At 42.3% G+C, this 72,089-nt stretch overlaps 1 protein-coding gene across 1 annotated transcript; it reads right to left on the bottom strand.

Annotated features, from left to right (window-relative positions):
- Positions 1–22,927: 22,927 nt before the first annotated feature.
- On the bottom strand, positions 22,928–69,052 carry Cenpf (centromere protein F). The gene is given in 19 exon segments (XM_028876763.2): positions 22,928–23,953; positions 28,770–28,948; positions 30,530–31,003; positions 32,072–32,231; positions 32,591–32,743; positions 33,721–36,555; positions 38,065–41,486; positions 43,230–43,365; positions 49,741–49,863; positions 50,925–51,053; positions 52,777–52,902; positions 59,629–59,831; positions 61,075–61,186; positions 61,189–61,365; positions 63,756–63,847; positions 64,250–64,371; positions 65,302–65,498; positions 66,594–66,787; positions 68,944–69,052. Coding segments are annotated over 18 exon segments (9,006 nt in total). The 5' UTR covers positions 66,756–66,787; positions 68,944–69,052; the 3' UTR covers positions 22,928–23,749.
- Positions 69,053–72,089: the final 3,037 nt, after the last annotated feature.

The following is a 72,089-nucleotide window of genomic DNA, read 5'->3' as shown; positions in this document are numbered from 1 at the left end:
ATGATTCTTTCACAAGCTCTGACAAGCGTCTTCGCTCCTTCACTTGAGCTGGGGGAGCAAAGGAAGCCAAGGCCTTGCAGGGGGAGCAATGAACACCATGGAACCCAGACGTGCGGGGTGGGTTGGTTGGTTGGTTGGTTGGTCGGTTTCTTTTTGGACTTTGGGAAGAACATCTGACTTTTGGCAAAGCCAACTTCAATATTATATCAAAGCCAACTTACTTCCATCTCCAAAACGATCCGGTAACCTGCTGACAAATCCTAAGAATGATGAAAATATTACATAAGGAGTACCATTAGTGTCTTTTATTGTTTTTTTTTTTTTTTTTTTTTTTTTTTTTTTTTTTTTTTTTTTGGTTTTTCGAGACAGGGTTTCTCTGTGTAGCTTTGCGCCTTTTCCTGGAACTCACTTGGTAGCCCAGGCTGGCCTCGAACTCACAGAGATCCGCCTGCCTCTGCCTCCCGAGTGCTGGGATTAAAGGCGTGCGCCACCACCGCCTGGCCTCATTAGTGTCTTTTATAAAATGCAAAGTTTTTTATGGAATGAGTAAAAAAAATGAAGTCTGTGTATCGATGAAGAAATGTGAATCAATTCTCACAGAACAGGTTGTTGAGCGCGCGCGCACACACACACACACACACACACACACACAAACATGCACATACACACACGCAATCACACACATGCGCACACACATACACACATGCACATACACACACACACACACACACACACACACACACACACACACACACGAGTCACTATGGCTTCCTGCTAGCCACGTGGTTTTACTTTCTCTCTGCCATCTTGCCGCTGTGAGACAATCTGACATGCCGTCCTCACAGGGCTGAGCCAATGCTGGTGTTTATACTTCCCAAACCATTAGCCACACTAACCTCTTTATAAAGTTTGCCTTCCTCAAGGATTTTGTTATAGATAGCCACAAAAGTGAACTTCTACAATGACATTTTAGAAAATGTGAAACCGTTAGACATGGCTAACAGACGTGGCGGTTGGAAGTTCAGAGCTAGGGAGAAGGATAAACAGATAAAGCATCAAGGATTTTAGGAAAGTGCAACCATTCTCTTGTAGCTGGAAGTTTTCCCATCCCACCCAGCCCCGCAGCCACTCAGTCCCAAATAATCTCTCAGAGGCTTCATATTAATTACAAACTGTGTGGCCTATGGCTCAGGCTCATTATTAACTAGCTCTTACAACTTAACTCAACCCATTCCTATTAATCTATGTTTTGCCACGTTGGCTTCGTGGCCTTACCTGTTCCCTCACATCTTTCTTCTCCTGGCGGTGGCTCACAGCATCTCCCCGACTCCACTCTTCCTTCTGTCTTCAGTGTGAATGTACCACCTAACCTTATTCTGCCTCTCCATTGGCCAAACAGCTTTATTTATCAACCATATTCACAGTGTACAGAAAGACATACAAGGGATGGATTTGGATGTGTCAGCTTTTTGTTTTGTTTTTGTTGTTGTTTTGTTTTATGTTACTTATCACTCATCAGTCAGGATCTTCAAGGAATAAATGTAGATTTGGTAAGAAACTATCTTCCATATGCACCAAACAGCCTCATTGCAGAGAGGGGAAAGGGCTGGACTTGAACATGAGCCGCTGTACAAAGAGTCATGAGACCAAAAGGCGGGTAAGAAACATACATTGCTGGACACAGTTGTTCATGCAGAGATCTGAGCTAGTTCTGATGCTGTTAATAGTACATGGACACTGAATGGTCAGGTAAACAGGTGACAGATGTGGAGAGAGAATCAAGATCACAGAAAGCAAGGGAAGGGATCAAGGACAGCCCACCGGTGATGGATGGAGTTGGAGACAGTAGTGTGAATGCACATCTAAGTTCACATAGGTGCAGATGGGTTACACATAAGAACAAGGGTGCATGTGTGCATGTATGTGTGGGTGGGAGGATACATGAACATGCAGCATGTGCATTTCATTTCTACAATTTTTCTTTTAAAAATGGCATTTGCCTATCAGCCCACATGAAGGCCCCAAATATCAGGGTCTAACACTGTGACCCAGGAGAAGAAACCCAAGCTCCTTGGAGAAGTAGCTGATTCTAGGTCAGGGACAAAAATTATATAAGACCATCCTGCAGCAACTTGTGGCCAGACAGTAAAGAACAACTCAAGAAAGCATCATACAACACACACACACACCACATATACTCATCACACACACACACACACACACACACACACACACACACACACATACACGTTACATGCACACTAATAAGGATTGTTGAATGAATACACTAGACAATTCCAAGATCTCCAATTGTCCAGAACAGAAATGATTTAAAAATAAAATGATACTGGATTAGAATCCAAAGGATAAAACAAACACCCATGAATCCACACAAATGCTCACAAAGGACTGGAGAAATGGGTATCTTGTGCAAAAGAAACCCAAGTAGTTTCAGATGTTCAGCCTTCAAAGAGCAAGAAGGAAACCCCCAACTGCTCTGGTGCAGGCTGCAGAGTGCCTTCCACACAGCCAGCTGTGGAGAGGGGAAGCAAGGATGGAGATGTCCATCAAGCAGTTTGGCCATCAGCATTGACAGTCAAAACCATGACAGCCACACACGCCCTTGCCAAAATGTGACAAAAATGTCTTTGCCTCTGTAATCTTCTTCACCCAAACTGGTGACTCCAGTTTATCCATGAGAAATAACACCCAACAAATTTCAACAGAAGACCATCCCACAAAATACTTCCCAGTATGCATCAAAATGACACAAAGTCTCAGAAACTGTCACAGCTGAGAGCAACCCAAAGGGCTGCAACAACAGATGTAACACAGTCATCTGAAGCGGGGGTGATAGGTCAAATCAGAGAAAATCCTGGCATCAGCTGTGGATTTCAGTTAACAAGAAGGTATCAGGCTGGGCGCGTGACTTACACCTGGAACCCTAGTGCTTAGAAGGCAGAAGTAGGAGACTGCTGAAGTTCAAGGCGCAACTGATCCAGACAGTGAGTTCTAAGTCTGCCATGACTACAAGACCTGTCTCAATGTGGGGTGGGGACGCACCAACAGCAGCTCAAGTTCAGCCAGTGCGCCCTGCAGGTGATGAACAAAGACACTGGGGAGTCATCACTCAGGAGGCTGGAGCAGGAGGAGAGCCACGAGTTCAAAGCCAGCCTGGACTAGGTAGCAACCAGATCTCAAAAAGCACCTAGTCTGCGATGCTTACTGAGCTCTTGTGGGGTTGGATATGGATGTCCCAACTCTGGCTGAGTACTCACAATCACTTAGTGTCAGCACTTTGAACTTCATTAACCACTAACCACACACACACACACACAGAGAGAAGAGAGAGAGAGAGAGAGAGAGAGAGAGAGAGAGAGAGAGAGAGAGAGAGAGTCTCTGACCAAAGCTGAGAACAATACAAATCTATGGATAAAGCTTATTTAGAAGACAGTTTGACAAAAATGACCATTTAGCAGAACAACATCCCTTGGGCCTCTGAGATCCCGGACATGGTTTTTGACTGTGTTTATGAATTCCCTCCTGTGCAGCAGTGCTCAAATCCAAATCAAGAGAATGGTCAGTTGCCCCCATACACAGCCTTGCTGGCATTGCCCCGGTGAGAACATTTTGCTTGGCAGGTCGGGATTATAGCGTTCAGGGGCCAGTGCTAGGTAAGACTTTTGCTGTCTCTCCTCCCCAGTGTCAGCATAGCACATCCTGGCATTCTGAACGCTAGCCAGCAGGAAGAGCGTTCCTTGATCAGCTCTAGGTTGATTTCATCGTCTAGGTGGAGGGGGCACCTGTCCTTGTTCACTTCTCTGTTGCCGTGATGAGAACACTGACCAGCCACAGATGAGAAGGAAGGGCTGTAGCAGGAATCTTAGAGAGTCTTATTAATAAGATCAAACCCGGGGCCAGTTATTGGGGTGAAATGCTGGAAGATCAGAGAGACAGAACAAGCCACAGCTAACGTCTCAGCTGGTCTTGTTTCCTCAGACTGGAAGCCTCTGTGTCCTCATATCCGAAAGGCTCTCAGCTGAACTGTGCTGCTCAAAACCTAAATGCTTAACCAGCCAAATGCTTCTAGTTTCTGATCCTCACACCTTATATATCTTTCTGTCTTCTACCATCACTCCCTGGGATTAAAGGCTCACTTCTTTGAATTAAAGGCGTGAGTCACCATGCCTGGCTGTTTCCAATGTGGCCTTGAACTCCAGAGATCCAGAGGGATTTCTACTTCTGGAGTGCAAGGATTAAAGGCGTGAGTGCCACCATTTTCTAGCCTTTGTATCTAGTGGCTGTTCTGATTTCATTAATTTCATTAATAAGAACTTTTAAGATTCCTGCTACAAAGGGCTGCTTTCTGCTAACTTACAGATTCTAGTGCATCGTCGAGGGAAGCCAAGGCTGGAACTGAAGGTGGGAGCTTGACGCAGAAACCGAAGGAGAAACTCTGAGCCGCTGTTCCTGGCTTGCTCAGCTACCTTTCTTGTACAACCCACCACAGTGGGCTCCTACATCAATTAGTCATCAACAAGATGACCCACAGGCACGGCCGCAGGCCAAGCTGACGGAGGCAGTTCTTCCAGAGGTTCCTCCTGCCAGGTTTGTCGTGTTGACAAGCAAGGGCAGCCACACAGTAATCAAGAGCCACAACAAAAGCTGTGTTGTCCTAGAGGCCTTGGGGGCCTCCCTGACCAACAATAGCTCATAAGAGAGGTGGGTTATGGCTAGCACTAATAACCCACGTCTTTAAGGACAGCTTTGTTCCCCCATGCAGGGCACTTCTGGTCAAGCTCCTTTTGTCTGAAGTTGTTGTTGTTTAGTTAACTTACAAACTAGTGTGGTTTTGTAAAGCTTCTTCATACATCCTTAGTCTTGACTAACCCGTCCTCTAGCTCTCCTGTCTCCCACCCCTCCCCTTCACATTCCCACTTGTCCATTAGAAATTCACATAAGTCATTAGGCTTTGATCTCCAAGACAAAATCTATTTCTTTCTTCATTATCATAAGGAATTTTCCAGCTAAAAGAACCTCCATCCCTCCCTACATCTAATCTTCCTTGTTAATAGGCAGACTTTGGGTTTAAAATTCAACACACCTAGATAGAAAGTCTGTATCTCTCACCGATGTGGTGAGTGATTCTGAGGATGTTGGCAAAGACTTCCAATTCTCCATCTACAGAACAGACTAAAAAGCCATTTCCCAGAACCATCATTCAGAAAGATACAATGTTCTTGTGTCACATGAAGAACATTGTATCTTCTTCCCCTAACTCAGCCACACCCTTGTATCCTATTACACTTATGGATGAGTTCATGATTCCCATCCTTAATGAAAACAATTCGAGAAGTTGCTATAAATGGGTATGTGCAACTAGAGAAGGGTCCTTGACTTCAGAACAGGCAACCTTCAGCCAAGGCATTTGTCCCCCAAATGCACCCACCCTCCTGCTGAGCAACAGTTGGAATGAATATTTAAATCAGTTTCTGGTTCTCCCACTAAGGCCCCTCCTCCCCAAACAGGGGTCAGGGAGTCTGAGGCTCTGCAGCTTCCTAGGGTTGAGGATGCTTCTGTTCTGTGTGGCTCCCTCCTGTGGTTTGGAAGCAGCAGAAGAGAAGGGCTTATTTGCATCTTCTGTCCTGAACCAGCCTCTCCTTTCACATTTGGCAGATATATATATATATAAATTCAAATATCATTTATTCATTCATCCATTCATTTGTTTGACTCTCTGAGTCAAAGTCTTTCTATGTAGCCCAGGATGGTCTCAAAGTTCCAATCCTCCTGTCTCAGTCTCTAGTTGCTAGGATTCTCAGTATACACCACTGTGTCCACCTTAGAACTCTTGTTTCATCACCAATGTCACCAATGTCAGCCTACATGATGCTCATCAGTCAAGGCCCAGTCGAGACCAGAGGTGCTGCTCTGCCGCTTGTCCGATGTCAGCAACAGAAGTCACTGGAGATGATCAACAACTCAGAAAACCAGGAATTGAGATATCAGGGTCCAGATTCCAAAGAATGGGATCTGAGTGGTATCTCTGACCCTGGATGGAGACACAGCACTCAGATGGTAAGAGTCCTGTCACAGCAAGTTCCAGTAAAGAACAAAGACACACAGCATCATTTCTCCCTTAGGAGTTCATCCGAACGGGCCTGTCAATCACTTGGATGAGAAAACACACTCCAAGAAAGCTGTTTGTACCAGAAACTTTAAAGATACATACATCCCACATAACATGCAGTTCGGCACAGCCGTCTTTCTGACTGTTGTCCACTCTCCTTTTGCTTGTGAGTGTGTTCCACTTAGCTTCTATGCTATGCTCTGTGGATCTGCATTTTTTTCAACAAAGATCACAAGGACCAGGGAGCAGAGATGGGCCATGGTGAGATTCCTCCAGGCAGTGCCAGTTAATTAGACAGTGGATTTGATATAAGGAATTGTTAAATAAGCCCTGAAGGACCAAGGGGTGAGAAGACAGAATTCACAGAGGCTGCAGCTATGACAAGAGGCACTGCTTTTGAGGCCAGATGAACAAAGAGAGCCCCGAGGAGGGGCCTCTTGTGCCTGGTCCCCTAGCACACAAGAGCAATGAGCACAAAGGTCAGCTAGGGAACAAGTCATCTGACCTCAGACGCTGTTACCACCAGAGTCAGAGTCCAGGACAGGAGGACCACTAGGACCTGATCCTTTCTATCATCCCAGTGTCCCCCAAACACCCAACTACTGAAACAGCCAGGGCCAAACAGGAAGCAGAAATGGGACTTCTTTCACAAAGCATGTGACTGCAAGCAGGGAATCAAAGGCTCTATAGCAAGTGTTTTATAGCAAAGAAATGCTAAAAAAAAAAAAGTCAGTTTTATCATTGAATAGGTTATGCTGGGAATGGTGGCTCACACCTGTAATGCCAGCTCTCTGGAAGGTGCTGAGGCAGGAGTTCTTGTCGGAAGTTCAAGGCCAGTCTGAGCTCTTGGTTAATATTGCCATCTTGATTAGATAGTGAGTGACTTTTGCCTCTGAGTGTGTCAGTGTGTTTCCAGAAATGTTTGAGGAGGAAAGACGTGACCTGCAGGTGGACAGTGCCGTTGATGGGCTACAAAGAGAGAGACAGCGAGCTGAGCACTCGCTCTCTGGCTGTAGATGCCATGTGATCAGCTGCCTCAGGCTGCTGTCTCCATCCCCTCCCCATGATGGACAGCACCCTATGACTACGAAACAAAAAACTACACCCCAGATGTAGAAGTAACTGTCTTATTCAATAAGAAACACAGAACCAGTGCAAAGAAGAAAGCCAAGAGGTCAGAGCTAAGAGCTAAAAACCTTACCCTTCCTCTCGCAGTGGTCCTACCTCTCCAAAAGAGACCTACTTCCTGTGTTAAAGTCTTTATAAAGACTTTCTGTTCTGCCTTCTCATTAGTTGTAAACCCAACCACATGGCCGCCTCGTCACTGCCTGTCTGTACAGACCTCCAGGTTTTCTATGGTTAGTATTGAGATTAAAGGCATGTGTCTCCATGCTGGCTGTATCCTTGAACACACAGAGATCTACCTAGCTCTGCCTACCAAGTGCTGAGATTAAAGGCGTGCACCACCACTGCCCAGCTTCTGCGATGGCTTGCTATTAGCTCTGACCCCCAGGCAACTTCATTTATTAACATACAAATAAAATCACATTTCAGTACAAATAAAATATCACCATACCCAGAAGTTAGTTCTTGCCAGGCATCATGTCCCAGCAGTAAACTAAGTAACTAACAGATCAGCGCAGTGAGTCCCAGGCCGGCCTGAGCTTCCGGACAAGATCCTGTCTCCAGAAGGAGGTAACTAGGTTAACCAGTCTGTCAGGGATTGCATTTACCTTTTTAAAGTCACTTGGAAGACCTGATCCACACAGACAATGTGAACTCGGGTGGTACCCTGTCTGGGGTGTAGGACACTTTCACACACTATACACATGGGAATCCCTCTTCCTGCACCTGCAGGGCCATATAAAGTCTTATTAAAAAAGGAAACATGGGCTGGGTGGTGGTGGCATAGGCCTTTAATCCCGGCACTCAGGAGGCAGAGCCAGGAGGATCTCTGTGAGTTTGAGGTCAGCCTGGTCTGCAGAACGAGATCCAGAACAAGCACCAAAATTACACAGAGAAACCCTGTCTTGAAAAAAAACAAAAAGGAAAGATGGGGCTCCTGGGAGCTCCTGGCTACAGGAATCTGTGACTCAATCTTTGACCTTGTTGGTCTGACTTATGCAGAAGACTGAGAATTAGTTATACTGAATGTCACTCAATAGTGTTAATCTAGATAAGAAGAAGAGCCTGTGGGTTCTGGAACACTGAGCAGCCACATGGCTCTTCCCTGTGAGCCAGTCACCCACCTGTCCGATGAGGCAGCAGCTGTGTGCAGGCTCAGTTTTTTTCTGGAAGGTAGCTCCTCCCACCACCAATGGCTACAGCCCATGTTAGTTCATCTGTGTCAAACTCTCACCCTTCTCAGGTCCTGATACCATCAAAGGCCACTGGAAGCCAAGTAAGAGTCAGGAATGAGTGTTTGCAGGCTGAGTCCCGTACCTGAACCAGGACTGTGGAGGGCATAGGACTGTCGCTAGTCAGAGAAGTCCTTACTCAGAGCTTTGGCTCCTTTCTATTCCAATAAATGAAGAAATAGAAGTTAGTAAAGGAAGATGGGTTTATTTAGTTCAGACAAACAAAGTGGAGGGATCTAAATTCCACACCACCACCCCCAGTTGTGCCTATGGCTGCTTACAGTTTGTAGAACCAAGAGATGTGGGTCAGAAGCAATTCAGATCCGCTGGGAAGCAGTTCAGACAGTGGCTGAGGGAAGGGGACTGGGGCCCAGGCTGCTTCCTGGCCTCTGCCTCTGTTATGGGGACAGTGTTTTCATCAAATGGGACTTGAGGGAAATGGAGTAGAAGCCACTCCATCTTCAAGATCCCAGGTTCCAACAGAGAAGATCTTGGAGGTGTTCTGTGATGGTGGATGTGAGGTCCCCACTCACTCCGGACCCAGCAGAGTCCCTGTCCTCTAGAGCTATTCCTTTCATAGATGTAGAGCAACGCCACCCTTTGTATCTTCCCTTTGGAAGTCCAAGTCCTGCATGCCTGCTAAACACTCATTTTCTAAGTATTAAAAAGTGACCATGGCTGTCTGATGGCTAAAAGGGAAGGTGACACAGCCAGAAGAAGTGTCCTGGAACCACAGTGGCATGTCTATGTTACACTCCCTTCCAAAGGCTCAGGGACCATCTCAGAAGAGGAGGGGAAAAGATTGTAAGAGCCAAAGTCAAGGAACACCAAGATGAAATAGTGTTTTGTAGGGTTTTGTTTTGTTGTTGTTTTTACTCTTTGGGGACCCACCACCCAGCTCTCAAGTAAATACATGGAGACTTATTCTTACTTATGAATGCCTGGCTTTATTTCTAGCCAGCTTTTCTTGACTTACATTATCCCTTCTACCTTTTGCCTCTGGGCTTTTACCTTTCTTTATTCTTTATACCCCCTTTTTTTTTACTTCTTACTCCATAGCTGGTTGTGTGGCTGGGTGGCTGGCCCCTGGTGTCCTCTCCTTCTTTTCTCCCTCCTCCCTCTCTCTCTTCTGTTCCTATTTATTCTCTCTTCCTACCAGCACCACCTGTTTCTCTCTCCTGCCTACCTATTAGATGCTCAGCTCTTCATTAGACCAATCAGGTGTTTTAGACATGCAAAGGAACAGCTTTACAGAGTTAAACAAATGCAACATAAAAGAATACAACACATCTTTACATCATTAAACAAATATTCCACAGCATAAAAGAATGTAGCACATTTTTAACTAATAACTATTCCACAACAGTGTCTTCTGAACATGACAAATGCTACACTCTTGAGCTCACAGCACTGTGGTTGCCTGTGCCAGACCTGCACAAAATCGAGCCAGTCAGCATTCCAGTGTGAGGGGAGAGGGCTCACAGACCCGACCCCTAACTGGGGAGCTATGGACAGCAGATGGATGTTGGGGAGGGAGTGTCAGTTTTTTTTAGAGGTGGAACTCCTGGTAGACTGACCACATTCCAGTAAAGAGCTCCATGGCTAGAAGCATGGGAGCCACACAAATTAGAATCGGTGGATTATTTAAAAAAGAGAGAGATGGAGGTGTGCAAGGAGGTAGGGGTGGTTCTATGAGAAGTCATAGAGAGTAGTTGGGGTAAATATCCTAAAAAATACATTGTATGAAATTCTCAAAGAATTAATAAAAAAATAATAAAGAGTCTCTCTTTAGAATTTATAATACCACCTCTCTCTCTAGGTCTTCAGTGTGGAATATGATGTCTTCAAATGTCTTCACTTCCACATGAGGAGGTAGGAGATGCACATAAATAAATACCTGTTGCTTTGTCGTCAAAGTAACCACCCCAGGGATCACCACTGCGTCATCATAAGAGGAGGTGGTCATTGGACTGCAGAGAAGGCGGGGCTTACACCAGACCTGGGAGAACAAGGCAAGGAAGGAATCCAAGAGGAATGAGAATCCTTTGGAAAGGTGAGGAGGGGTGGGTAGGTTTGGAAGTAAAAACCATGTAATTAGGTTGGAGTGAAGGCTCTAAGGTTTACTGAAATAAAATGTGTTGAAACACATTTGACCCTGTAGTCTTCTCCAAAAAATCCAAAAGACAATTACATTGTTGTTTCCCACTTGGGAAAAAAAAAATCTTTATACAGACAAAGAGCAATTGCATAGTTCAGTGTTGATAATCACACAGCTATAGATTGATCAATACTTACTGAAGGTATTTGCATGCTAGGCACTCTTTTCTAGGAAATACCAAGTCTAAAAAGAACTTTGGGGTATGCTTCATAATGGTATGGGTAATAAAACAAACAATAAAATAATGAACACAACACATGATGAACAGAAGAAAAATAAGTAACATGGATAATGATGACTGCTGTCCTAATCTGTTCTGGTCAGATTACCTGGAGTCCAGGGAGCATGTCAGCAACTTAAAATCTTAAGCCAGGTATGGTAGCACACACCTGTAATCCCAGTACTTAGAAACGTGAAGCAGGAAGATTGCCATGAACTTGAGAGTAGTTGTAGGCTACATAGTGGGTTCCAAACCAGTCTGGGCTAGAGAATGAAACAGTCTCTTAAAATCTTTAAAAACAAAACCTACCACTATGCATTCTATTAAGTATCAGTACTGTACCAGAAAGTCGGAGAGAAAGGAGGAAGAGGAAGAATGGTTGAGTTTGATTAAAGGAAGAGCAGCATCCAAGATGGCGAGAGCCAATGGATGCAGGAAGACCCATTACGATGGAAATAGAAGGCCATAGGGAAAGCACATGAAGACAGATAGATGGAGTTAAGTGTAGAGGACAAATGTATCAGTCCTTGGTGATTGATGATGGGCAAGGTATGACACAGGCGGAGACAAGGACACCTCCCTGGCTCCGGACTTTCTTGAGGCAGAGGGGATGGAAGAACCAATAGCAAACCGGAAGAAGAGGGTGAGAGTGAGAGGAGGGGACATCAGCTCCTGGTGACCAGTAGTAGAACTGTTTCCTGTGTTTCCCAAGTTTTCCTTGACGAACACTCATTACTTGTATGATTTTTAAAAATGGACAATGGTATGTGAAAAACCAATATATATGATGAAAGTTTAGGCTGGTATTTGAGACACAACTATGTTGGAATCATAGGTGAACCGTTTTCTAATTTGCCTAAAAATGAAGTGAGTATGGATGATTTTGTACTTCGGAGAAGCTTGGTGTCTTGTTAGTTTGCTTTTCTTGGTAGAGAGTCAAAGCCATATCAGGATCAACAACAAATAAGTCAGCCTGGTCAGAAAGAGATGAGTCATGGGTGCAGCCCAGGGGAGAGGAAAACAGAAGAGAGCCAGACGGAGACCAACAGAGAAGCAGGGTCCAAATGTCACATTCAGTCATCCTTGACAGCTGAGACCCCTCCCTGCTGACACAGGAGCCACCTCCAGAGAGTTCCTACCCATCCCACCAAGGACTACACTGAACGGGGGTCTCAGTGTTGGTTTTAAATGCAGTGCTTTTACCGTGTGAGGAAAGGTCAGAGGCACAACAAAACCCAGTATCAGAGCTTAATTAGGAGGAAGGGGGGGACAGAGAGTGGCCAGGCCTGGGGCAGAGACACATGCAGGAGAGAGAGGGTGAGGGTGGGGAGGAAAAAGCATAAGAGGAGGGAGGAGTCTGTGTCTGGCTTTTTAAGGATTCCCCTGCACATGCGCCGGTGGGCTTAGGAGCTGCGCTGTGCATGCGCTGATTGCGTGACTGCGCTGATTGCGTGACCGTGCTGTGAGCATTTGCACAATCACACAGCACACTGATGATGTAAGACCCCTTACTTAGCTACTGAACTGCACATGTGCGGTCATATACCTGCAGTGGCAGAATCCTAGCACTCAGGGAAAGGAAAATGAGGCTCACAGAAAATGACCAAAGTCCAACTTCCCATGCAATTTCTCCCCCTCTGCCTGGCTTTACTTCAGGAAAGTGTTTGACCTCCCTGAAATTAGGAGGGAGTGTTGTCAACACATGTGCATTTAAATTCCACAAAGGAACTGTAAATCTTTCAACCAGTAAGGATTATTTATTGTTTGTTTGTCTTGTTTTTCTCACTGACCATCACTTGAGTCTTTCTGACCCATGACCAATCTTAGTCAAGCTCATTGTTGTTGAATATTAGAATAAGGTGTGTTACATTAGTTTATGCTGTGGAATATTTGTTTAGTAATGCAAAGATGTGTTGTATTCTTTTATGTTGCATTTGTTTAACTATGTAAAGCTGTCTTACTTTCCTGTCTAAAACACCTGATTGGTCTAATAAAGAGCTGACCATCCAATAGCAAGGCAGAAGGGAGATAGCTGGGGCTTCTGGATAGAGAGAATAAATAGGAGGAGAAATCTAGGGAAGTGAGGAGGAGCAAGAAAAGGAGAAGGAGAGGAGGACACCAGGAGTCAGCCACAAGCCACACAATCAGCCACAGAGTAAGAAGAAAAGAAAGAATAAAGAAAGTTTAAAAAGCCCAGAGGCACCGGGCGGTGGTGGTGCACGCCTTTAATCCCAGCACTCGGGAGGCAGAGGCAGGTGAATCTCTGTGAGTTCGAGGCCAGCCTGGGCTACCAAGTGAGTTCCAGAAGACCTGGGTTCAATCCCCAGCACCCACATGGCAGCTCACAACCATCTGTAAATCCAGGGGATCTGACACCCTCTTCTGGCCTCTGCAGGCACTCTGCACATATGGTGCACAGACATATATGCAGGGAAAATTACTGTACACACAGAATAACATAAATAAATTTTAAAAGCTCCCTGACTTAATCATTTTTATATTTTTTGGAGGGCCTAGGAACCTGTTCAAATGGGAATTGGAAAGAAATCAATTTCTTTGAAGTAGTGTCTCTAACGAGTCCTGGCCAGCATGTGACTTGCTATGTCCATCCTCTTCTGCCTCCTAAGCTAGAGTTACAGGTATAAACTGCATGCCTGGTTAAAGTGGACAATTTTATATGAAGCCAGAAAACAGTAGACCCTGTAAAATGTGCATTCTTCTCAGACTAAAATGCTGATGCTCAAGCAGAGGGTAGAGGGGAAAGTCTGGCAAACAGCTGTTCCTGTGGTAGTGTGTAGTACATGCCTCTAACTGTGGCCATGTCAAGAAAAATTACATGAGAAAAGTGGATTCCCAATAGCTCTACTATAAATAAAAGTAATGTTTAAAGCTAGGGAGGCCTTGTAATCAGTATTTCCTTTTTTTGTATTACTATTATACTGACTTTTACAATCCAGTAGTTTGGGCCCACGGAATGACTCCAAGGACACAAAGTTTTGCTAGCAAGCCTGACAACCCATATTCAGTTCCTGGGGTCCACATGGTGGAAGGAGAGAAGCGACTCTTACAAGTTGTCCTCTGACCTCTACACACAGGGAACGCACATGCACACACATACACACATGCACACAAAGTAAGTAGGTCATTTTCTAAAATACAGTACTTTTTCTAGTCATCAGCATAAATTGTTCACCTGTCCTTATACTTGATCTTTGGTGGTATGTAGCCCTCTGACACTTTTCAGTTAAATTTCCCTCCAAAACTTAACTTTTCTGTTAATTGGTTACTAGTCTCAAAAATAAGGTAGCAGTGCTTCCTCTACTGTTATCTGAAGATGATATGAAGGACTTCCTTGGACATACCCAATCTCTTATTTCATTCTGGTTCTTATCAACTAACAATTCAAGCAGATTGCCCGTGAAAAGGGAAGAAATCTAAGAGGTCTTAAAATTCTGACCGATTATATGTTGTGTGATATTTTGTTTGTGTTCTGACAAATAAAGCTTGCTTAATGTCAGAGGATGGAGCTAGCCACTAGTTAACCATAGAGGCCTTGAGGTCTATACAGAGAGGAAACAGGAAGTGAGAAGGCGGGGCGGAGATAGGATCTCAGCCTTTTTGGACTGGAGGAACGGGAGAGGTAGGAAGCTCTGTGGCTTCCAAGCTGCTTCTGTGATCTTTCAGGTTTTTACCTCGATAACTGACTCCGGTTTTTATTGATAATATTAATTAGATCTGTGCATCAATTATATCTAAAGATTTTTGTCTAATATTAAAGTCCAGATCATGGGTTAGGGTTTAGCTCTGAAATGTTACCCAATGCCATAAGAAGGAGTTTGTTGTTCGCTGTTTTTGAGGAAGAAGCTGGATATGGTCTGACTCCATTGATGGACTAATCCAGTGATACCTTCATAAATCCATGGGCTGCTGTGACAAAAAGAGGTAGAAGCTAGCAGAAGAGAATGTGGCCTTGGGGTTTGCCATGAGGTACTGCTCCTACTCTCTTTTCTTGCTGCCAGCCTGTTCCATGAGGTAAGCAACCTTGTCTGCCATACAGCCCTGCTACCAGGATGTCCCACCTTAACTCAAACCCAACGCAATGGCACCCAGAAACAACAGACTGAAACTTCTGAGACCACAAGTCAGAACACATCCCTTCCCCGTCCAGTTGATTTCCTCGGTGTTTTATCACAGTAACAAAAGCTGACTCACAAGCTGTTGGAGGACATATTGCCGTGTTTGAGAGCTGTAAAATGAAAAGCCTTAAACTATAGAGGTCAAGTGAGTGTGGGCGTGGACTTTGGAGAAGGCCTGCGGACAGAATCCAAGAGGCTCTGTAATCTCTCCAGCAGTGCTCTCCTTATCAGCCACAAACTAACACAGCTCCCCTGCTGACCTCATCCAGTGCTGCCCCTGGTCTTTAAGGCAGGGCGGTGAGGGGCTATTTACATAGAACTCAAGACCTAGTTCTCTTGACATGGTCCAAACTATCACTCCTTCAATGCCACGAGTGATCATTTCCAGAGGTGGGGAACAGGGCGAGTGATTGTTCACATTGACTACCCACATGCTCTGAAAGGGCGCCTAGAATCCAGCTTTTAGGTGGTCATGTGTGGTAGAGAGGAAACCATTTTCCCTTCAGGATCTCAATTTTGTCAGTTTCAAAGTGATACAGACAACCTAGTAATAAACCATATGTGTTTAGGGAAAAACACAATGGGCAGAGTAAGAAGTTACATTAAAGATTTGTTAAGAGGCATTAGAAAAAAATTAATGACATTTATTGGAGAGGTGCGTATGCATGTACTCATGGAGGCCACATGTCAACTTTTGGGAGTCAGTTCTCTCTCTCCACCCTGTGGGCCCAGAGACCAAACTCAGGTCTCGCTTGACTTCATGTACCTTTAGATGTTGAACCATCTCACCAACACAGTAATTACATACTTTCTTGGAGGATTCTTCACTGTCACTGAGGTCATGCATAGGCTAAAATTAAGTTTTAGGCACATTCCCTGTACCCACCTAGGTAGAACCAGACTGTGGGTTTTCAACATGCTCCCTTACTCTGTAGAGGCTAAAGTCAAAGAAGCTGTAGAGAGAGTAAGTGCACACTAACAAATCTCTGAGAACAGCCTTTGTCACTTTATAAGCAAGTCTGTGAGTGAAGTAAAAGAATTTGCTCTTGGGAAATGCTTTGAAAAATAGTTTTAGGGTATAATCTGGGGGGATAAAAAGAGCTCCAGCTCACAACTGCCTGTAAGTGTAGTTCTATGGGATCTGATGCCCTCTCCTGGCATCCAAAAGCCCTGCACACATGTGCATACACACACACACACAGAGAGAGAGAGAGAGAGAGAGAGAGAGAGAGAGAGAGAGAGAGAGAGGAGAGAGAACTATTTTAAAGTAGTTCTAACATTTCTGACATACTAAGAAATCCAAGGTTTGTCCAGCAGTCAGACTGTTATCAAGACCCAGCCCTTCTGGTCTTTCTAATCTGGTGTTCCCCGTGTTTCTGGAAACACCTCATTTGCAGGTCCCAGTTGGTTACTATGGGATGGTCATTATAACCAGACACTGCAAGAGGACTGCCCTAATTGGCTTATGCTAATTACCCCAGGGTTGGGGGGACAGTCTGCATTCCCGGAGCACACTGATGCCAAGCATCTGAACAAAAGCTGGCTGCTCTGACAGGAAGAGAGCGGAAGTGACAGTTGGATGGACACTCTCCGTCTCTGCCACACAACAAAGCCTGTTCTCTCTGGGGGTGATTTTTACAACTGGCTGAATTTGGCTTGAATAATCTCCTCACTGATTTACACTTCACTCTGCATTTGGGAAATCAGAGTGAAACTCTTCCAAGCCCGCATGCTCTCTTCTTAAATGAGTTTATGACCAACTCACAGGAGGAAATCGTCTCATTTCATTTCATATGCTGGAACAAGATTTAGGATGCGAATCTGGGCTTCTGGTTCTCAAAACAACAGATTGGTGGGTGCAATCTGCAGTAATCCTCCCAATAAGAACTTGCTTTGAATTCTTGAAACATTGGTCCCACTATGAAGACAGGTTAAATGCAAGCTCAAGCACATCTGGTATTTCCACCTGGATTGAGTCTGTGTTGGCAGCACAAGTTGAACATCCAACTTCTGATGTTTATCCCTCTTTCCCTGAGTTGTTTCAGAAGGAAATGGTCTACATTCAGCTCACCCATCAGAACAGTGACATTTCTCTCCTTCTCTGTGTGTCCCAGGCAATTGACTGCCAGGTCACTACATGGGCTGTATGTGGTCAGCCAGGCACAAAGGGAACAGGGAATGGCACTTTCATGACCTCCTGTTGGCTTGACTCTAAAAAGTCGACCATTAAAACAACAAACAGATGGCATCTAAAACAAATCCATCCTTGTGTAGACTTCCCCAGGACTGCTAGATCTAACAGGAGGCTGTGGGAACATTGTCAAGAACTCTGCTAGGTAGCTCAGCTGCCATTTCAAGTCAAGAGATTCTGTTCACATCAAAGGCTCCAGAATGCCCCAATGCTTTGCTAGAAAGCCTGTAACTGGAGACACCTATCCATTCTCCCACCCATACAAAGAAGCACCAGAGAAAACCAATGTGGAGAGCTGGGATTCCCCGTTCCTACTACACTGACATTTTCTTCTGGGAATCAAGATGTCACATTTTCAAGTGTATCATTTGGGTAAATCCCTAACAGAAACCCTGTGGGTTCAAATGGAACTCTGAAAAGAACTTGATTAGCAAGCAAGCAAGTTATTCAACATCTGCAGGCCTTTACTCTATTGAGATGGTATATGCAAATAATGAAAAGCTGTGGACCAGATATGATAACTTATAACTGTAATCCCAGAACTCAGGAAACTGGAGCAGGAGGACAGGCAGGAGTCTGAGCCTGCCCTAAGCTACACAGTGAGTTCCAGGCCATTCTAGATTACAGAGTGAGACCACATTTCAGTATCCAAAAAGTTAAAAATAAAATAATGGCTGAGGGTGTAGCTCGGTGCAGAGAGCTTACCCGGGTTCCTAGGTTCTATCATTGTATGGCCATAATGTTAAAATCAAAAGAAAAGCAGGGAGTTCTCGGTGTGTGGGGGATTAGATTCTCTGGTTTGTTTTAAAAGTGAACAATCTGCCTAGCAAACAGAGCCCAGGTCACAGGGGATGAATGAGATAAAGCATTTGAAATGGCAAGGACCAGGTCTGGCAAGCAGGATTTTACACATTAGCCTTGGGGTCATCCATTAGAGACCCAGGGCAGAAGGATAAACATAATAACCTCATTCATCTGCCAGGTTAGTGGGCATTCTTGGGGTTTGAACTCAATCTACAAGTGAACAAACTATATAAGGTTTGGGGGTACATCTCTCTGTGAGTTCCTAAAATACCAACAAAATAAGTCATATCTGTGTACATACACACACATACACACACACACACACACACACACAGAGAGAGAGAGCCAAAGCAGTTTTACCCCAATAAAATAACTATTGTGCATGTATAGACACACCAGCACCACACCAACAAAGTAAGCTATTTCCATGTGCATGCAGACATGCTAGTATCATAACAGACTAAGCCACCTCCATGAACACCCCCAGACATGCCCACATTAGAGGGTTGCTTTTGGCCACAATGTCAGAGCCAACGTTAAGGACATCGCTCCCTTCTGGGAGCAGCTGCTGAGCTGGCAAGGTGGCAGACATAAGTCTGCATCCCATTTGTCTATCTTGAGACCATTATGCTATTCCTGTGAACTGGCACAAAAGAGGAAGAGAAGCGCGGGGGCACATAGCAAAAAAGATTACAGGGAAGCAAAATGCGTCTCGGGCAACCTCATTCTTAAAATCTGTTTTCCATAGCACTATGAATGGAGGTTTGTATAGTTGCCACAAATCTAATTGCCATTTTGACATATTATGAGCTAAATTTGCTTTCTACTTCAATTTAGGTACAATTTGCAATGTTGTTTCTATAAGGAAATCTATTCTGAGTTCTAAACAACCAATTTAAATATGAACTTAAAGAGCACAACTCATTTGTAAGTAAAATTGCAGCAATTGTTTTCTTTGGGTATTTTTAATGAGCTAAACAAAAAAAATGAAAAGTATATGGCTCATTTGCATGATTAGCAATTAAATGCTATACACAAATCTGTGGTGAATTAAACTTCTTTGCTAAGTCCAGGTTTAGTTGTATACAGACTGGTCTCCAGTCATCTTTTAGAGAACTGAACTTGATCTAAAACTAACCTATCATGTTGGAGGAACACACTTTTTCTAACAATTCTAGCTTCAATGTTTTTAAAAGTTAGGGATGGGGAAATGACTCAGTGGGTAAGCATGCTTGCTGCCCCAGCATGAGGGCCTGAGTTCAAATCCCTGGCACCCACATAAAAAGCTGGGCTTGATAGCACATCAGTAACTGCAGAATAGTGGGGGACAGAGGTGAGAGGACCACTGGGGCATGCCAGTCACCAGCCTAACTCTATGTTCAGTGAGACACCCAATCTCAAGGGACTAAGGCAGGAAGCTGGACATCAGACGTCCTCCTCTGGTGGCCACACTTGCTTTTGCATATGGGCAGTCTTGCAGTCAGCTCAGCTCATGACCCTGCTGCCATGCCTTCCCTGTCATCAAATACAGCCCCTCGATTCAGGTCAAAATAAACCTCTCCTCCCTCAAGACTTCCTGTTGGGTGTTGAGTATAGCAACAGGAAGTAACTAATACATGGCATCTTTCATCACATGAGAATAACCACATTCTACAAGGTTGATGGGAAGCACCTTCAATGTTAAACATGGTCCAGATCTACGAGTCAGAGCTCTACCAGGGACTGCTACTTCATCTTGGCCACGGGAGGCCAAAGCCTGGACCTCACACGTCAGACTTGAAAAAAACACCAACATGACTGGAGATGTACTTTCACATCCAAATAATGGATAAGAGATCACAATTCAAATGTCCTCAAATGCCAGCTAGCACCTGCCAACTCCAGGTTGTCAGTGTCCTCTTTAATACAACACCCACCCCAACTTCCAACCACAAGAGCACTGCGAAGAACATGGGGCCGTGAACCTGGGACTGGTGGAACCAGCCACTTTGTCTTCCATGTAAATTACTTTTATGATGTATTGCTAGCCTTCAAGTGATTTTGAAAGAACCCAGAAATTCCAAAACGACAACCAATGTTCTAAGTCCCTGAAAGTAGTTAGAAGTCATTTGCAGACTCAATCCATTGCCCCTTGTAGACTAAAGGAGTGCCCTAAATTTTCCAGGTCAATACATCTAGAAACTTAACAGCACTGAAAAGACAGATCAATTTGGAATTAAATGAGAAAACTCAAATGAATCTTGGAGGTAAACACACTGGGGTGTGTGTGTAGGGGGTTGGTTCCTAAGCAACCAGGCTACACTTGAACCTCAGATGTCACTCCCTCACTGAATATGCTGTCCCACAGGAATCCTGACAACGGTCACAAACACAAACAGCCATTTCAGTTCCAACTCAAGGAAAATTTCTTTCTACCACACCATTCCCTTCATTGTGCAGATGAGAACTAAATCCCCAGATCTCTGAACTTGATTTGTTTGCCCATATAAATCAGCTGGTGTTCTATTAGTAACTCAGCCACTCTTTAAGACACTGGAACCAACACACTTGTTTTCCATTACATATACAGCCCAAGCTCAGGACCCATGCTGCCAACTTTCAACAATTCTGATTATAAAAAGTGTTAGTCATTTTTAGGATCCAACTTTCATATTCACAGGAAAATAACTGCTATCCCTCTAAATGGTGAGTTAACTTTGAGGTTAGGCCATCCAAAGACAAAGAGCCATATAAACCAGGGCCACCTAGCTGTTATATGAGACCTAAGCACAGCTCTTAAAACTGTGGGTGGCAACTCATGTAACTTAATTGGGGTTAGGGGGTCACACTACAGCTCAGACTCGACACTATTACGTGATGTGAATTGCAGTGTTTTTACATTCAACACTTTTTACACTGCATATTAAGGTTTCTGCTGTTATAAAAACAATGGTTTGCAGACAACAGAAACTTAGTATTTTCCTGTGGTCATTCTTTAGCATGTATCAAGTTGCATTATCTTTGGATTGATTTTAAATTTGTACTATTCTGGTATGCACATGCGTGTTTGGAGATGAGAGAGACTTTGTGAAGCTTGTCCTCTTCAGATAATCAGGTTTGGGCCCACTGAACAATCTCACCAACTCCAGAATATTTGGTTTTAAAAAATGCTGTTTGAGCCGGGCAGTGGTGGCGCCTGCCTTTAATTCCAGCACTTGAGAGGCAGAGGCAGACAGATCTCAGTGAGTTCGAGGTCAGCCTTCTACAAAGTGAGTTCCAGGACAGCGAGGGCTGTTACACAGGGAAACCCTGCCATGTAAAAAAAAAAAAAAAGTTGTTTAACTCATAACATACACACACACACACACACACACACACACACACACACACACAATTTTTAAATGAATTTTGGCTTCAGATTGGGACAGAATTTATATTTCTGAAATGGCTCTGAATATACTTACACCATCTTGTACTACATATTTATGTGGAGCAGGGTTCCCACTGATGATTATAAAATGGGAGCATCAGTCAACTCAGGGAAATATTGAATGCTCTTACATCCTGCAGTAACAAAGGCTCAGCTAAGATTTCATTCTTTATATAAAATAAAGATACTCATTCATCTCATTGGGAAGCAAATTTGCTTCTTTGGAAAAAATGGTTAAATCATATTTACATCAAAAGATTTTAGGTTTTGCTTTGCTGGTAGTACGAGGATCAAACTCCATTCCTTGAGCATATTATACAATACTTGAACAAAGAGTCACATCCCCATTAGCCTAAAATAAACTTACAGTTTATCAGCAGGCATCTGATTATTTTATATATCAGGTAGTCTCATGGGAAAAGGGATCACAAGTACTCATGTTTTAAGTACTGACCTACCGGGCATGGTGGCATACTCATTTCACCCCGGTACTTTGGAGACACAGGCAGGCAGATGAGTTGTAGGCCAGCCAGTCTACACAGTGAATCTGTCATTACAATCTCACTCCATACACAGCATGCTCCGGAATGTGCCCACACATGACTGGTGTTTCACCAATGAAAGCCTTTTGCTTTCTATCCAGACATTGCTTTAAGAACCACCTTCAACATGCCCCTCATTGCTGCAACTAACAAACCATTCTTTACCCTCAGCTTCACACTCGAGCGAAGGACGAACCCATTGCTTCTAGTAATGGAAGCATTCCACGTCACAACAGAGCTATGGGGGACCTACGAAAAGAGGACCCTGGAAAGTACTCAGCAACACCCTGTGTGGGATCTTTCACGGGAGGCATTCCTTAAAACTGCTGGCCTGACCCCAGCAGTCCCTCCTTGGAACCGCTTGGGACTGTGCCAGCACACTTTCAAGAAGATGGATACTGTTCAGCTTAACGTTAGTGGTTTATCTTCCAACAGTGGAACTACTGTGGAACAATATTTGAACACTGTAAACATGTACTGCTCTCATTGTTAATAAAAAGCTGATTGGCTGATGGCTAGGCAGGATTTTAGGGGCAGAGAGAAGGCTGGGAAGGAGGGCAGAGTCAGAGGAGTCACTAGGAGACACAGAGGGAGCAATACTTGGAGGACAGGTAAAGCCACGAGCCACAGGACAATATTTAAATTAATAAAAATCGGTTAATTTAAATTGTGAGAGCAAGTTAGTAATAAGCCTGAGCTATCAGCTGAGCATTCATAATATTAAGTCTCCATGTCAGTTATTTGGGAACTGGCGGGCAGGAAAGAAAAGTCTGCCTACATGGAACCATACTGGAGACATTTTTTTAAATGTCTATTTGTGAAGGCTAGGATACCAATCTGAACTGAAAACCAAGAATAAATTATCTATTAATTTAAATCCTGAAAACCTTTACCCTTATTCAAGGGCACAGGGGCTTAGTCAAGAGTTTTAATGTGGGTCAAATGCCTCCATCTTTACAACAGATAGATAGAAACAATTCTTGTACCTTTGCTGATGTGATTTAATGAGGACAAGGTATCCATACTTTTATACCATGTGTATGACCAACATTCCAAATTATGTCTCATATTCAGTAAGCATACTGGTATTCAAATATCTGTACCAATTGTTCAAACATCTTAACATTACATGGTGCCACTAGTCACAATGCTTTTATACTTACAAAATAATTTTTACAAAGATTTTTATGAGAACATATTTTAATATATCACCAAATACAGCCATGTATACCAAAAGAACTATGATGACTTTAACAAGAAAAATATAGTGAATGTAAACATGATCTACATCACCTCTAAGGTGTCTGCAACAATCAGACTAACTAGAAATAAATACACACCCCAATGCTCCCCACACATTATATACAGGTTATATGAGCAGGGGTTATGAAACACATTGAAAGAATGAAGACACCACATTCACACAGGTTCTCCTCATTTTACTCAGCTCAAATTCTTGATCTACAACTATTTCACACCTAACACTTTACACAGGAAGATCCTAAATCAAATCATTGCAGGGTTTTCTAAGTGTAAATTCATACAAGCAAGTCACTATGGTGCTTTCCATTTAATTGCAGCAAATTCTCAAGCTCTATCCACAACTATTTACACCGTGCTTAAGAACAAGTAGGTAATAGGTAGGTGCTTCCAAACTTTTCCCATCTTACGAATGGAGAGACATGAAGGCCACGTAGAGCATTAGGATTCAGTTATTTTTTAGTGATAGTGTTTGTGGCTCAAAGACAAGTCCCCACAGGCAGACTGGTTTGAATACTGCCACCTTCTGCAACCCTGACAGTTCACTGGACATGGCAGTTTTCGTTGTTTCTCTGGTCAGGCCCAGCAGCTGGGCTGGAGGCAGGGTAGCCCTGCTTGACCCTCAGGCCCTCCTTGGGGCTCTCTGCGGAGTTTCTCCCAGGAACATTACTGGCTGTGACAGACTTCTCTAGGTGTTCTGGGAAGGCAGTGTGTAAATCCCCCGAGCTCTGTTGAACAACCTTGACCTGCAACATACATAATTTGTTAGAGGTTCAAAATCACATCTACATTTTCCAGTGGGTTCAAAATCACAGTCACATTTTTTGGTGGTTGTCATTGTTTTGTTCTATAGGGGATTGAACCAAGGATGTTATACATGCTAGGCAAGTGGCCCACCAGTGACCTACATTCTCAGCCCTATTTTTACTTTGGATTTGAAATAGAGGTTCATTACATTGCCCAGGCTAGCCCTAAACTCACTCTATAGGCCAGAGAGACCTTGAACTTGTGATCCACATGCTTCAGCCTCCCTCACTGGTGGAGTTAGAGGTCTGTACCATCAGGCCTGCTCACATTCCCACTCCCAAGGGATGAAACTGATCACCTAGGTCAGCTCTTCTGTAGGGGGGAATAAAATTTCAATATCTTCCTCCCTGAAAGCAAGAGTTAAACCTGACTCATTGGTCCTGAATCCCTGCTGCATTCACAGTAAGTGCAATACAAATGCATAAAACTGACTTCAGGGGGAAAAAACTATTTGCAACATGTCAAATACCTAGGACCCATATTGAAGTATCACACTCTCTTTTCTTTCTTTCTTTTTTTTTTTTTTTTTTTTTTTTTTTTTTGGTTTTTCAACACAGGGTTTCTCTGTGTAGTCCTGGAATTCACTCTGTAGACCAGGCTGGCAAACTCTCAGAGATCCACCTGCCCCTGCCTCCCAAGCACTGCCAGGCTCTCAATCACTCTTTTAATAGTGTTGTTTCCATACTGGATTTGGAAGACAGTTATGCTAATAATGAAGTCCAGAAAAAATAAATCTCTCATGATGTTGTATCTTTTAGATGAAAGCAGTTATACCAGAAAACGAAACTTTAAGAAATGGTTAAGATGTTGATGTAGTTAAGTCAAAATTTATGATATATAGAATAATGAGGAAAAATCAGGTATGAGAATAAGGTCAAGAAGGGCTGGGGAGAAGGCTATTTATGAAGTGCTTGCCCTGTAAACATGAGGACCTATGTGCAATCCCCAGAATCCAAATAAAAAGGCTGGGCATGATAGTGCTCTAGGGATTGCTGGCTCAACAGCTGATTCTACTTGGTGAGCTCCAGACCAATAAAAGATCCTGTCCCAAAATAAGGTGAAAGACAAGGAGGTACATAAACAAGAAATTAAAAGCAAGAATGGAAGTTTCATATGCAGGATCTTCAGAAGAAAACAGAGCAACAAGGTGAGAGACTCGAGATCAGGAGTTCAAGACTAGCCTGCACAATAGTGAGATGCAGCTAAAAATGAAACAAAGCAAAAGACAGCCAGATACCTAAGGGGCCCAGCGAGGCCTGCCAACCTAGCTACTCAGGAGGCTAAGGGAAGAGAACAGCAGTTTACAAGGCCTGCTTGAACTGGCTACAGAGTAAATTCCGGCCAGCCAGGCAACTTGGAGAGACGCTGTCTTAAAAACTAAAATTAAAAGGAGGGCTAGGAAAGGAGCTCAGTGGTAGAGAATTTGCCTAAATGCACAAAGCCCTATGTTCAATTCTGCCTAGTACTGCACGTCACCCTCCAAAAACGAAAAGATTAATGAAAATTTCAAAAGAATAACTATTTTGCAAGTACAGCTAGGTCTTCAGTGCAAGTGTCCCAAGAAAAACTACACGACAGACACTCCCTAAGTAAGATTTCCAGGTACCATTTTGAAATAGGAAAAAAGAATGGAGCTTCTTTTTCCATTCATATTTTCTCTACAGGAAGCATGTGACTTTAAAGGGCAGTTAGAGATGCTGCATTACAAAAAACACAGCAAATTTCAAAGCCTGCTTCTATCTCAGATCATGTGCACAGGACACTGACAAACCAGTAGCCAAAGACCAGGAGTTGGTGGGAAATTATCCCGTGTGAAAAGTTGAAGGGAGAAAGTTTTATCGGTACTACCATTATTTTTTCTTTTTAAGGGAAGCAATCAGACCACGACAAGGGTTTCCCTTGAATCTATCAGTCACAGGGACATTAAGTGTTTAGGTGCATTCAGCAAAAGAAAAAAGGAGGAAAGCAGGGGGAATGACGGATCAGAGACAAGGAACTGAGACAGCAAGACCCAACCAAGTGACTGCAGAACATTCCTTGGCTCTTCTGACATGGAACTGAGTCAGTTACACTCTGTGATCAGAATGTCAAGTGTGAGTGTGATGCTCATGTAGACAGTCCGCTTCTGAATGGCCCATAACCAGGCAAGGCCCTGAGTCTATCGGACAGTGCCACTCCCCATCTCACCAGCGATGTCTGCAGACAGAATGGGGAGAGAATAGAGATGTGGGCAACTTGCTAGAAATGAGTCCTACTGGCAGGGGATTGGGGGGTGGGCTGCAATGTCCTCAAAGATCTGTTAACTGACCCTCTGCTCAAGGCCATCACTACTATCCATGTGGACAGCCCACCAAGCAGAAGCAGTCAGGGAATCAAGTCTATATATATAAACAGCAGCTCCTTTGTCTCCGGCAGAGTAGGATTTCCTGGGCTTCCTCATCTCAGAGACAGGATGAACACAACAATGCACCCAATGCATCTTCCCTACCTTGAATTCATCAGATATTAATAAATGACTAAGGAGCTGCCTTGAACTCAGCTTTCACCTTAGAGGAGAATTTACAGTTTTGAGTGTCAAAGTACCTGCTTTAGTAAACAAAATCTTGTTCTGTATTTTTTAAACTAAATGATGAAACATACTTGTATTTTTTTACAGAACATCTCAGAAAATGCTGACTTAAAGTGAAAATGAGTAGGCTATGTTTTTAAAATGTGAATCTAATCAGAAAGTCTCCTAGACCCTCTTTTCAAGAGGACCCCCTGCCATTCTTCAAGTGCAGAAAACTGCTTTGTAATTCATAACTGCTGGTGCCAACTAGACTGCATGTAGCTATGCAGAGAACACAAATCTGCAGGAAACCATGGTTACTGCTCTGTACCATCAGGCTCCCTCCACAGCAGTGTGGGGTGCAGGCCCCCTAGTGTGCAAAACTCTTTCTCCCAGGAACTAAATCTCAACACCACATGCAAACTGCTTTTACCATCAATCCCTTATAGAAGGAGGGAGGGAGGGAGGGAAGAAAAGGCCCTGTGGTGACTTCATAGGACAGTTTCCTATCTTTATAAAAATCTTATTATGAAAGTCACTCAAGGTAACATACACAGCTCCATTTATCCCACAACCATTTGCTAAATGTCAGACTTTTCATTAGCCATGATGACACAGGCAACCCAGACATAACTAGTTACATACTGCAAATCAGAAGACAGATACTTGAGCAAGCAGTACCAAGGGAATAAGGACCTTTTGACAGTGGAGTCCAGATCCTAGCTTAGTGCTGGTTTCCTTGTAAGGGAGCCTGACATATAGAACATCTGTATCACATAAGCCTCAGAGAGGAAGGAGTAGGATTTTTTTTTTTTTAACTGAGGGGGGACAGGGAGCTCCCTAACACCTATCTAGAAAATGGCAGTCTATAATAGCACCGATACCTGATTCCTAGCCTTGTGGCTATGCCATCAGCTCTGGTCAAGCTTCCCAGCTTCCCTCCTTCAGGGAACCTGCTACTCCACAGAGCTTCCTCAGCAGTGGGGGAAGTCAGGACCCACTCTACTGTACTCCAATATTGTTGGCAGTGCCAACAGTTGATTCCAAGTGAGAGAGGGAAACAGACACTAATTGAGGAGAAGGAGAAAACTGCACAGGATGATAGACTACTTCAACCATGAAGAGTGGCCAGCTCCATTCCAGTGTATGAAAAGTTTAAGACCCTTCCTCACTGTTAAATTAACTTTAACTTACAAGCTATAAGAAAACGTATGACAAGGTTTAACTATATATAGCATTTCCACATCAATCAAACAAACCAATTTGCAGTGTGTTGCTGTTTTGATACAACCAATCACCAATGTTTCTGGATTCTGACACCTAGGAGCCACTAACTACACTTGTGAAAAACCTTTTTGGTTACTTGAAGGTTATCTGATGGCATACTTAAATTCTGACAAGTGAGCAAACTAACATCACAAATTTAAAACTTCCTGAAGTTACTTTAGAAATTTCTAAGACTATTCCCATGGTTCCCAGTTTGAGAACTACAACAAGCTGCAAGAGAGAGGTGTGAACTGTGGAGGTTCCAGTCTTTCAGGAACGTCACCTTCTTGGTCCATTCGCCCAGTGGGAGAGCTCAACAAAGACACCTGAGGGAGGGAGGAACAGTAGTGGGTGCAGCTCAGTTAGCACAGTGCCCCAGGGTGCACATCTCTAATGCCAGCACTTAGGAGGTGGAGGCAGAAAGATCAGAGTTCAAGGCCAGCCTTGGCTACACAATGACTTTAAGCCAAGCCTGGGATTTAAAAAGAAAAGTTAAGTAAGACACATGTACTGTGTGCAGAAATGGTGCTGCTAGTATGATTACAGTATTATGAATAAAAATCAGCTGAGCATATATTCTCCACCTTTTGTACAATGTAAAGAATAAAGTCCACAGAGAATCAGAAGCTTTGATGGGAGATGAATAGAGTGAAAAACCCAGTGACCAGAACCCGGGGCCCAAAGGAAAACAAACTCTTTCAACCTTTTAAGCCATGCTTGAAAGTCTCTTACAAATGTGCTGAGGTTCCCGTAACACCCCTTCCTAGGCAGCTATTTACAAGCAGTCCTTTAGGTAGAGGAGGAGATTAGGCCTCAGGAAACTGAAATGTATCTATCCTTGGACTTGCTCACTCAGGCCGAGTCAAATACTGCAGCAGCCAACCCTGGGTCATCTAACAGACTTCCAGGCTGGCAGGCAGGAAATGACATTCACAGATTACCTTTTGTGATCTGCTGCCACCAGCTGTTGGTTTTGAGGACTCTGCAATGTTTTCTTTGCCTGGTATTGGTGAGGATCCCACTAACTTCTGTGCGGCAAGGCGGGGGCTGGTTCTGGTTGCCATGGTTGTTCTCCGCAGGATATATGGACTTGTCTTTCCTGTAGGAATGTCAGCAAACCCTAAGGGCAAAAGGGCTGCTTGTCAGTAATGGCATTCATTAGGGACTTTCTGTTTTAGCTGGGCTAACAATGGAGTACAGATGCTTGTATGTGTACAAAGTTTCAATAACGGTAAAAATAACTGCAAAACATAGTTTCTCCCCAGTCATAGAGAACAATGTATTTATTACACTACATAATGGCACTCAGGAGGCAGAGCTAGGCGGATCTCTCTGAGTTTGAGGCCAGCCTAGTCTACAGAGCAAGATCCAGGACAGGCACCAAAACTACACAGAGAAGCCCCATCTGGAAAAACCAAACAAAGAAAAAGAAAAGAAAGATAAAAAATTTAAAGACACCAAGATGGGAAAAAGGATCAGGGAGAATCACATAAAAAAATAAAAAGTCTTGCTTCTTCTACGTGGTTGCATTATCTTGCAGTCTCTAAGACAGGAGGGACATTTAACACAGCTGACAAGGTCAGCTCTCGTCTGGAAAGGGAGAATGGAAACTAACAGTGACTTCAAGACTTGAAGTCTTCTTATTTGCTCATAGTCTCCCTCCAGGAAAGGAACTGACCTGACTGCTGACAAGAAGAGAAGGCTAATCACAAAGACACTCCACAGGGCCCTCCACAGTGGCCTTCAGATCGAACTACAGGCAATGCTCTCAATTCCTTACGAATACATCATTTACAGGACAGCTAGCTAAATACTTTGGAACATAACTCCTCCCATCAGCTTTGACTTCAAGGTGTAGGGCCAAAGATCCAACCTGCTATAGATATTTTCTTTTTTAACAGAACCACACGACTGAAGCTGGGTATGGTGGCACAAGTCTATAATCCTAGCACAAAGAGGCTAAGACAGAAATGCTTCAAGATCAAGACCAGCCTGGGCTCCACAGTAAGATTCTGTCTCAAATATCATAAAGAATTAAAAATCAAGACCGAATTAACAGGGGGAAAGTCTGCTTATGTCTTAGAGACTGCAGCAATATCAAATAGCTATGAAAATTGGAAACTTTTCCTTCCAGGTCAGTGTCAACCAGCCTACTTGTCCCGCTCACATGGCTCAAGAAAGGAAAAGCTGATTGAAAAACCAGCAATTCCTGAGGGACTTTCAGCAGCCATTTTCCAAACCTCCCAGCTCTTTTTGTAGTGCTGTAGTTAATCTTAGACACTTGTTTTCTCGCCAATTTAAAAATGAACTAGTCTTGCCGGGCGGTGGTGGCGCATGCCTTTAATCCCAGCACTTGGAAGGCAGAGCCAGGCGGATCTCTGTGAGTTCGAGGCCAGCCTGGACTACCAAGTGAGTCCCAGGAAAGGCGCAAAGCTACACAGAGAAACCCTGTCTCGAGAAAAAAAAAAAAAAAAAAAAAAAAAAAAAATGAACTAGTCTCTCCAAGCAGCTAGCGCTATTATACAATAACTGAAAAACCTAAAAAGTAAAGGTTTCTATCTTTCCACATACTGATTTTTATGTGAAATCTCAAACTTTTGTGTTTTAATGCTAGGAATTGAATAAAGGGCCACATGCAAGCTAAGCATATATATGATCTACACCCTCAGCCCTGTTTATTCTGTATGTGAACTATACATACCTTTTCTTACGACTTCTGGGAGTCCCTCTAGCTCAAACTTAGTCTCTTCCTTGTCTTCAGTAGTGTGAACACTACTACTGACTGCTTTCCTGCTTTTTTTAGAAAATGTCTCTGGTGTACAAGGTGTTGTCCCACTACCATTCTCCCAAATTCCACTGGACCTCTGCCTCTTGCCTGAAGTTTTATTTTGGCCAGATGTTGACTTCTCACTGACAGAAGTGGTTGGAGATGGTCCTGGAACCGAAGAATCCAGTGAAGGAGAACAGTGGAGATGCCGTCTGGATTGCTGTGAACTCAGATGAGCAACTTGTATTTCTAGCATCTCTTTGGCTTTCTCTAACTCCTCAAGGCTTACAAGCAGGGAACAGTACTTATCCAAGTACTTATCTGCTTCTTTGATTTTTTCTTCAAGATTTTCTTTCAGCTCTTTGTTTTCAGTCATTAATTTCTCTACATTACCACCCACAACAGAATCTGTGGGAAACAAAGTGATATATCACACATAACTTGCTGCTGCTCACAGTTACTATCATAGACAGTTCCCAGCAGGTAATCTTAAAGCCTGTTCTTTAAACTTTTCCAGGAGTTAAGGACCATCATTTGTTCATGTCTGAAGACTATAAAGCTCAATCTAGTAGATAAGTTTAAATAAAACCCATCAACTTAAATTCCCTTAGAGAATTAGTTACAAGAGATGAAGCAAATGAACTTTTTATATATCGGCCCTCCCCCCACCTTTCCCCATCCATTCTTTCTCCTACAAATGAATAAGCAATATAATCAAGTAATGATCATAAAGTCTATGTTGTATGGTTTGGGGGACAGATACCAGCCTGTGAAAATTTAAGTCCCTAAAGTCTACATTTTGAGACAATACAGGGGACTGGAAGGTAAAAATATAGAAGAACCACTCTGACCTCAGTCAGAGTCTAGATGCCAGGGGTGGCAATCAATTCATGAGGAAAACTCTCAGATTCCAAAACCTACTTCAATCACACTTCTCAATGAGAAAGACCACTGAACTGTCCTGCTACACTCTGTCTAGAAGCCTCCCCCACACACCAGCCACTGGCTATCCACGGAGAAAGCAGTGTGTGTGAGTGGATAAAAGTGGCATAGTTAATTACCAATGAGCAGAAAATAAAGAAAGAGAGAAAGAGAAAGAGAGAGAGAAAGAGAAAGAGAGAAAAGAGAGGAAAGAAGGAAGGAAGGAAGGAAAAAAGGAAGAAAAGAACAGAAAAATATCACCCCAACAGTACCAAAATGGCTAACTTTTTATGGATATCCATTAGCAAAAGGTACCAAAGGTACCATTCAGGTTTCCCCCCATTGGAATAATTCTGTATCTAAATGTAGGCTTCATTCTGAATTCTATAGTCACCATACAACATTAAGCCCACAATTCAGAAATTAGAAACTATTAAACTACTTTTAAAAATGAGCACAAGACAGACAATTGAGGAGGATTTGATGCATGCACACAGAAGTGCTGACTCTTAGAAGACAGCCTATGGGAACCAATATGCCCCAGCAAGCACCCACCAGCTTTCTGCTTCTGTGCGGCTTCAAGTTGGTAGAGCTCTTTCTGCAACGTCCTCTTTTCTCCTTCCAGCTGTTTACAGGATTTGAGCAACAACTTTATTTTCCCCTGAGCACGCTGAAATTCCTTCTCAAGCTGATTCACATATTTAAGATGCTCTACCTACAAAACACATGTAATTTCATTTAAAACCTTGAATTTCATTTACAAGTATATAGAGAAACAAGTAAAACATATTAAAGCAGCATATAGTACAGTTATGTTTAAAATATAACATCTTGCCTCAGTCTCCCCCATAGGCAGTGTGGGTTTGGGATTTTTTTCAGCATCACATGAGTCATGACTCCTAGGCCCATGACAGTGTTAGATGGTGAAAATCACTACAAGTCTGAGCACTATATAAGCTTGGGTTTCAAAACCTGAAACCAAGTTTGATCCATTTCAGAATGTTTTAGGAAGACAACCACAGAGTAGGCATGCCAAGTTCGCAGAGGGTAACAAATCTGCCAGGAGGATCTTACTTTGAGGCTCTTGAGTTCTTCCACAGGCACTTTTAACTCTTCAGTTAGCCTTCTTTTCTCTTTATTGAATCCTTCCTTCAGGCTTGTTGTCTTCTGTACCATGTCCTGCAGCTCCCTCTGTAGCTGGGCTTCCTTCTCAACCATTGTGTTAACCTGGAATTGAAGATTCATCAGCACCTGCTCTGGGTGGTCTGCTGGGACTACATTAACCACTGTTACAACACACACCGATTCTTTAAGAAAATGGAACCGGCTGATCCCCTACTAGTTCACTCACCCGGTGTCCTCAAAACCTACTAGTTGAGTTTCCATTTCCTTCTCAGCAAAGACTTCAGATAGCAGTGAGAAGAGAAAAAAAAAAAAGAGGCAAATGATATTCCTGACTCTGATGACCCTTACAAAGGCTTTCCTTTGATTAATATCAGAGAGTGTTTGGAGCGAGTGCCTTAGTTTTTTGTACTTAGTGTCTTAGATTTCTATCTGCTCTTAGGTCTATAATCCCACCATGCTACTCTAATCCAACAGAAACACACCAAGGATTAAAGTTACAAATATACAAATCCTGGAAAATAGTTGTGATGGACTTCATTTTCTGGACATTCCTTTTTAATTATCTGTTGAATAAGAAATTTAATTTGAAGGAATTCCTTTCTTGGTCAGGCTGATTTTTCTCAGGCTATACCCTGGAAGCCGTGGGTGTTCCACTGGTGCTACTTACATCATATCTTTAGGTATTCTTTCTCCTAAAGGTGCAAAGGGCAGGGGCTGCCTTCAGATCCTAGTCATTATCTGTTACACTCTTGCCACAGTGGTTCTCAGCTTGATAAGGGGATGTTTCCACCCCGGTGAACCTGAACTACAGATAATAAGAACCTGGAACTATATATATCAAACCCAAGAGTCCCCTATGTGGAGAGGTCACATCAAAAACCTAATCCAATTCTCTCTCTCTCTCTCTCTCACACACACACACACACACAGTCTCTTACAAGCACATCAGAGCAGTCACTGCTGCCTGAGCTGACTCGATATTCCTGTAGTCCAGACCCTATAAACACAAAGCCATGAACCATCTGGAAGTCCTTCCCTCCTGACCATACTTCCACATGGAGAGAAGTCATGGCACTTACTTTTTGGACAAGTGATTCTTTCTCTGTCTTCATCAATCCAAGCTCACTTTCTAAACTCCCGTGAGCATTCTGCAGTGCTTCAAAGGTGCGCTGCAAAGCACTGTTTTTGGATTGCAGCACTTGGACCTTCTGCTCCAGCTCCACAGTCCGATTTCCCAGTTCAAGTTTCTGTTTCTGCCAGACTTGCTGCTCTCCTTCCAACTGGGAAAGTTTACACAAGAGCTGCTCTTGACCTTTAAGTTGATCTTCCAGTGTCCTGGCCTCTTCCTCCTTCTTCTCTAGTTTCTCTCTGCCAGCTTTTACTTCTTGAGTGAGGACATTTACAGAAGACTGCAAAACAATGTGTTTGTTCTTGGTCTCACCAAGGTCCTGTAGCAGCTGGGCCTTCTCAAGTTCAAGAGTTTGTACCTGACCACTCAGGGTCTGTTCTTTGGTCTTCCAGGCCTCTTGGTCATTGCACAAGGAAATCATTGTCTCGTTTAGCTCTCGTAATTGAGTTTGAAGCATCTCCACTTTTATTTTGGATTCCTCTTCCACCTGTACCTTTTCTTGCTCTTTTTCTTTCAGTAAGTTTTCAATTGAAGAATTTATTGTTTCTAATTCAGATACTCGATTTTGTTCCTTTTTTAATTCTTTCACAAGACTTTCATTTTCTGACCTTGTACTGGTAAGTTCTAACTTCAAATCTTGGATGTTTGGGGCCATTCCTTGTATTTCTGATTTTAAAGTCTGAATCTCTGCTTTGGCCTTCTCAGCTTCCAGGGTCACATTCTCTTTGCTTTCCTCTGAGCGCTGCAATTCTTGTTCAAGGTCATCAACTCTGTCCTTGAGCAAGTCCGCATGCTGCTTACTTTCCTTCAGTTGTCCGAGGAGGGAGGACTGCTTTTTCTCAGCAGCAGCTATGTGAACTTTCAGCTTCTGAAGGCTGCTTTTCAGGTGATGCATTTCTTCTGCTGGCTGGTCTAGACTCTGTCCTTGGGTCTTCAAGGATTCCTGGTCATTACACAAGGCTGCTACTTCCTCACTGAGCTCCTTTAACTGTGTCTGCAGCATCAGCACCGCCGATTTAGAGTCTTCTTCCATCTGTACTCTTGCCTGCTCCTTTTCTTCCAATAGACTTCTAAAGGAAGAACACAATTCATCCAGTTCTGACACTCGACTTTGCTTCTCTTGTAGTTGCCTGGTCAGATTTTCTCTTTCAGACCTAACTGTGACAAGGTCTAATTCGGAAACTCTCAGGGTTTTGGCCATTTCGTCCACTTGTGCCTTGAGGGTCTCCATCTCTGCTTTAGAATTCTCGGCATCAAGAATCACCAGCTCTTGGTTTTCTTCTGACATTTCTAATTCCCTCTCCAGATTCTCCACTTTATCCTTCAATGAGTCGTTTTCACGCTGGCTTTCCTTCAGTTTCTCCTCAGTACTGAGGTGCTTCTTTTCATCTGCCTTAATGCGCACACTCAGTTTCTCGATGCCTCTTCTCAACTGATGCACCTCCTCCTGGGTTGAGCTCAGCCGCACGGCAAACTCACCTTTCTCCATGAGTGCTACCTCCAAGGCTTTGGAGATGTTCTGCTTTTCACATTCTGACTCAGTCAGCTTGACCTGGAAGTTCTGAGACTCCTTGACCAATGATTCTTTCTCTCTAGTCAGTTGTCCGATTTGGATTTCCAGCTCACCCACTGCTGAAGATAATCTCTGCGAGTCCTTTAGCAAATTCTGCAGCTGCTCCTGGAGATGAGCTTTGTCCTTTGTTAGCTCACTCACATTAAAGGACAAAGTCTGAAGGAGTTCTGCCTTGTCCTTGACCTCAGCCTCTACCACCTCAATGTGATGGAGGCTCTCACTTTGGTAAGACTCCAGCTCTTCTATTTTCTCTTTCATCTTTTTAGACATCTGATCCAGGGCTTTTCTTTCTTTTGACACAGTATCTAGTTCTCCTCGAAGCCTGTCTCTCTCACTTATGACGACAGCTAGTTCTTCTTTAAGGCCAACAATAATCTTCTGCTTACTTTCAGTGTCTCTTTCTAAACCCAGCTTCTCTGCTTGAACCTCCTCTAAGCCAGCTTCCACAGAGAGGAGGAGACGCTCAATATTAGCTTTCTCAGACTCGATCCTGGTCAGCTCCTTTTCCACATCAAGAAATTTGGCCTTCCAATTGTCTTCTCTGTTGGCTTCATGATCTTTAACAGCTTCACTTAACTCATTTGCTCCCGATTCTAAGTCAAAACCAAGGTCTTCTGAACTTTCTACTCTCTGACCTACCTCCTGGTTACAAGGAAGGGACTCTAATTTTTCACTTAAGTCCAATTTTTCCTTCTTGAGGTCCTTGACTATTTTTTCCAATTGTATGCATGTTTCAATCTTGATCTTTAGCTGTACTTCCTCTAAACTGAGTTTTGAATCTGCTTCTTTTATTTCATTTAGCAAACTTTCAACTTTTTTGTCCCAGTCGTCTACTGCAGGAAATAATCTTAAATTCAGATTTGATGCGTCTTTCTGCAAATGGAGATTCTGGGTAGACCCCCGATCTTCCAGAACATCCATAGGTACCAACACATTAGGACTAGAAAACAATTCAGAAACACATTCGGAATCGTCTTGAGTTTTGTCCTCTGCTGGTGCCCCACAATTGGTCTCTGGGGGCTGTTCTTCACACCCCTCTCCTGTGAGCCCAGCTGTCTCAGTCTCAGTGATTGAAGTTTCCAAACAAAGGTCCTGCTGAACATCTTTATCACAAGTCTGATCAGTGTCCTGCTTTGGTGTTTTCTCTGTAGTCTCTGAAATATATACTTCTGATTCTTTTATATCGTAACTATCATTTTGGCTCCGAACAGCCTGTAAACATAATATAAACCAAGAAAGCATTTTATTTTTTAGAAGAATCAAAATGGAATCTATGGTTTAACTATTACTTTACAGAAACTGCCCATGTGAGCAGTGTTATGCATATCCCTCCAAACAGCACAGCTCTCAATACTTCATTCCATCCTGCTCTCTGTCCAGTCAACACAAACATTCAGTGGGTTTCACTTATGTGCAAAGCACTGGGTAAGGTATTTATCATAAGGATGAACCCTCCAGCAAATTTATTTAAACTACATCTAACATGGAAATTACATCTTTCCTTCACAGCTTGCAATGCTTTAGGCAATTAAAACGAGCAGCATTTCTTTGTGATTACCAAATAAGAGGCTACCCAACTTCAGGGAAAATGGTTAATGGGATCATCAGTATTGGTTTTCTTTACTAAGAAAGGCAGTAAAGGTTTATGAGCAGATTCTCAGCCCAAAGACCTCATTCTAGTCAGCACTTTCTTGGGTAAAGTACATGTTCCGTCTCAACCTTATCTACAAAATGGGGTGCTATGACTTTGATTATTGCTACCACCATCTCAATATGACCTAGGACCTTCACCTCAAAGAAGTAGAGTAAGACTCAAACTGTACAGCATTAGTATTTAAACCAGTCAACTAAAAAAGACAAACTACAAGGAACTAAAGTATAAAGCAATATTCTTTAAATAACTGATACCATTGCAAGCTGTTAGAAAATTAACATTTAAATAATTTCTTATATCTCACTTAGTAATTGATGCAGTAACATTTAAAACAGTCTGAAAGGCATGAGGCTAAACTACCTTAACACACCATTCAATGTTCACAATATCTAAGTGTGCCTTATTAACACACTTTTATATACAGTAAAAGTATATGTGGTGGTTTGAATAGGAATGGTCCCCAAGGGCTCATATATTTGAATGCTTGGTCATGAGGGAGAGATGCTACTTGACAGGGACTGGGTGTGGCCTTGTTGGAGCAAGTGTGTCGCTGGGGGTGGGTTTGGGGGTTTCAAATGCTCAAGCCAGGCCCAGTGTCACTTTCTTCCTGCTGTCTGCCAATCTGGTTGCAGAACTCTCAGCAGCCTCTGCAGCACCATGTTTGCCTGTGTGCTTCCATGCTTCCTGCCATGCTGACAACGAACTAAACCTCTGAACTGTAAGCCAGCCCTAACTAAATGCTTTCCTTTGTCATGGAGTCTGCTCACAGTAATAGGATACTGACTAAGACAGTATACATTTGAAAGACTTCCAACTTCAGACTTTAAACATACGTTCAGCCATTTCCCATAAAGGAATATTTAAATCAAAACATGATGGACATCAACTCCTCAAAGTTTCCTCATTTTTCTGAGTCCTGGTTAGCTCTGGGAAATTTCTGGTTTTTCCCTTGAACCTGAAGACTATTCCAATCTTGACTTCATATTTATTTCAATCCAACAAGCATTTACTAAGTGTTTAACTAGGCATGCACACACAGAAAGAGCATGTATAACCCAGGTACTTACATTTTCCATGTCAGTGCCAAGTAAAGACCTTGAGCTTAAGTCCAGCTCTTGCAACTGAAGGCGTGCTACCTCAAGCTCGAGGGACAGATTCTTCGTCTGCTGTCTTTCTTCTGCCAACTTGGACTCCATCTCCAAAGTCACACTTGTCACCTTCTGCTGCCATTGCTCCTTTTCTGACAAATACTGCTTCCTAAGGCAGCCAAGCTCTTTCCTTTCAGAGCTTAGTAACTGCTCAAGCTCTTGAATTTCTTTATTTTTCATAATCCCTTGACTCTCAATTTTCTCTTCTAGATTCTTGAGGGACTGCAAGTACACCTGACATAGGATTTCAAGTTCTTCAATAGTCCTCACAGAGGCAGCTGGGATTTCTTTCTCAGTCAGACTCTCCTCCTCTAGACTGCTGTAAGACACTTCATCTACATTACAAGGGTTTGCTGAAGCATTCCCTTCTAAACTTAGAAGAGATGTGTCTCCAGTTCGTTCTAAAACATCTTTGTAAAAAGTAGTTTCTCCAAACTTTGTCAGACTAGGGCTGTCTGTCCCACAGAATGACAGTGACAGAGTATGTCCATCCTCCACTCCAGGCTTCCTCTCCTTTACCAAGTCACCCTGCAAGTTTCTCAGATTCATTGACAAGACAGAATTTTCAGCTTTTAATGTGTCCACATAGGAACACAGCTCTGCCATCTTAGAGCTCACCTCACAGTGCTGATTATGTAAAATTTGGTGCTCACTTTGTAAACAGGAAAATTTCTCCTGTAACTCGGCAAAGTGCACTCGAACCTCTTTGTCCGACAAGGTTATTTGCTCACAGGAACTGCTCCTGTCCAAAGGAGGCAAGAACATAGATGTGTTGTTTTGTTTCTCATGAAACACATCTGACACATCTTTCATTAGCTCACTCTGAGGAAGAACATCTGACACATCTTTCATTAGCTCACTCTGAGGAAGAACATCTTCATGGTTTAGTATTTTTACTTCATTCACCAGCTTCTCAACCCCTGATGCCATTTTACTAGTTGCTGTGAGACACTCTGCTCGTGAGTCCTTCAGCTCAGACTGCAGTTGTGACTTTTCAGCCTTCAGTCCCTCGCACACTTTCCCTAGCTCACTCAGGTCATTCAGTGCCGTCTGGAGAGAGCACTGCAAGTGTGCATTCTCATCCTGACTTGCTGACAACTCGTGGAGCACTGACGCATACTTTCCTTCTGCTTCCATGTCACAGTCTTTACGGCCAGTCCTTCCAGGGGACTGAGTGTCCCGGGGGCTTCCAGTTCCTAGCTCTCCTCTAATTGTCTGTAATTCCTGATGCAGGGTTTTTTTCTCTTCCTCGCTCTGGTCAAGCTTTACTTCCATAACCCTAATCAAAGCTTCCAGTCGTACCACCTGTGCCCTGTAATTGTCTGGAGAACCGTCTTTAGTGTCAACATCCATCTCATACTGGGAACTACACGTAATGATCTCATCTTCTGTTGCTTTTACAGAGTTCTCAACTGACTCTCCTTCAAGATGATAACGTTCATGTTTAGTCTGAGCTAATGGCATTAGCTGCTCATTCTCAGGTGGTAAGTCATTAACTTCCTCTTGCCTCTCATTTTGCTCTTCCTTTAAAGTCAAGCTCTTCTCTTGCCCTAAGCCATCAGCCTCACTCTTAGAATAGTTTTCGGTATCTGCAATCTCAGATCTCACAGTTTGTTGCTCTATCTCCAACTCTAGCATCAATTTCCTGTTTTGCTCTTCACTGAAAGCTAATTTTGTCACCAATTCTTGCTGTTCCTTTGCAAATGCTTCCTTTAGCTGCTCCAGCTCATTTTTCCTATTCTCACAAAGAGCAGTGCATTCACTGAGCAAGCATTCTAACTCAGCATTGTTTTCTTGTGCTGTTTTGTAGTTAGCCCTGAGATCTTCCAACACAGTTTCTGTTTCTTCACATCGTTGTAGTAACAGAAGTCTTTCTTGTTTGTACTGATCAGACAACTCTGAGATACTTCTTTCCTGTTCTGCTATACAGTTCGAAATCTTCTCATGTTTTTGGAGTAAATTCATTTTCTCCTGCCATAAGGCCTCATTGACTTCCTTGAGAGCCCCATTTGCTTGGGTTAGCTCTTCAATGTCTTTTTTGCTTAATGAGATGATGTTATTCATTTCCTTCTTCTCTGAGCTCAAGGTTTCAGTTAAAAGTTGTAGCTCCTTCAGAGAGTCTTCAAGAAGGCAGTTACTCTTCTTTAATTCTTGAATCTCTGTTTGCTCAGCTTCGAATTTTTCTTTCAAAAGTTGAAACTCTTTTTCCTTACTCTCAAGGGTTGCTAAAGTTTCAGCAACAATATTCTGATGAACTGCAGAGTCTTCCTGCAATTTACCAATGCGTTGGTTTGTTTCATCCACAAAATCTTGATGAATCTGCTCTGCTTTAATGAGGTTTTCTTCTATTTCTCCTTTGATTTGTAGCAGTTCTTCACATTGCTTTTGCAGATCTAAGTTCATCTGGTTTTGAGACTCCAGGGAACTTTCAAGTGAAGTGACTCTACTTTGTAAGACAGCTAGATGAGTTTGGTCCCCATCTACAAAGCAGCGACTCCTTTCTGAATACATGCTTCCTTGTTCCCCCATTAGATTTGCAGAGGAATCACTCACTGCAGGCTGCTGTTCTAAAGGTGAAGAACTCTGCTTATCCTCATTTATCACTGGAGAACCTCTGGATTTGAGCAAATCCCTCAGGGTTTCGTATTCAGCACGCAGGCTTTGGTACTGCTGGTCTTTGGTTACTACCTCATTTGACAGTACCTGAAGCTTAGACTCCAAACCTTCAACTTGCCCAGTGAGCTCACTGCTTTTCAAGCACATATTTTCTATTTCCTTCTGATGCTTCTGATCTGAGAACTCAGCTTTCTGCTGCAGCTCCAAGTAGGCCTGTTTCTGTGTCTCGATCTCTACCATCTTGCTGTCTATCACACTGCGAAGGTTTCTAATCTCCACATCAAGGTTTTCTCTTTCAATCTCCAGGGTTCTTACTCTTTCATTGTAGTCTTGACTTTTCATTTGTTGTGTCCTGAGACTGGCTTCTAAGTGGTTGATTTTACTCTGCAAACTTTCATTTTCTGATTCTACCTGATTTATACGTTTTTCATTTTCACTTTTCCAACAAGAAAATTGAGTTTTCTCTTCTTTCAATTCTTCACATTCTTTCTTTTTTAACTCCAAAGCACTCAGCAAAGCTTCAAACTCCTTCTCGATTTTGTTTAACTTATTATTCAGTTGTTCAATGTGATGTTCCCTTTTCTTCAACAGGTCTTGAGAACAGTCTCGCTGCCCTTCCAGGTCAGCTAAGGCAAGCTTCAGTTTCTCTAAAGTTAGCGTGTTTTCTTGCTGCTTTAGTTTTTCCTGGAGATCTCTTAACATGATTTCCTGAGAGGTATTCTTAGCTATTAAAGCACACAAATGAAACACAAAGTTATCAGTGTTTATAACAAATAACTATTTTATAAGAATGTTATATTCTAGTATCAGGGTGTAATCAGTAGGAGAGAAGTTGCCTAGCATGTCTAGTCTATGGCTTCTAAAATTTTAAACTCTAAACTAAAAAGAAAAAAAGCAATGAAATTACGAGACACTCAAGTCTTGTAAAATTTGACACAAATGCTGAGTTCTTGAAAGTAATTCACCTAATAACCTTATAACCTAAGTTTATATAAAGATAGAGAGAAAAATGGCCATTTTAGTATAGTAATATATCTGATAATCTCTTAGGCAGCCTAATAAAAATGATGTATAAAGAACAAGGAAGTTTACAGAGCATTTAGAATTATTTCTTTTTTAAAAATGTATGTTATTTATGAGCAATGTCACCCACATTCCAATCCCTCCTCAGCAAGTGTAGTGAGAAGAGTTGAGATTCATCTGGAAGCTCCTACCCCACCTTATTTTTGTCCTTCTGACAGCCTTCCTACTTGGCAATATTTTCACCTAGCAGTGACCTGACAAAAAGGCCTGGGGAAAGAGGGAATAACTGAAAGTCTCTTTGGTAAATAATAAAATATAGTATGAAATATAACATAATATTAAATGAAAAACTATACTTATTTCTAATCCACTAACTTCAAACCTACCCAATGAGCTGAAGACTTGTGGAACAGCACCCCAAAGGCATTATTTTTCTGCTTTGCATTTGAGGGTCTCAAACAATGACACTTTTGATCAACCCTGAAAAATGGCCTAGTCATAACACATTCTTAAAGTTTTCCTTAGGAAAGCTGAAGACTGATAATTCTACCAGCTGCCACAAAAAAAGGGGAAGCAGTATTCAGTTCTAGATACTTGGGAAACTGAGGCAGGAGGATTAGTTGAGCATAGGCTGTGATCAAACCCAGTCTAAACAAACAAAAAGAGAATAAAAATTTAAAAACACAAACAAAACAAAACCACACATTCAGGTCAACAGTTAGAGATAAATTCTTCATGCAAGTATCTCAAGAAAATGTTATGCAAAAGATATGCTACAAATAAATATGCAACAAATGACGGATTCATTTGCTATGTACAACATACTTCTTTGGCTATAAACCCAGGAAATAAAGTCATTTAGTCAATTAAGTTTCAAAACACAATGGTCATTAAGGGGGTGCAACACATACATTTAAGGTAGGGCTTTCTGTTTCTAAGAGAAATGGTAATGAGTGAATAGTACCCTATACGCACTGAACAAACAAGAAAGAAGGGTGGCACTCGAAGGTGAGACAACACTGCCCATATATATTGTGTACCAATGTTTACCCTTCTGGTTGCAGAGTAGTGAAAACCGTGCATTTGGGGACTCAATGTGCTCCAATTTGTAAAAGTTTAACTATCATGTTGGAAAACAGGCAGTAAAAAGAAAACTTTGTCAACTGCAGGGACATTTTTGGGTGAATATAGAAAAGGACAGAGGCTTTTCCAATGGGCTAATATGATCAATCTCTCCTTATGGGAATAAGACTTAATAGAATTCTGGGCTGCTGAGATGGCTCAGTGGGTAAAGGTGCTTGGTGCCTAGCCTAATGACCTGAGTTTGATACTTAAGAGCCATATAGTGAAAGGAAGAGTTCTTTCATCAAACTGCCCTCTAGACATACAAAATAAGTAAGTAAATGTAAAGAAGATGTATAGAACACCACCATTACTGAACTCACCTCTCATCTCTTCTGCGAAATTCTGGCTCTGGCTCAAACATACTTTAACTTTACCAAGTTCTTCCTCCAGGTGGCAGACTTCTCTGGTCCTTTGCTCAGATTGACTCCTAATCAGACTGTTTTCCTTCTTCATTTCCTAAAAACACATTTAGTTTGTTTTAATCTAAACAAATGCTCAAGTGAGTCTTAACTTCTGCTTTAATAAAGGTCCTTCATAGACCTGTCTGTATCTCAGGAGGAATGAACTCCCCCTTCGAGTATCTAATGAAAGTGCTATCTTATTTGAGTCATAAAAGCAAATCCCAAACCTAAGAATTATCTTATACCTTCAGGAAATGTTTCTTCAAACTTTCTGGTTGCTAAAAGGTTAGCTCAGAAGAAAAAGCCTATTTATAAGATCATCAAAGACAAAAGTTTTGCAGATTCCTATCAAACCAGATTAGTCAACATATCTTTGCAAAGAGATGATGTGATACTTAAATCATAATGTTCCAAAATCAGATTTCTGTTTCTCACTGCAAAACTAGCTTAAGGTATACTATTATATGAGAGTCTTTACAGATGAAATTTCCTGGGCACTCATAGGTTCCTTGGGTCCATGATTAAATATGCATCCACACCATAAGTACAGCATACGTGCAGCAAAGCAACACAGATATATAAAAGTACAGTTTCATTCCACTATGTTGGGAAATCATGATCTAAACCATGCAAAATGCAGACACTGAATGCAAACACTACTGCTCTTCCTTAACAACCTAAGACTGATACAACACATAGTAAAAAACATTCCAGTCACACTGAAACTTGTTTCCTTTAGTTTTTCAAAATTATTATTATCTTTATTTATTAGTGTGTGCAAACACACACACACACACACACACACACACACACACACACACACACACGTGCGCGCGCGCGCATTGGGGAGGCAGGACATGCTATAGCATATATGTGGACAACAGAGGACAACTTGGGGTAGTCAGTTCTTATTCTACCATGTGGGTTGCAGAGATCCAACTGAGGTTTGATACACTAAGTAGCTTTACTTACTGAGCCATCTCTCCAGCCCTTGTTTTTTTGGATCCAGAGTCCCATTGTGTAGACCAGGCTGGCCTCACACTCAAAAGATCTACCTGGTTCTGCCTCCGGAACACTGGGTAGGCACTTGAGATTTTTACTAGTTTTTATAGCTTAAAGGTACATCCACTTATATTATACCCTAACCTGAGAACTGGCATATCACCACAAACTAAGAACTAAGTATCTCACAGCTTAGGGAATGAAAGAAATCCATAAGGCTTTTTTTTTTTTTTTAAGTTACATTTCAAAAATACCCTTCTGAGAAGTAGGAAGACATTTTTTGAATCTTAAAGAAACAATTAAGACCCATCCTCCCAAACCCTACTGCACTGTTAGAAAACAGATGGCCCTGGCGATGCTATGTTGGAAGGCTGCCTTCAATTATCAGTCTGGTTACTACCAGCAGATGGGTACCCATGAAACAAAGCCAAATTCAAGAAGAGGGAGAATCTGGCTACTCGAAAGTACTTGCAAACTCGCTGGCAGCTGCTGTGTTCATGTATATACATTCATTTCATCAGGAAAATGAGACAGAGCCTGTTGTCAGTACTGCACTCCTGTCTACTGTGTTCTGATCCTGTCTTGCTTACACTTGGAAACTGACTATGAAATTACGATATCAATGAGAACTAAGGGGCAGCTGTAATAGATCAAGAGGTTAACCTGCCTACTAGTCGGTAGTCAAGCTTATAAGGAAAAATCATGAAGGTGAAACAATGTAACTGATTAAAATTAGCATTAATAAATATACAGAAATATAATCACTTGTTTGTTCTTCAGGCTGAGGATAATCACCCATCTAATGAGATCACAGATGTGAAAGACAGAACACTTGAAGCATTCCGACAAGGGTAATGGGGCATTGTTATTAGTATTTCTTCCCCAAATGTAACAGTTGCAAGATCATCAGAGGTGAATCATGAGTTGACTTACTATTTTTATAACTTACAAATTATTCTTACTTAAAAAAAAAAAAATCAAATCAAGTCTGGGCCTTGATAAGGAACCTCGGGAAAAGTGCATGATAAACTGACTACACCTCCATGGGAAAGAAGGTTTTAGAAGGTTTACAAGGGGATGGGGGGATGGGAGAAGGGTAGGTATCACAAAGGGGAAAGGTTATTGTCATGTCTGCATACCTGTTAGCCTCTGTGGCTAAGTCCATAACTGCAGACATTTAAGAAAATAGCAAGCCCAATGAAAAGATTAGGGTGTCTTTCTCCACTTTGGCATTAGCTTTGTAAATATTTGTTCCTAACGAAGGAACGTTCAGCCAATCCTGGGACCCAGCAGGCTTACAATGCTATGGCTGTGACCAACCCAAGAATTTTAAGAGGCCAGAATTTAGAAAATAAACATCTGAAAATGGATGCACAGGCTGCCATCCATCAGCAATTAGTTTTCTATGAGGCTACAGCCACTTAAGTCTTGATTGGGTAGCTCATTAGCAACAATGAGTTAAGCATACAAGGATATATTCTCCTAGGCATCTCTTGTGTCCTCACATGATTTGCAAAATTGGGCACTACTCTGGAAAAGCACGGCAATCTCCGTAAGCACAGCCAGCACTGAGCTTAGCGAGCAATCCCACCCAGAGCAGCTTTGGTTTAGGAGCAGCAGGGGAAGCATCATTTCCTAGGGCCAGACAAAACAAACTGCAGTTAGTGTGTGGCATTTCATAATCCATCCATGAGCACAGCTTAATATGTCCCCTGCTGGGTGAAGCTGTCTATGTGGGTGTGGGGTGGATGCAGAGGACATGCTTTCTCCCTTCTACATTTTCATTCTTGCCCACCAGACTACACTCCTTAGAGGACCTAATACAGTACAGGTCCCTATCCCTAGAAAGGTCCCCAAGCAAGTGTTTCTTCATCCTGCCTGTCAATGATGGCATTTTACCACCAAACCCCAGTGCAACAGAGGCTGGCACTTGAAGCGGGCCGAGCAGCTTATCTACCCCCACCCCATCACTTTGATACTAAATGTTAACTTCACCCTTGATTGGGCCATTAAATCACATTTCCAGCACTGATATTTCTAATTGCAAGAAGTATATTAGTTTACTAAGCACAGTCAAGGAAAATTTCAGGACAACTGTCACATCATTTCAGCATCCAAACCTATAAGCATGTTGAACTTGTTTGGGCTTACTTATAGATACAGAAAAACACCAGATAATTAAACTGGCAAGATTCTTAAATATGAAAACTCTCAAATGCACTATCTTCTGGTCATGATCCTTCTGTGCCTGACATGTGATCACAAATAATTCTAACATAAAAAGTTAACGTTTGTGAAGCAAAAACAACAAGCAGGTGGACTTCTATGATTTACTGGACACTTACAGACTGGGCACGGGGCCACATACTTTCTATGCAATATTGGACTTAATCATGAATACAGTCTTAAAAGGGAGGGATATTATTTGCATCTGTATGCAGACTAGAAAGGGATCATCCCAAGGTAACACAAGAGATGGGAAGACAGCCTAACAGTGGACATCAGGATTGCTCGACCACAGCCATCACCACTGTAATCCCCAAGCTACATCAGCACTCTTATTGGCAAGTCACTTCTCTGGTCTTTGAACCACAGTTCAAAGTACAAGAGCCAGAAAAGCCCTTTTAATTCCTACTGTTATCCCCAAAAGAAGACTCACAGGCAAACATAAACACAAATTAAGATGAATGATACATTTATATGTAGGCTCTGTGCTGAGCACTTTCCACACATGACTTCATTTGAACATGGTAGGCGCATGATGCAGTACGGCCTGAAATCAGAGATAGTACCACAACCCAGACCCCATGGGGATAAAATCAGTCTTCAGAAACATCTGCAAGACAATGTCCAGTCTAGTAAAATGGCCCAGCAAGTCACGTTAAAAGGTGTTTAGACTCTGAACCAGATGATAGTTCTACAAAATGTTTCCACAGGCAGCCAGACGAGTCGCAGGAGAGTTCCTGGCTAAAAGGGAAGCTCACAGAGGGAAGAGCTTCATGCCAGTCTGCCTGTGGAAATGTTAGCAGAAGCATCTGTTGGTTGGTCCCCACTGGCCAAAAGGCAAACATTTGTTTTGCTGCAATAAACACGCACTGGAAATGTTTGCAGATGAACCCATCACAGGATCTGACTGAATGGCTTCCACTTGGGGAGCCAGTGTTGAATGCCCCCACCCCATCTCCAGCAGTGCTCCCCCTTTGTTGCTGGCTGCTTTAATAACTTCCTCTTTGCTATGACAGGTGTTCTCATTTGTAGTGAAATGCCACGGGGGCAAACGTATTTAGACTTTATCACCCAGAGAATGAACAAAACTGTATTTCTTTCATCGTGAGCAGGCTAAGAAGTGATGACAAAACAGTTGGGTAGTGGGAAAACATTTTTCCTGTAGTATCTGAGAAGACACCTCTACTCATCTCGTTCTCTGTTCATTTTCTGGCTCTATTCAAATCACTGCAGTCTATCAGCTGTTCCTAAATGCTTCTTAATTAAAGCCTTTAAAACAATCTCCAGGCCACCAAGGAAGTTCAGAAGCCAAATTGACATGGGTAGGAATAAGATCCTCAGAACACCCCCACAGTCAAGACACTCCCTCATCCACTGCCTGGCAGAACAGGAATCGACAGGCAACACAGACCAGTCTGCACAGTGGATCCTAAGATCAATGGTCACTTCTAAAGAGTAATACCATTCATAATTACATGATTCTGTTTATTTATTTATTTTGTCAGTGCCAAAGACTGAACTAAGGTCATTTCTTTATGTCTACAATTTTCCATGGGTTTTTTTAACACTGTGACTCTAAATTAACCTTCAAAAAGGGATTCAGATCCCAGCACTGTGGAGACAAGGCAGGCTCCAAACTAGCCTGGGACATACAACCAGAGTGTACTCCAAACAACAAAGAGCAAGTGGGCATGCCAGTACAGGCCTGTAATCCAGCAACTCGAGAGGAAGGGGCAGTGGGATCAAGAATTGAAGGCCTAACTTAGCTACTTGTGGCCATCCTAGGCAACACAGTGATACTCCACCTCAAAAAGAAATAAATGAATAAATGAATGAATGAATGAAGAAGCAAAAGGGAGAAGGTAGAGCTTAACAAACAATAATCTACATTGACAATTTCATTTATTCCTTTTAAATCTGAACAATTCCTTTGTTCCATAATTCCACCTCTCAAGTGGTCTAAAATAATCTTTAAATCAGTGGTTCTCAATCTTCCTAATGTTGTGACCCTTTAACACAGGTCGTCCTCTTGTTGTGGTGACCCCCAACCATAAAATTATTTCCTTGCTACTTCATAACTGTAATTTTGCTACTGTTATGAGTCATAATGTAAATATCTGATATGCAAGGTATCTGATGAAAAGGTCATTTGACCCTAAAGGGGTCACAACCCACAGGTTAAGAACCACTGCTTTGAAATGTGATTTTTTTTTTAATAGGGGCTGGAGAGATGGCTCAGAGGTTTTGTTTGTTTGTTTGTTTTTTCAAGACAGGCTTTCTCTGTGTAGCTTTGCGCTTTTCCTGGAACTCACTCTGTATGTAGCCCAGACTGGCCTCGAACTCACAGAGATCCGCCTGCCTCTGCCTCTGGAGTGCTGGGATTAAAGGCATGTGCCACCACCGCCCCACTGGCTCAGAGGTTTGAAGAGCAATGTCTGTTGCTCTTTCAGAGGACATAAAGGCTCACAACTGTCTTTAACTCCAGTTCTAAGATATCGGACACCTCTCTTCTTGCCTCTGTCAACACCAGGCATACATGTGGTACACAGACATGAACACATATAACCATACAATAAAAAATTTTAAATTTGTTTATAGCCGGTCAATGGTGGTACATGCCTTTAATCCCAGCACTTGGGATGCAGAAGCAGGCAGATCTCTGAATTCAAGGCCAGCCTGGTCTACAGAGTGAGTTCTAGGACAACCAGGATTACACAGAGAAACCTGTCTCAAAATAAATAAATAAATAAAAACTTGATTATATATTAATTCCTCATGCTAAATGCATGAGCAAGCATTTCAAAGAAAAAAAGAAAATATGGACATAGTCTACATATATGAAACACTTTTACATTAGCATCCTGAAAAGAAGGGAATATGCGTGGTACTAATAAACTCCTGACAAAGGACAGGGTCCATTTTTCCGGACCAGGAGATGACTCAGTGTACGGAGGTGCTTGCTGCCAAGCCTGCTATCTTGAGTTTGATCCTCAGAACCCACATAAAGGTGGAAAGAAAGAACAAATGCCTGCAAGTTTTACTCTGACCTCCATGAGCAGGATGTGACACACATGCCCATATGTGCACTTGCACTTGTACGCACGCGCACACACACACACAATTTTTTTTTAAAGAAAGACACTTTTTATTGTCATACTTCATCCTGTATGGGGTTTGTTCCTTCACCCTCCTGCTCACATACCTCACTGCTTCTCCTCAGCTCATTCTCTGTGATCTGACTCTCCTGAAGGGCTTGTTCTGTTCTGTTGAACTTTTGCCTAAATTCTTCTAAACTCCTTTCTAACTGCTGCTTCACTGATGTGACCTACAACAAAGAAAAAACAATGAAGTTCTGTATTTATGCTCTCTGCAAATAATCAACCACTCTTAAAGAATAACAAAAACAAAAGGCTGAGATAAAAGAGAAAGAGAAAGACAGACTGGGAGAACATGGGTCATCATCCCCTGGTATGTGCAGAATGGCTCCAGAAGATCCAAGGACATCCAAACCCTCACTCTATAGAATGTTGTGGGTTTGCCTATAACATTGTGCATCATCTCTATACTACCCATAGGTGCTATGTAAGTAGTTACTTTATTATTTAGGAATTATGTTTTCAGATCGTGGGCCTAACTACACAGTACACAAGTGAGCCAGAAAACGTTCAAATGTTCACACTACAGAGAGAGATTAAATACACTAAAGAAAACAGAGTATTGAGAGACAGAGATTGGAGACAGATGCAGCAACCAGGATGCTCAGTGCAGTAGAGGCACACGCCTCCCAGGCCATGAGCAAATAGCAACCTGGGAGTTACTTAGGAAAGCCACCCCCCCCCCCGCCCCATTGTTATGTACCCCATAAAGTCCAGAATATCAGAGGTTTCCACTTATATCCAGATCTGAAAACCAAACCCATTTCACCCTTTGCTTAGAAAACTGAGCCATAAAGGTTGTTTTCCACTTTGAAAGAGAACGAAGGACATTTAACAAGAGACCCAGACTTAGACTGCTTCCCGTATCAGGAATACCAAAAAGTCAATCCCAAGGACATTGGAAAGAAACAGGAGTTCCCGAGACTGGGGAGAGCAAGGGGAAGGGAAGGATGACTCTCAGGTTCTACTCCGGTGTGTCACTGCTCAGCACACACGACAATTATGTTCTGCACAAACGCCGAGACAAGGGACTTTGAACGTTTTTACTATAAAGAATGACAAATCTTTAAGAAGATAATACGTTTAACCTGAAATATTACATTTTTCAAAAAGTATGAATCAAAATCACATTTTTCCCTGCTTTTAACTATCAATTACAACAAAAACTAGGTCAACTGAAGTAGAGAAGGAGCATGCATGTGAAGCTGTGAGAACTAAGTTCAGGGCCTACCTTCTCCTGTTCCACCTGGAGGACATTGAGTGCATGCTTGGCTTGCTGTAACTCCTGGGTAAGTCTGGTTTTCATCTGAGTGTACTCTTGGTCCAGCGCTTGGAAAGATCGATGCTGTCGGGACAGCTCCTAAAGAGAAAAACATCAGATCAAAGAGCCATTACCAGAGGAGATTCCACGAGCAGGCACAAGCATCCTAACAGGCAATGCTACATGAAAGTGAAAGACAACAGGAAGTCACACTAACCATCTACTGAATGCCAAAGACAATCACCCTGAACACTGGCTCTGATAATCAAATCCAGGTCTCAGAGGGAAAGATCAAGAGTCACCAGCTGACCCCATGGAAACCTGTCAATTTCCACATCATCTCCTATCTCAATCATCTCACTTTGGAGAATGGAGGCCAGGAAAGACTAGCTGAGCTGCAACCAACACAACTTAGCACAGAAACACACCAAAAATTTAGGCATAAGAACTGGGAAGATGGCTCAGTGGATAAAATGCTTGCCATCCAAGTATGAGCACCAAAGTATGAATCCCAGGAACCCCAGAAAAGTCAGGCAAGTGTGCAGCCACCTTTAATGTCAGCACTCAAGAGGCAGAGAAAGAGGATCCCCAGGGCAAGCTGTTTAGCTATAGTAGTAATCAGCCAATTCTGGGTTCAACTGAGAAACCCTGATTCCAAAAATAAAGGAGTGCTGTGAAATACCTTTCTGTATGCTATGAACATGTGTTGCTCTGATTGGTTGATAAATAAAGGTGCATTGGCCTATGGCAAGGCAGCTTAGAGGCAGGCAGGAAATCCAAGCCGATAGACAGAGAGAAGAAAGAAGAGGAGGGAGAGACACCAGCAGTCTCCAAAGGAGAAGCAAAATGCCAGCAGACTGGTAATGCCACAGCCACATGGCAAAACATAAATTAATAGAAATAGGTTAATTTAAGATGAAAGAGCTAGCTAGCAAGAAGCCCGCCATAGGCCATACAGTTTGTAAATAATATTAAGCCTCTGAGTGATTATTTTATAAGCAGCTGTGGGACCATGGGGCAGGGCGGATCGGAGAAACCTTCCGGCAACTAAAGACATCCTGCATCAACATCAAGCCTCTTCACTCATGCCCATATATGTGCATGTACTTCTGCACTCATGTACCCACATACATATAGACCACATGCTTAAAAATAAAACAAAAGAGGGCATAGGAGCTGGGCATGGTGACACTCACACCCAGAATTCAGGTAATAGAAGCAAAAGGATCAGAAGTTTAAGGAAGCCTGGGCTAAATGAGCTCATATTCAAAAAGGGGGAGAAAAAGAAAAGAAAATGGGGGCTTAACTAATCAGTCATATACACTTACAATGGTCTTCATTGAAAGAACAGCCATAAATGCTGCTAGTTGACTGACAACCAGGGGAACATCTATTATCACTTATGCTCAGAGTGAAGCACCTGAACAACCCACACTGGCAAAACACCTGCCAGCCCATCATTGGTTCCCTGACTGCCTCAAATACCTTTTCAGGTAATGAAGCAGCTCACAACCTTAAAAGACAACTGACAACACAGCAAATCCTCTCACTGTGGATCAAGAGCTCAAAGACGCTCCTTCTATACTCAGTATCAAATCTCAAGCCCATAATGAAAATGAACTCCGAGAGAGCGTCCTTGTTAATCAAAAGGTGAAGGACAGGAAAGCACAAAACCACAGGTGGGAGGAAAATGCAGTGGCGTGCTCACAAAGCATGCCTGCTCCATAATGTCCTCAGACATACTGAACAGTTCTTCCTTCCCAACTACAGTCAACAGGTCCTCCTCAGAGAAAGTCCTCCATGAACCCATCCATCCCCTTACCTCCTGAAGCTCCTTTTCCTTCTCCTTAATCTTCTGCTCCAGAGAACATCTGGCACTCTCTGCATTCTGTCGATGACAACTCAACTCCTCAGTCAAACTCTTCAGCTTCTGTTCCAAGGCAGTACACTGGTAACCGATAAAAATGATCCATAAAACAAGTTACTCAAAGAAGCCAAATTTTGTGTTTTAAGAAATTTTAGTCCAGGTCAGTATGATGATCCATACCTTGAAATCCAGCACTCAGATCTCTGAGTTCGAGGGCAGTATGGTCTACATAGTTAGGTCCAGGCCAGCTAGGGTTATACAGTAAGGTACTGTTACAAAAAACCAAAAAACTATAGCAAAAACTGTAGTCCCTAAAGTCTATTTTGTGTTTACCATTGTTTTGATTTTTGAATCTCATGTAAAAAGTCAGGTTTACGCCGGGCGGTGGTGGCTCACGCCTTTAATCCCAGCACTCGGGAGGCAGAGGCAGGCAGATCTCTGTGAGTTCGAGGCCAGCCTGGTCTCCAAAGAGAGTTCCAGGAAAGGCGCAAAGCTACACAGAGAAACCCTGTCTCAAAAAAAAAAAAAAAAAAAAAAAAAAGTCAGGTTTACATTCATTACCGAAATCCTCAGGTCACTGCTATTCTATCAGCAAATCTGAAATTTATACTGGGAACTAGCTAGCACAAGGACGGTCAGGCATCAGTGCACTTTGAAAGTATTTCACGTGTGCCCTGGAAAGGGAGACAGTGTTCTCAGAACGCACCCCGCCACTGTATGCCAAGCACACATCAAAAGGCAGCCAGAGGCCTGAGAACTCAGCAGGTCGAAGCACTTGCCACACAAGGCTGACAGTCTGACTTCAATCCCCAGAACCCACATAAGAGTTGAATGTGATGGTTTCAGATCTGTCAGCCCAGGAATCCCATGACAAGATGGGTTTGGAGACATGAGGGGCGTCCAGAAATTCACGGTCCAGCTAGGCTGATGAGTTACTTCTGAAAGTTATCCTCTGACCTCCTTCACAAAGAAAGTCAGTAAGTAAACAAGCAGTGATACTGACACAGTGATTTATGAGCTGTGAAACAGAGCAAGCTCCTTACGCTCCTATGAAAATATCCTGCGAGCACATTAGAGACAGAGAAATAGTTCTGAGTCAGGGTCTAAGGAAGTAGCCCAGGCTGGCCTGAAACTTACAACATTGACCAAAGTGGTCTCAAACTCAGGATCTGCCATCCTATAACTTTCTGATGCTGGGTTAAAGGCAGGTACCACCGTGCCCAGCCCATAATGAATTTTTGTGAGAAATGTTAAATATTAACATTCTTTTCATAATACTTCCATTATACCATTACATTTCTAGAGGTTCACAGAATCCCAGAAAACCATAGCCTGTTTTTAAATTATGCTCTCAGAAGCAATAAAAAGAATATGCTGTTGCTTACATATATATATTTATCTAATTTTAAAAATATTAATTACTTGAAAACTTGGGGTATTTTCCTAAAGTTAAATTTAAACAAAAGTGTTTTAGTCCTTCAAGTGGTGAGATTCACTGCATATCTTGAAGCCATTCCTTTAGTTCAAATCCTTAATGCTGTGGAATAATCCTCCTATACACTGTGAATATGTATTAGTCTCATCGGTTGATAAAAAGCTGGCAGGCTGACAGCCAGACAGGAAATATAGGTGGGACAGCCAGACACAGAGGACTCTGGGAGGAGGAGGAGTGGAGTCAGGGAGAAGACAGCAGGCTGCCGAACAAGCACAACATACAGAAAATGAGGCTAACAAGCCATGAGTCACATGGCGAAGCAAAGGTAAGAAATATGGATTAAGTGTAGAGTTAGCTAGAACAAACCTGAGCTATTAGCCAAGCATTTATAAGCCTCTGTGCCGGGCAGTGGGGACAGGAAAACTCCGCCTACATCTTAAAATGACTGACCTCCTCCAAAAAAAAACAACACTTAAGGAGTAATAAGAAAGCTTTGTGGGGGCTGCAGAAATGGCTTAGCAGAGATGGCTGCTCTTCCAGAAGACTGGGGTTCAATTCCCAGTACCCACATGGCAGCTCACAACTGTCTGTAACTCCAGTTCCAGGACATATATGTTCTCACACAAACATATATGCAATGTACATAAAAATAAATAAATCATTGGGGGAAAAAGCTTTATATTAATAGGGAAGAGTTCTCCATTCTGTGAGGTGCCTCAATTTAATAAATTTCACTAATATTTTTCTCCGACATTTTTTCAATATATATGTGTTACTTTGTATGCACACATTGTATGCATGTGTATGAAGGTAGAAATTTGCAGGTGCACATGGAAACCAGAGGTCAACATCAGTGTCTTCCACAATGGTTCTCAGTTTTTCAGGCAGAATCTCTCAATGATACTGGAAGGGTTCACCAATTCAGCTAGACAGCCTAGACAGCCATCACCAGGATCCTTTTGTCTCTGCACTGTCCCCTCTACCCCCCCACACACACCCCAGTGCTAGGATTAGCACGTGGAACCATAACCAGCTATTTTTTAATTATTGTGTGTGCATATATATGCTGGGGACGGACGGACAGACAGCACATGCATACAAGGTCAGAGAACAACGTTTGGAGTCAGTTCTCTCCTCCAACCATGGGTTCTGGGGATTGAACTCAAATTGTTAGGTTTCTGCAACAACTATGTGTACCTGCTGAGTCAGTTCAGAGATCCTATCTGCATCTGTATTATGTATGCATGTAATTTAAGCATGAGTGTTGAGGACAGACTGAACGCCAGTGCTCAAGCTTGTGTGAGCACTTTACTGACTTAAGCTGTCTGTTCAGCCACCCATAATCTAATTTAACACTATTGAGTATTATATTAGAAACCTGAGAATTCAGAAGAAAACAGTATGCAATGTTTACTGAAATATAAAATGTCGATTATTAACTAACCAAAGATGAACAGCAACAAACTGGTCAATGGTGACTAAATGATTTTAGAAATACCATAACTAAGAAGATAGCCTGAGCTGTGCTCAGCATTCAGAAGGCTGAAACAGGAAAATCATCAGTTTGAAGTCAGTCTGAGCTACACAGTGAAACACTTTCTAAACAAACAACATGAACTGCTTGCTTCACATGTGTGTTCTCTGTATGTATGCAGATGAATGCCCAGCTCTTTACTTGGGTGCTGGGAATCCACTCAGGTCCACAGCAAGCACTTCACCAACTGATCCATTTCTTCAGTCTCAGAAAGCATTACATTCTTAAGCCAATGCATCAAATTAATCCACTGCCTCAGACATTAAGATAACGTCCTTCCATTCCAATAATTATTGTCTTTAAGTTTTTGAATTCCCAAGGAATACTACTACATGATTTTCAACAATAAATATAAATTTAACAAATAGTGATTGCGAACCCAGTGTCCTCCACTGTTCTAGGCTGTGGAAAAACAACTAAGATCACAGCACCTAAGACTGGCATTTTGACAGCTGACAATATCAAACAGAACAAAAAACCAAGCACCGAAGTAAACAAACCCTTGGCGCCCTCTACTGGCACTCCTTCACAGTGCAGCACATTCCTAAGGGACAGCAACCCTTTCCTTATAGATGGGAGATTAAAACAGACCCTTGAAGGTATTTATACCTCATTCAAAAATATTCTGAATACCACTGTGGTTCCAATGATGCACAATCCATGTGTAAGTAACTGCCCACTAGATGTCATGTATGCTCTGTAATACTCTAAAGCAGTGGTTCTTAACCTTCCTAATGCTGTGATCCTTTAACCCTTCAACTCAGTTCTTTACGTTGTGATGACCCCAACCATAAAATTATTTTGTTGCTACTTCATAACTGTAATTTTGCTACTGTTATGAATTATAAATATATGATACACAGGATACCTGATATGTGACCCTTGTGAAAGGGTAGTTCATCACCCAAGGGTCATGACCCATGAGTTGAGAACCAATGCTCTAAAGTGCACAGAGCTCAAGTTCCTCCAACTATGTAGTTTATGACCCTGAGCACTCCATTCAGCTTTTTCAATTGTAAAGCATGGGTGCTAGGTTCCAGGTTAGCTGCTGTGAGCCTTAAACTCCTTCCAGCCTCCAACTGGAGTTTGTAAACAGCTGGAAAAAGAACCAAACAACGTTCAGTCACTTGAGAGCACAAGAGTATATCAGCTCCATTTGATTTAATAAGCAATGCTAATGACACACATCCTAATGTGAAGTCAGCACAACATTTAACAAAGTCATATTAGGTAGGCACAAGAAGAAAAAGGTGAACTGAATTTTCAGTTGGGTAATTTGAAACTAACTTGGGGAGAAAAGAGAATCCAAAAGGCACTGAACTACATCTGAACCTTAAGGACCTGGAGGAACCGTAATAAGATGAAAGGCAGAGTCAGATTCTCAGCACCCTCCAAGTCTGACTAGAGACCTCACCAAATATGACAGGTAGAACAAAAAAACTGTTCTCATCAAAAAAAGACAAATATTCATTCTTATCATACAGGAAGTCCCGGCTAGACAGAGATTCAACTCAAAATTAGCTAAGTTGAATACAAATTCAATAATAAGCTGTGATAACAGCACTTAATATTATAAATTCACCTTGAACCCAGGTATTATCGCAAACATTTTACAAAAATCACCTCAATCTTTACAAAACCTTAGCACAATGGTATTATTGTAAATAATACTTCAAAAAAGAAAAAAGAATAGCAACAAATACAGCTTCTGAACATTACTTTGAAATAAATTATGAGTGGAAAGGAGGAAGCAGACTAATGAGAGAGTTCAAGAGAGTCTATAAACATAAACAATACTGGGGAGAAAACAAAACAAAATGAGCAAACAAACCTCAACCCAGAAATATCCTTCGGGAATGAAGAGGGATCAAAACATCTTTAAATAAAAGGAAAGGAGGACCTTGTGAACAGCACACATACTCTAACAATGGAACAGGAAGCGCTTTAAGTGGAAAGGTCAAGAGAAAAAATGGAACCCTGGAAGAATTTAGAAAGGAAGAAAATACAAGAAAGCATTAATATCTGATATTTTTAAATGTCTGACAATTGTCATAAAAAATGTTATACAGCCAATATAGTTCTAAGTGTAGGTTAAAAAGACATTTAAGACTACTATAAACAGGGAAAGATAAAAACAAGGGAGGCAAATGTGTCATATTAAAGCTGGCAAAATGAAAAAACAATAGCCTATGAATCCTCTAAAATGTCTTTGTAATCCATTGAATGGTAAGAAACACAGTAATCAAAAACAGAAACAGCAAAATGAATCACAGGCTTAAGCCATGGCAAAAAGTTACATGAAATGAGCTAATTCACCAATTAAACACTAGACTAGAAAACATGACCTAATTCCATGCAAAACATATTTCAAAGAAGATAAGATAGCTAGAATGAAAATAGAAATAAGGAAATTTGACCATTCAGATAAAAACATCAACCACTGTAATTCCCTCAACAGGAAACATATAATTGTTAAGTATTAAAGGAGTTGAATTTAAAATATTAAAATTTCCATGAAAGAAATCTCTAGGCCTGGTTGATTTCACTAGGGAATTCTACTCAATCCATTAAGATAAACTTATCAATGGCATTTTCTTCGAGAAAACTGAACAGAACAGTTCCCAGTTCATTTTATGAATCTGAGATTACACTGATAACAAGTATCATACAAAGATGGAAGAAAAAAAGAAAATGTCAAACAATAATTATCTCTCATGAAAATAAGACACCCAAGTCCTTAACAAGTTATTGGCAAAAAAAAAAAAAAAAAAATTACAGCTAAGTAAAAAGTTACATGCCATAATCATGTGGGACGTTTTCTAAAGACATACAGCTCATTCAAATATCTGAAACCCAATCTGTATAATCTGCCACATTAATATGTTACTACCTCATATAACTAAATTTGAACCTTCAACTATCTTAAAACGAAATTTTAATTAGGGAAGAAAAAGGAACCTCCTCATGGAAAGCAAAGAGACCCAGGTCTACTGCTGCAATTTTCACCAATCAACTCAGAAATGTTATTTATCAAAGGAAAAAAAAAATCCTGTTTTCAGGGTTCTCTGTAATTTTAATAGCCAAATGAAAGAACCATATGCCCAGAATATAAATAATGACACTACAAGGGCCCTGAGGAAGAGACCAGAGAGTAAATGGCAAGAAAACACATGGACTGGGAGGAAAGTGGGTTTTTCAAATACAATGACAATACAATCCAAACACTAGGCCCGAGAGATTGGGTCCAGAAAGCACCAAATCCATCATGGTTGGTTTTGAAAGGTAATTCATTTCTACACAGTAGTGCAGTTTCTTAAAAACTATTGAATGTACTACTATTTTCTGAATTTATTCACTGCCTCCACAGGGTAATAATTTTTGCTGCTCTGCATATCTCCTGAACTAGAATAATGCTGAACATACAGCAGCACTCAATAAAGAACTTAGTGAATGAGGACAAATGAGAAAAAAGAGGAAGACCAGAGAAAGGTAGGGTGGAGCTAGGGGAACAAGCCCTCAATAGCCCTAAGAAAAGTCTTTGGTAGCATGCCTCTACCGAGTCCCAGGGCAGATCATCCAAATCCCACCCTGTGTCCTGAAACTGACAGCTTCAGTATTCCTCCTAGTCCATGTGACATTACTGGTCACTGTGACTTGCTCAACGTCACTCAGCTGGACAGGCACTAGCGAGACAGGTCCCATTACCTACCCAACCGCAGACAGCTACTAGTTCATCTGCATCAGGAGCATGTGCTTTCAAGACCTTTACGAACAGTTACTGTATACATTTAGGTATAGAAGATGGCGATTTCTCAACCATTCATGGAAAGTCAAGTACCTTGGTTGCTGCCTGGTCATACTGTGCTGTGGTTCTCACTAGTTCATCCCTGGTTTTGTTCAAAACTTTCTCTTTTTCAATTAATTCCACTTTTGTTTTCTCCAGCTGTAGCTGTAACTCTTGAAATTTATTCACTTGGCCTTTCATTTCCTTTTCTTGCCCTTGCAGGCGTAGTTCCAACTCATTCATCTTGTTTTTTAGGTCTGAAAGCACAAAAGAAAATAAAATTCCGATTTATATATACAAAGACATACATATACTTACAAAATGTTTACAACTTTTTATTTTACCTACTCTGAAATCTTTGGTGAGATAACTCTAACATTAAAGACAGAAACTATGTTAACTGGATTTAACTTCAACAGTTGGCATCTCCATTGACATGTATATTTAAGTATTCTATATAGAAAGCAGTGAAATACATTTTCTTATGTCTCCACAGAGGAGCAAAGAAGGGATGCTTTGCAAGCAGCACCTTATGGTGATGTAGTAGTTACCACAAGTAAGGCCCTGTGTAAAGGTATCACTTGACTTTAGACAGTGGACATTAATATCTGCTTTATGCCATATCAAAGCAAATCCGTGCTAGGCAGTGAGATGCTCACCTTCCTACGGTGCCTGGGAGCTTGGCCTGCCACTGAAGATCACGACATGTAAACCTCTTACACTGCCAGAATTAACAATGACACCCTTCCTTTTCCTACACATGTAGTACTGGTTCCAATGGCATTGGCAGTGTGACAGCTCTCACCAGCAAACACTGAAGATGATTCTCAATATATCACAGCACTGGAAATTATCAGAATCCGCAGAGTCGATTCCAAAACACCACCTGGTATGCTTGGCATCAGCTGCAGTGTGGTACAGCAGCCAAGGTTACAGGTTTGCTCCCATATGGACAGCCTGGCAGCACAAGGCAGAGAGAGCTACTCTGCAGATACATGCCACACCTCTCCAAGGCTGCTCAGACCACAGGCTCATTCTAAGGTCTCAACAGAGCCAGGTGAGAATTGTGAGGAGTGCAAACTTGTAACCAACCTACTCACTCTGCTTTTGGGAAAATAAGTTAATGCCTCTCAAACAACTTTTTTTTTTTTTTTTTTGGTTTTTTGAGACAGGGTTTTTCTGTGTAGCTTTGCGTTTCCTGGAACTCGCTTTGGAGACCAGGCTGGCCTGCCTCTGCCTCCCGAGTGCTGGGATTAAAGGTATGCGCCACCACCGCCTGGCTCAAACTACTTTTAAAGGCTCACAGTGCCGTGTTTTCAATACAAATACAAGTTCATTCCAAAACTGTTGTGTCTTTTGTTATTACCAAAATGGCAAGTTTCACAACATGAGCCTGAGAAGTAAACCACCAATGTGTCCAACAAAATATACAATGCACACCGCACACTGAAATGATTGTGGAAAACCTCCATGTAAACTTAATTTATGTCAGAAAGTTACCTTGATTCTGGGCCTTGATTTGCTCCCAAAGCTGAGAACCACTGGGATTGTCACCAAAGTCGCTGCTGCAGCCTCTCTTCCCTGTCTGCAGACTTGGTCTGTTAGGAGTCACACTTCTTCCCCAAAAGAATGAGAGGTAGAGACATCTCTCCTAAGTGGGGTTTTCAGAGAACTAGATGAAAGGCGACTGGGGGTCTTTTCCTGTTGCCAAGAAAAGACTGATGAGGAAGCCTGATGTCTTGCAATGTCCCGGTGATTCATGGTAGCTTGGGGAAGAGGCTGGTTCACTTTCTATAAAAATAGAAACTCTTCAGAGCCCTTTAAAAGTCTCAATTTTTTTTTTTTAATTTATTCACCCCTCGCCACCCCACCCCACCCCCAGTGTTAGGGATCAAACCCAGGGCCCTGAGCATGTTCTGAAAGCATATTACTGCTGACCTACATCCCCTGGAAATCTCAATATTCAGGGCTTTTTCTTTTCAGACAGAACATGTAGCCACAATCCCATGATGATGATGATGCTTGCACAGCATGCTAATATTGAATGTTAACCAGGTGTAGGACATAAGTTAAATGCCAAGATCTAGTAGTGCAATGTCCTGACAGTCAGACTTCTCAGCACTGAAGGATGGATGAGCAAGAACGACCATCTGAGGTACCATCAATCCATAAGGGCTAAATCTTGGTTTTACTTAGCATTATTCACTTCCATTTTAAATTCCAAAATTGGCTTTCCTTTGCCCAGGTATCTTTACACTAACTATCAAGCTATAGAACTGTCACTAATCTCACAGTTCATTATTTGGTAATGCACTCCAGAAACATCACGTGGCTATTTACAATCAACACTGGCATGCAGCCTGTGGAGAGATGCTGTGTTAGTTCTATAGCAAGCATTCTTCCGACTACTGGAGAGGTTCAATGGTCACAGGAATTCACATTCCTTACAGGGCACAACAGGTACCAAATGATGAAGCACATGTCTTTAGGACAAGTTAGAGAATTTTTATTTATCTTGGTAAGCAGTGCCTTTGGTACAACAATCCTGGTGACCTCAAAACAAGGTTTAAGGATGTGTAAAGAAATAGGCCTTTCAATCCTCAAATAGTTACCTACTTATAAACTCTGCCTTAAGCCGTTTGAATTGTGACGTCTCACCAAACTGCTGTTTGGCAGTGATGTACAAATGATACCAAACTAGGTTGTTTTGGGGGCTTTTGTTGTTGTTATTGTTTTAGAAAATGACATGACGTGCACAGCAGTGATGAAGGAATCTTCCAAATCAGGTTTGGAGGGCGGTCTCTAAAGTAGCCCAGGTTTTAAATCCGCGTTTCCCCCCACTTCTCCGCTTAGTGACCCATATCAAAATGGAGTTTATACCTAGGCTGCAGCGAGGTGGTAGTATGCCCTGCATACATGAAGCCCTAGATTCTATAGACAACACAACACAAACCAAGTTTAGTGGCCCACACCTGTGATCCTAATCCTCTGCAAATAAGGCAGGAGGTTCGAACTCCAAGGCAATCCTCCTCAGCTACATGGTAAGTTTGAGCCCAGTCTAAGACAGGAGACATCTCAAAACACAAAACAAACAAAACCTACTGGCAACTACCTATAAGAAATAGGACACTGTGTTGCCAACATTCTCCTCTGAAACGAGAATTTTACCAATAATGACCCTGAAAACTCACAGTTCTTAGAGTTAACTGCATTCCACCAGAGAAGTCAGCCAGTAAGTATCAGGACAAAAGAATAATTCCCTAGCACTTCTCTCTCCAAATCAGGTCCTTATCTCAGGGTAAATAAGGAGATAAAATAGATTTGGTGCCCCCATGAACATTTGCCATTTATGGACAAAACTAACCTCACCTGAAGTCCTTAGTTTTTGTTTTACGACAAGGTCTTAACCATATAGGTCAGGATGGCTTGAACTCAAGATTCTCCTGCCTCAGTCTCCTCAGTGCTGAGATCACAAGCATGTTCCGATTTAATTTTATTTATTTGTGTAATAGGAGAGTGAGTACAGGAACATGCACACTGCAGCATCTGCATGCAGGTCAAAGAATAACTTTCAGGAGTTTTCTCCTTCCCCGTGGGGTTCCATGGATCAAATTCAGATAGTCAGGTTTGCACAGCAATTGCTTTTACCTGCTGAGCCATCTTGTGCAGCTCCCCCACACCATACCACCCCCGCCCACCTTTTTTTGTTGTTGTGTAGCTTTGGTGCCTGTCCTGGATCTCGCTCTGTAGACCAGGCTGGCGTCGAACTCACAGAGATCCACCTGCCTCTACCTCCCGAGTGCTGGGATTAAAGGCATGTGCCACCACTGCCCAGCAAAAATATTTATTTTTATTTTCTGTGCATTTGTGTTTTGTCTGCATGTATATCTATATGAGGGTGTTGAATCCCCTGGTGTTGGAGTTACAGACAGTTGTGAGCTGCCATGTTGAGAGCTGGGATTGAACCTAGGTCCTTTGGAAGAGCAGCCAATGCTCTTAAACACTGGAGCCATCTCTCCAGCCGTTTGTGGCCCTATTTTTAAAAAAACAAAAATAATCATCACCAATGAGCCCTGAAATTTTTCTCAATGTAAGAGAAATATGCCAGCCCTAGATAAGATAGGTCAGTCTTATGCTTCAGCAAAGAGTTTCTTCTTCTGCAGGGACCATAATGAACTTACTTTAGCATGCAAAGCTTTAACTTCTGCCTCTAATTTTTTCCGTTCTTCAACTTCTTTATTATATTTTTCTTTTAGGTCTTCATATGTGGAACCTTAAACACACAGTCAAATGAGATTTTATGTCAACCAATCATTTCATAAATAAATTAACAGATCAGCAATGATTGCACTAAGTCTTGAAATAAGTACCTTAATCTTTAATAGAAAGAAGACTGGAGCAACATGTCAAAATACTGATCAAATTACTCAAACATGAAAACTGAGGTGTCTCCCATATTCTGAAACTTTTAAAATGAACTGCAGAAGGGTAAAATGTAAGGGTTAATGCTCACCTCTAATGGCTCAACATAATTCAACGAAGACGCAAACAAATATCCAATTGGGGATGACATTTTTAAAAGACAAAATTAAAAGCTGCATTCAAATGTGGACTAATTCATTGCTCTTGCAGAATTTAAAACTGAGAGTTGTTTATACCAAATAAAAATCTTTACCGATATAACATTGACTTGGTGTGAGTGGAGTTGTAAAAAGGTTTTGTGGTGTACTGCATGGATTCAAAGAAACATCTATAGACTGTGCGGCTTGGTGGCTTCTTTCAAGTTCAGATTTACACCTGTTAAAAAAGAACCCAAGAGACCAACAAGACAGATTACAACAAAGGCTACAGAGTACAAATGCTATACATTCCCAGAGAACAAAAGAGCATATGAAACTTTGCTTCTAAGAATCCTTTTATCCAGTAGACATCTAGTGAGCCCTAATCTTTAAACCAGATGTAAAAGGCAGTACCCTGTCTTCAAAATATAATGAAGACCTATTACAATAAGCACTATAGCAGCAGAGAAGTGTAGGGGACCAGGGATAGAGTCCAAGAAAATCTTATGTTCCATCTAAGCCAAAGAAAGACACAAAGAGCTCAGAACTTCAGAAGCCCAAGTTGAGTGATAGTCTTAAAACATAGGTTCTAATTATGAAAATAGAGGCATTACTTATGACAATCATTTCAAAACAAGAGATTTGGGGTGGGCAGGATTGCTCAGCAGGTAAAGCCAGACAACCCACGTTTCATTCCTGAGATCCATAAGTGGAAGGGGAGAATTGACTCCCAAAAGTTGTCCAATGACTTCCACATGTGTGCATGAATACACAAATGTAATAAATGTAGAGACTTGATATACAGATATCATATGGCATTTTAAAAAAGATGTGTAAATTAACATAACATATCTAGAAAGGATTATGACTAGAAATGCTACCCATCCATGTTAGGGGCTCTTTTGCTCCACCTAGACAGAAATTATAGGCAGGCAAGTGATGATCTCTGGCAGCATTAGTTTGCCAGAGTCCATGGCAAAAGCAAGGGGTGGCAAATGATACCCTCGAGTGTTTGTCTTCCTGTGTATTGGGATCCTTAGCCCTGCAAACTTTAATGACTTTTGTGTGAGCCTAGAAATTACAATTCCTCAGCCTTTGGTCAAGCTCTCAGCTGGGGGTCTGAGATCATTGGCACTGAAGTCCACACGAATACTACTCAGACAGTTACCGCTTAAGTTCCAGTTCCAGTTTTTCTATTTGTTTTCTGCATGAGCTCAGTTGACCTTCTTGAAAATTCAGTTGTGACTCCTTAACCTGAAGTTCATGAGAAATCTTCTGCTTTGTTCTCTCCAAAGTTTCACATGTTTCCATCAGTCTTTGATTTTCCCTTTTCAGGTCTGCACCCTCTGTTTTTCCATCTTCAACCTAACAGATTATTGACAAGAAAATAGTTTTGTTGTTTGTGTCCTTACCAAGTATTATGTGTAAGTCTAACTCTAAAACTAGCTTTCTGAGACACAGCAGTAATAAACCCCACCCTGGGATGGCAGAGGGGAATGCTTCATGAACACAGAAATTTTAAATGACCAAACTGTTGAGCATATAAATAGGAAAGTTCTATAAAGTTACATACTATATTATCTTTTAACATGCTTTGAAGAATTTGAAAAAAAAAAAAAAAAAAAAGGCTGAAGCAGTGGCTCAGTGGATAAAGAACAACTTGCTGCTCTTGCAAAGGATCTGGGTTCAGTTCCTAACACCCATATCACATGGCTCAGAATTGTCTAGAACTCCAGTTCTATGGGATCCAGTACCCTTTTCTGAGCCCTCAGGTACTACATGCATGTGGTGTACATACAATCAGGCACACACACACACACACACACACACACACAACACATACCTATACATATTTTAATAATGTATATGTAATATACATAATAATAAAATAAATACAAATGTATATATATATATTTTTTTAAGAGAATTTTAAAATAAACTTTATAACTTTTCCTAAACAGTTCACTTTTAAGTTTTGCCAAGGAAGGCAGTTATTTTAAGAAATTAAAAAAGACCTTTCCATAAGCAAAAATACATTAGAAACCACGATTGTGCTACCACACAATTGGCTAACAGACTTTTTGTTTTCGTGTTTAAAGAGGTCTTGTGTTTTTATTTAATACCCCTGAAGAGATGATGCTGGACACCCCAGAGTAAAAAGCTCCCTGTCAGAGAGCACCCTCCACCTAAACTGTAAAATACCTTAACAGTTCAGAGCTGAAGCCAGACACTTGGCCTTACTGCACAAGGCAAAAAAGCTCCTTCCCAAACAGAAGTTAAAATGAAATTAAGCCCTAAATATCAGCAGGTGGGCAGCAATAAAGCCACAGATGAAGAAAACCAGAGGCAACTTAAAATGTCTCAGGGAGAGACGATTCTCACCCGGAGATGACAAGTCCCTCTTCTACAAGAAAGCAAATTATCCAAAAGGAAGCCAGCTGCTTCAAAAAGCAGTGATACCTTCTGCTTCTGCTTCTGCAGCGCGGCTTCTAGAGAGTCGAGCTGAAACTGCCTCTGCTGCTTTTCCTTCTTCAGTTTGTCCAGCTGTCCTTCGAGCTCTTGAATTTTCTGAAGAGCTCTTGTAGGGAGCCCTTCCTTCCATTCTTCCAATGCCCAGCTCATTTTGTCTTATTTTTCAAGCATTTGTAAGTAAACTGAAAAGAATGAAGTCAGTAAAGGAAACTCAGAGATTATATAGCATACTTATTTGTTTCCCTCTTCATTTATTATTTTTTTCAGGTTTTTGTTGTTGTTATTGTTTTGGTTTTTTTGTTTGTTTGTTTGTTTTTTGAGACAGAGTTTCTCTGTGTAATAGCCCTGGCAGTCCTGGAACTTGTAGACCAGGCTGGCCTAGAACTCACAGCAATCCACCTGCCTCTGCCTACCAAGTGCTGGGATTAAAGGTGTGGCCACCACCGCTTGGCTATTTTTTCAGGTTTAAGCTCTCATATAGCTACTTGCATTATATAAAACAAATGCTTTACTGTAACGTTTCCAGGTGAAACAGATCCTACCTACATGGGAGAAAAGCATGACATTATTTTACAAATGTTCTTTTCCTTCTTCATATCATTATCACTCACACTCTGCATCCCCAGGGAGGCCTTTTCTGAGATACCTAAGCAGGGAATAGTTTCCAGTCAGTTTCTCACAAGATACCCAGCTCTTTCCAAGCTGGTATTTGTTAAATTAATACATGTATCAGCCAAGACTCGATGCCAGGTTACTACCAGGACCATTCCAAAGGTGGTAAAGGCACACTCCAGATGAAAAGGAAAGAATACAGACAGTGTCTCAAAGCACATTTAAGCCCTACCTACCACTTTCACTTAAATAGTGCACAACCTTGAACAAATCATTCAATTGCTCTTAGTATCCTGGTTTCCTCATTTATAAAAAGTTGGCAACTTCCTCAAGCCTCAAAATGGCATCTTCTAGCATATTTTATGTACATGTTAACTATTATGTCAGCTCCCCCAAATATACTTCAGCCTATGATACAAAAAGAAACATGGATTAGCGCCTTCTGAGCTACTTCTGAGTATGTACACCGAGACAGTATCTAACTGTAAATATTTTGAAAAAATATTTTCCAAAGTTAAAGAGAAACAAAGATCCTGACATGTTATATATCAAGGCTTGAAAACTGTTTTTGCTGCCAGCTTCATTATGTTTCTCCCAGATCTCAGAAGACATCTGTAACTCCACATCCAATTTCTCACAAAAAATTCTGAAAGGAATACGGCCTCTCAACGACGAACAAAGGGCAATTTACCCTGCTCTAAGAGATGGCTTGTTCATTCAGAGTGAGAGCAGAATACACCAAAAATCACACACACTAACTTGTCTTAACAATTCAGCCAGCCACCGAAATCATTACATCAAGATGCCACAAGCCATATCTGGGGGGAGTGATGGAAGCCTTTAACCCCAACAGTTGGGAGACAGAGAGGGATGGAGGGATGGAGGGATGGAGAGAGAGAGAGAGAGAGGGAGAGAGGGAGGGAGGGAAGGAGGGAGAGAGAGAAATAAAAGATGTTACTGCCAACAAGACAAAAAGAACAATCCAGAGATGAGAAACAAGCAAGGGAAACCAGCAGGCTGCTTTTCTAATTCAATAAACAAACAGCTACATAGATTTGTTTGTAGTCACACACTTGCACATTTTCTATGTGATCCCCTAATTGTCATTAGGTGTTGACAAACTAAGAAATCAGTTGTCGGCCATCTAAATCGGATCTCTGGAGCCAAAGAAGGAAAACCAATCAATGGAAAAGGTATGACTAAAGGGGCAGGGTCTGAGTGCAAGACGAAACTCTGAGGTGAACGGTCTAAAAGAGCGGTTCTCGGGGACGGCCTATCAGATATTAACATTGCGGTTAATAACAGCAAAACTAGTTTTGAGTAGCAACGAAATAATTTTATGGTGGGGGGGTGAGGGTCACCACATCATGAGGTACTGTGTCAAAGGGTCTCCGTACTAAGAAGGCTGAGGACCACTGCTCTCAAAGGACTTCCACCGACGCTGTCTTTATGCCTCAGAAAATGCGGAGGCCTCTCCCCAAGGGCCCATCGCCCGCGTCGAGCCCCCAAGGAGGGTCAGCCAGGTTTCTGTGGCTGTCCTTCGTCAGGATCCCCTCCCGGCCCTCCAGGGCTCGTTATTTCTGGCTGCTGAGCACACACCGCCCGGCCCGGCCCCCAGGTGACCCTCAGCCAAGAGAGAAAGAAGCTTCTAGAAGCCACGAGGGTAGGCGCGGTGCGGACTGGGGGCTCCAGAGCGGCGACGCGGGCCCGGGAGGACACTGCTCACCTACGCTCCTCCTAGAATCCCGCTCCAGAGTCGGTCAGCCCGGGGCTCCTCGCCGCCGAACTCCTCCCGCAGCGCGCCGCTCCTCGCCGTCCAGCACCGCGTCGTTCAAACTGCCCGCCGCCGCCGCCGCCCCTCTTCCCCCCTCGTCCGCTTCCGGTCCCGCCCACCTCACCTCCACTCCTATTGGCCATTGAGAGACGCTCCCAACCAATCCGCCCCCGCGCGCTCGGGAGACCGCCTCTGATTGGCTCTTTTGGACGGCTGTTTAAAAACAAGCCGTGGTCGCCGCGGAGCCTGCGCAGACGAGCGATGCGCTCGCGTTGCCTAGAGACGGGGAGCCGCGTGCTCTGGGCAGCTGGCCAGGGCGAGCTGGAACCGGGTTTCGACCGACTGGGAGCGGCTGGGCGGGTTGAGGAGGAGGGTGGGGCCTGCGCTGCAGGGTGGTTGCTCGCATGTTACCTGTAGGACCAGGACCCTGGCTCAGCTCTCGGAGGCGAGCATCCCTATAAAAGTTGGCTGAGAAGTTAGGTCGCACGTGTCATAGCAGACCTGAGGATGGCATTTGGAGGAAAGCCTGGGCCACATAGCTCATTACAGGCAGGCCAGCCTGGACTATATACATGGTCCTTGTCAAAGATAAATAACTGAACTGAGTCACAGAATAACAAAATAATCTGAAATTGAATCTAGACGTGCATGCAAAACCTCACTTAACTGCTGAACTCTGTCATATTTTCAAAATGAATATGAACCAGCTGGGTGAGAATTAAGGGGAAGACTTTCCATCAGACTCAAATATCCACAAGACTCTTCAAAACTGAATGCACTCCAACCTTTTTATGAAGCCCAGGTTTGTGAGTGTGTGTGTGTGTGTACTTCTTTCCCTATTCAAAAATGAGCATCACTTAATGTTCTATTAGTACATATCAATTATATCAATTACACATAGTATTTTTTGTTATATTTTCATTATATGTATGTCTCCTTTCCCCTAAAACCTATTCCTCTTTCCAGCTAGAATCCCACTCATACACCGCTGTGTGTGTGTTTGTGTGTGTGTTAATATCATTAGGGTTGCTTACAGGAGCATGAGTAATCTTGCCTCATCAGCCTTTATCTGTTAAGTGCTCGGAGACAGGTGAGATCCATAAACCCTTCCCCAACAAATCAGCTTCTAAAGGCAGGAAGAAACTAGGAATTGTGAAGTTGATATGTTCGCTCAGTAAATTCCACACTTCCTCTGCCCCTTTTACCTCTTTCGTTAGACCATCCCCTCAGCTTAGTCTGAATCTGCTTCCCCTTACACTGAAATCATGCTGATCCTTCAGTACCCAGTACAAATGCAGCTTTCTTCATAAAACCACTTGCTGGCTACTCTTATGTCAACCCAACACAACCTAGAGTTATCTGAAAGGAGGGACCCTCAATTGAGAAAATGCCTTCATAAGATCCAGCTGTAAGGCATTTTCTTAATTAGTGATTGACGGGGAAGGCCCAGCCCATTGTGGGTGGGGCCACCCTTGAGCTGGTAGCCCTGAGTTCTGTAAGCCGGCTGAGCAAGCAAGCCAGGAGGAGCAAGGCAATAAGCGGCATCCCTCCATGGCCTCTGCATCAGGGCCTGCCTCCAGGTTCCTGCCCTGTTTGAGTTCCTGTCCTGACTTCCTTCAGTGATGAACAGTGATGTGGAAGTGTAAGCCAAACAAACCCTTTCCTCCCTGGGTCATGGTGCTTCGCCACAACAATGGTCACCCTGACCAAGACAGCCACCCTGTTCCCAAACACTCCTGCTTGTTCCCCAGCTCTTTCTCAGAACTTAGTTTTAAAACTTCACTTTTAGGATTTTGCCATGTCTTAGATTTTATTCCCCCAGATCAGACTCAAAAGTTCCTTTAGAATGAAATCCAATTTGTCTTTGCCACCCTGATTAAAAATCCCTAGTGCCTTTACACATAGTAGTGTGTAAACCAGATCATCTTTGGGGATAAAACTGCAGTCTGGGGAAGGGACTGGTCCTCCACCTTCCTTGAATCCTCAAGTAGAAGAAAGCAGCTAGAAAGAAAACCTTTGAGGGGCCTTGCTGCCGGCTGACTGCTGTCTGTTAGTTCTGGGATTTGAACAGATGAGACCCCAACACCAGTTACTGTTCCACTGGGTCTTACAATAATTATTCAGTTATTTAATATCCACATTAGGAAACAGACCTAGAAAAAAATACAGGATTTGTAAAGTTTGAGTGAAAACTCTGCACTAATTAGGAGATGGCTGTCTACTTACCTCTATATAGCCAAGCCTTGTGCTATATTATTTTATAATAAGCAATTAAAATTCATCCTTTTCTCAAACAAGGAAACTGTGTAATGTAGACTATTCTAGAAGCTTCTGTAATATTTCTTGTCTTCAGTGATTTGGGTAATTCAGGTGCTGGAAGTTTAAAGATGGGCCCCATCCAGCTAAACAACGTCTTTTGACAATCCACTCTTGTCTCCTTGCTTTTCTCATCATCAGTCCCGTCTCAGTGACCCAGGCCTCCATCTGTGGACCTCATTCACCACCTTACGTTCTAGGACTCAGTGCTCTCTAGCCTTCCCATTTTTTCTTTTCCAGCTTAAACTGCAGCAATTGGCACCAAAACCAACCCCATTGCCCTTTGTTCTGTCTCCCAGATGTGCACATCCATCTGTCCAGTTACCCTCACCTTTCTCGAAAGTGCCACTATGCAGATGGGATTGGAGAGAAGTCCTAAGACTGTGGATGCTCGTGTATGACGACTAACTCGACCGCCATACTACTCCCCCGACCGTGCTCCAGTGTTTAGAATTTCTACAACCTCTTCTAACTCCCACATTCACGTTCACCCTTAGGAGTGGAACTCATCTCATAGTTCACAGGGAATGTAAGATGTCACACATAAAATGTCCTACCACCCAAACAACCATGGGAAACATTCTAATTCTACCAGGCTCAACTGAATTATGTAGCCCACTTTTCTCAGGAGTTCCCTTTATTAGTGATGCACTGCAAATGATTTTGAACACTTCCAATTTCCTAGAATGCCTAAATATTTCCCTTTAAAAGTAAATATTCTTGGAATTGGAGAGGTGGCTCAGCAGATAAGAACACTTACTGCTCTTGCAGAGGACCTGGGT

This window comes from Peromyscus leucopus, chromosome 15, assembly GCF_004664715.2.
Source record: "Peromyscus leucopus breed LL Stock chromosome 15, UCI_PerLeu_2.1, whole genome shotgun sequence".
In the NCBI taxonomy this organism is placed as follows: Eukaryota; Metazoa; Chordata; class Mammalia; order Rodentia; family Cricetidae; genus Peromyscus; species Peromyscus leucopus.
Note: the sequence above shows the minus strand (reverse complement) of the source record. Positions and strands in the feature narration are given on the sequence as shown.